The 72,089-nt window shown below is 44.3% G+C and overlaps 1 protein-coding gene across 1 annotated transcript; it reads right to left on the bottom strand.

Annotated features, from left to right (window-relative positions):
* Nucleotides 1-30,792: 30,792 nt before the first annotated feature.
* On the bottom strand, nucleotides 30,793-62,992 carry LOC311504726 (heparan sulfate glucosamine 3-O-sulfotransferase 3A1-like). Its single transcript, XM_084567978.1, has 2 exons — nucleotides 62,224-62,992; nucleotides 30,793-32,106 (listed from the first exon to the last, which is right to left on the bottom strand). The coding sequence occupies exons 1-2, from the start codon at nucleotides 62,772-62,774 to the stop codon at nucleotides 31,485-31,487; spliced, it is 1,173 nt and encodes a 390-aa protein (XP_084424104.1). The 5' UTR covers nucleotides 62,775-62,992; the 3' UTR covers nucleotides 30,793-31,484.
* Between the last annotated feature and the right edge of the window lie 9,097 nt (nucleotides 62,993-72,089).

The following is a 72,089-nucleotide window of genomic DNA, read 5'->3' as shown; positions in this document are numbered from 1 at the left end:
TTCCCCTCGTTTTATTGCTGCTTAGTCAGACCAGCGTCTCCCTCTTAATTCAGCGCCATCCCCAGGACCAATCCGTTTGCCTTCCGCATCGAGACAGAAATAGCTCTTAATAATGAAAGATTGATGCGAAGTAAGCTTGTCATTACATGCTGCAGTAGACAATTAGGTGCCTCCCAACATGCAGCCCTCTCTGATTTCCTCCTCCACTCTCCTACTCTCTCCTGCTCCTGGTGCTAACCCCTGACAAAGTCGCTGAAGTCATTTGCTTAAATTGGAGAATCTAAAGAGACAGTGCAACAAGCCAGGGATTCATTCAGTGTGCGGATAGTCAAATACTTGATATCTCTCTGCAGGTGGTTTCAAACTATTTTTTTCCCCCACTGTGACCAAAGCTCATCATTTTTGTTCGGTTTTGTTGTGATGCACAAGAAGGAGGACTATCTTAAAGTTTAAAAAACACCTAAGTCAAGTATTTTGACATGTGTGGCAATATCAGAATTAGGTTTTTGCAGAAAAATAGATGAGAAAATCTATTTCTGTCTGTTAAATTAAAGCGTCTATAGGTGGAAGTAGTAGCAAACTGCAAGCTTCTGGTGCGTTCTTAGAGATTCAGCTTTGGTAGTCTTGCATGCTTGCCCACAGGTCCGAACGTGCTAACTTGCATGGGTTAAATCCAGAGAACAAATTCTCATGCAACTAAATCTGTAACAATAAATGTCAAAAAACTCAACTGAGCTGCAGACTTCCCTTAATATCAGAGTATTTCTTTAAATTGAGGACATAAAAAAAGCACGTCAAACTAAAATACACACCTCAAATTCTCTCAGTGAGCATCCGACAAACACGTTTCCCAACAGATACCAGGTGTGGCACTGTCCAACGCATTCTCTCGCGCACTGACAAACCTTCCACTGTTTAACCCCGCTCCACTTCTCCAGGTGCTCCTGTTAAAATCACAGCTACCTCCCCTTGCTCCGTCGGCTCACATGCTGTCGGGGCTGCACCCGTGACAGAGCCTGAATGCATTCATAAACACTGGGAGGACTGACATCTCAATAGGCTCCCTATCCCCCCCCCCCCCAACTATCAGCTTACAGCCTGTAATTACGGCCAATCATCTTGGATCAAGCACGTCTGCGTGAACAGGCCAACGTAACATCTGCTGCCTCGGCGGCGAGCGGGCCAAGGAGGACTCTTATACTGAAAGGTGAGCTAATTGTGGCCGGGGACGGGAGGAGGGAGCGAACAGGTACGAGAGGCTTTTCAGAAACCTGCACACAGGAGAGTTTTATTTCCCCGAGAGCAGGTGCCCCGAGGTATTTCTTATCTCCCTTGTGCCAGTGAAGAATTCTTATCTGCGCTAGGAAAAGCTCAAGGGCATTGCGATAAATCTCCAAGGAGTTATATTTGAGCGCAATAAAGGGAATACAGGAACTCAGCTGTTTTAAAACCTCGTCGAGATGCAATGACGTCATAAAGGTCGCTATAAATAGACGAATGTTGCAACCGGGCTGTTTGGAAGTTGTTAAAAAAAAAAGAACAGAAAAAAGAAGTAAAAAGGATGCGCTAACGTCACGGCGGCGTGCTATAACATTGAGGGATCTAGTCATACAAAAGACTTCTGTAACGGGTTGCCGCGTTCCCATCAGTGTTGCATTTATCGTAAGAGAAATGGCTCCCGCCGTTCGCCGCTGCTCCCATTTTAATAAGTTTAATTTGGTTTGCAAATCGTCTGGAAAATGAGAGAAGAAGAAGACGATGTGCATGACGCTGATGAAAAAAATGTGATTGGTAGCTCTGAAGGCTGCTCTGCGGGCTGTGTCGGAGGCTTTGGTACGGTATATCTCATGTGCAAACCCCAAACCACAAGACAATGCTTTGTATAGAGATGGTATACAAAATAGCCAGCAACAAAAGCTAAATGCCACCATTAGGGCTTGATGTTTTCCACACAGTTGACCACATCACGTATAACTGTCCTATTTATTGCTCACCTCATATTGCAGACATGTCATGGGGCAGATAAATGCTTCTTTTGGTAATCAAAACACTGCCAAACTTAAATTTCCTGCTCTTACTTTCCAAACATGTTCCATGCGACTGGACACTTTCTGTCCATCTTTTCCTCCTTCCAAACTCCATGTCTCTCCACCCGCCTACTCCCATTCCCGTTACGTCTGCGTAAACAAGTTAATCAGGCTCAGAAGCCTGTGGGCTGCTAAACAAGCCGCGGCCCTGCACTGGGCCTTCGCAGCCATTAATCATTTCATTTGGACTTTGGTGGAAAACCAAGCAAACACATACAAAAATCACACCCAGCTCTGGGCTCGGCTAGCTCTTCTCTCACTCTCTGCTGAACTCAGCACCACAGAGCTGGCAGCGGCACAGCCGGCAGTCACACAGACCAGACTCAAGGAATAAACTGACACTACTGAAGACTGATTTAGACAGCGGCAACCAAATTCCTCCGCGCCGCAGGCAATAAGACAGCAGGAGCAACATGAGCGTTCATGTCTATGGTTTTCATGGATAATTATCGAGCTCCTGTGGGAAGTCTGATCCGGGGTAAATTATCCTGTCCATACTATTTATTATGATCGAAAAGGCAACAAACATTTCGGGTTCAGTTGTCCAAACAATCACAGATTCTTAGTAGAAGCTGAAGCCTCTGTGTTTCCCCTCTTAGGATTCATCTGCGTGGCTTTCACCCTGAATTCAAATAGTCGTCCTGACACTAAGTACTAACAGCCAACGCTCACAATAGCTGAGAAACATTTTTTATTTTTTTTTCCCTGCAGCACATATTTGTCATCCATTGCAGATTTCTATGGTAAAATAATCCAAACACAGGACTTCTTTTACGCCCCAGATGCAACAAAATCATATCAAAGAACGAACGCTGACCGAGGCTGATGTGACGCTGTCTGGACCTAAAAGTTCCACTTGGAAGTACAACACAAAGACTCGGAGCTTACAGCCAGCTGGAACATACGCTCAGCGCCCTCAGGAAAGGAAATAACTCTCCATACCAGCAGGTGGCAGTAGTCTTTATTCACCATTCAAAAGTAGAAACCAGAAGGGCGAAGAGGCTAGATAGCTAGAAAGAGCATGTTTTACCGCGCCGACTGAAAATGCTGGATTGGCCTCAGAGATCATTCTGGTGGCAACTGAGCAGAAAATTTAGGAAAAAGAAACAATGTTAGAGACAGTTATCGACTGCCCGACACCAGCAAATGGTGCACCATAACCCTTACAGGCCAAATCTCAAAAACAGCCTTTACAGATATGTGGACAACTAAAAAGTTAAACAACAATGGCTACACTATGGGCCGACTTTTGTGTGTTTTTGATAAGTTTGATTTCTTAGCGGGCAGTTTCTGCAGCTAATCTACTGGCTGTCCAGACGTAAGCCGAACAGCCACAACATTAAAACCACTGACAGAGGAAGTAAATACTATTAATCATCGTGTGACAATTGCATTCATGGACCTGGCATTCGAGTGGATGTTACTTAGACATGTAGCATCCACCTAGACCAGACCAGGCACCCCCCACCCCATTGGAATGACACTCCTTGATGGCAGCAGCCATCCCCAGCAGGATGCAGCCTGACAGACACAAAACGGTTTAACTCAAAAAAACATGAAAAACAGCACAAGGTGTTGACCTGGACCTGATCATGCATCTGTGAAATGACCCACAGAAGCCCCTCCCCTCAACCCATAGGACCCAAAGGCCCCCACTAACAACATTTTGTTGCCAGACACCACAGGGCACCCTCAGAAGACCCATGTCCATTCTCTGATGAGTCTGCCTGATTGGTATGTCTTGTGTCAAGATCCTTCAATAAATCAGTAAATAAAATCTGGCACATCCTGGGCAGACAAATATGCACAGAAAGCCTGCACTATTTTCTACTTATTGCGCAGGGTGTGCTTTTATTTTGGAGGGTCATTTTTCTCAGGTCCAGCAGCGGTTACCTGTTTGATTGAACTGTACCCGGATCTTCTCTAGGAGTCGTTATGATAAATGTGGACTTTTACTCCCTTGGTGCTGATTTTAATCATTATTTTAAGCCTTGAATATTGTAAGTATTCTTTTGCTTAGAATTTACAGACACCTTACGTTAAATACACTTCATATAGTATTTCCTCTGTGTCTTGGAAATTCAATATCAAGACAATTTTGTTAACAGCGTAGCGCTTTTAAAGAGGCACATCCCCTGTCGCCTCTCCTGCTCTTTGTCCGGGCAACACCCTGTTTGACCTCGTGTTTAGTCTTGGAAGGGGGTCATTAAGGGCTTAAGCTGCAATGTAATGAAAATGTTGTGACAACAGCAAAGGGGTGAAGTAAAAACAGGCTTCGGGAGACAGCTGAGCCTCCACTCGGGGGACCAACAGGAGGGTTTAGAGGGAGGAAAATGATGGTTATCTGCACGCCCCTGAGACGCTGATATTAGCCTTGAGACTGCTGGATGGACTTGATGATAACCCTGAGCGCCGCTTAAAGCCTGTCATAGTCCAGGGTGTCGGCCCCTGCGCCGCAGGGAGGGGGGTCAAGTCGGGGGGAGGCAGGCGTCAGCGTTGGCTCGTATTAGAATAAAATGTAAAATCCGATTCTGCAGGGAAATCGGAGGAAATTGGATTAATCTGGCGACAGCAGTAATTTAATCTCATACTGAATGCTCTCTTGAATAAAACTAAATTTAAGGATTGTACGAGCGCGCTTTGTTTCGCGAGTTATCGTCCGCTTCCCCTCTTTTGACTGCATTCATCATAATTCCGGGGCTTGTTGTTTTTCCGCCGTATGGCTGCTGGCAAGTTGGATGTGACAAAAATGAAGAGTAATGTGCTTTGTCCCGGCTCCTTTATTCCGCGCGCAGAGGCTGCTTTTGCCGCTCCTCGCTTTTTTATTTAGTTATTTATTTCTTCTTCTTTTCTGTTTCTTTGTAACAGCTAGATCTCTTCCAAGCCAAAAGCACTTCCACATGCTGTACTAGAAATCCAGAGCTCGGCGCCGGGGGGGGGGGGGGGGGGGGCGGGCTAGCCTCGGTGTTGGACTCCGGCCCGCTCCAGACCTCTCTTGTTTCTTAGCAGCTGCGCCACCCTGTACTTTTCAGCGAGAAGAAACACCACAGGTATGCTGTACTCTGGCCACTCTGCAGCGCTACACACACCCAGAGCGAAACTTGCGTCAGCGCTGAAGGGTTGGGATACGACCGGAACGCGCACAAACTCACATAAGTCACCCTGGATAAGCAATAGCCGTGCTTTAATGACGAATTGATTGCGTGCTATTAAATTACGACGCAGAGATGATGCATGGGGATGGCCGTGATGAGCTTGTGTCAGTTTTCTTTGTGACGAATAGCGAATCAGACGTCGATCCCCGGCCATTTCCGTCTTCATCAAACATCTGCCAATCTGCCGTTCCAGCAGCAGGTCATGTTGGTGCACTTTTCCCCACGCTAAATCACATTAAGTCAATTTCTCCCGGCCGTATTTATCATTTTTACGACCGCAACGACCGGAGGCCGACGGGGGCCGAGAGGTGAGCCGCGATGAAGCGGACATGTTGGTTTGTAATTGGCCCGACCGAGAGCGCTGCAACCGCACACACGTGATCAACACACCACAGGTCGACACACCACTTCGACTACCTCGGCCACAAAACAAGGCATGAAATACCGCCTCCCAACTGCCAGCACATGAATCAAAGCGGTGTGACATTGTTCAGTGCCCAAGGCCAGAATCTCAGCAGCACCCCTTTCCAATCTTTTCATCCACCCCTCCGCCGAATCAGCCCTCTCCTCTCCCCACCCCTCCCCACTCCTGTCTCATAAATGGGCCAGTCTGCTTTACCAGAAGCGCGCAGGAAGCCTGGAGGAGGGACAAAACTATTATCTCTCTCGCAGCAGCAGCTCATGCAGGAGCTCTGGCAGCAGATAGGGATTCTCAAACAAGCTGCTGTCCTCTCTCAGATTGTCACCCGGCCTGTCCCCGGTCTGCCGCTGTCAAACACGTCCCTCCATTGTGGCTGTCGGAGGTTTTCCTACCGGGCACGGACAAACTGATTTTCCAGGCTACTGCATCAGCATGCCTGACAAACTTAGCCGAACAGAAAAGGAATTAAGAAACGAGGCGTCACGCAGATATTTTTTGGTAATTTCCAACTGATCTGCTGATGTGTTTCAGCACGATGACTTCCTCAGAGAATATCAGGTCTCTTTCTTGAATGACAAGAGCAAACAGTCGTCATTCACACAGGTTGCAGACGACAAACAGAGTGTGCAGAAGATCATCAAAAAGGTTCAATATAATTACAAAGAGGGGAAAAAAATTAAAGAAATAAAAAGAAATGTTCCTGAACATTTTGTAATTAATATCAAAGCGGAAGGGTTTGGACATGTACCATCATCATAATATTTCTCAGATGACTAATGCGTCACGCACATGAAAATACAACTCCCGTCTACTTTATTAAGCCCTCTTATGTCTTACATTTGTACAGACAGACAAACACTTTTATAGGTTTGTTGACAGATCCGATCCTGGCTGAGCCAAAAACGAAAACCGAGCGTATGGTGTCCTCCTCCCGTTCAAGGAGAATTTCCTGAGTCCTGAGTTCAACTTGCCGAGTTTAAACTTGCACCCTAGGGAGTCGGTTTACCCTGCAGAGAGACGCACCGCGTGAACTCACCAAGGTGCGGGCAAGTTCATTTAATTTCACGCACGTGACCTCCTCAGTCAGAACAGATCGGCCCGATCAGAAGGGTTTTCAGTCTAATTGATAGGGCTGGTGTAAACCTTCAAAAGAACCACGTAAACGCTTGATCAGATCATTTTTCTCCGATTGGAATAAAGCCCTTCTTTCAGCACGTTTGCCCCACGTGGGAAGAACATCACGTGACGTGCCGATGTTTCCAGGAAAGCTAGGAACATGGAGTGTATGAAAAGATGAACAAAGCTGAAATAAACGTTCATGCCACAGCAGGTGAAACCACTCGTCATAAAAGTTCTATTCTGATTCATGTTTCGGGGAATTTAAACGCATATATTTCATCAGATCATTTTATTTAGTGTCCAGGCAGACCGTTTAGTTGGAATCTCTTATCTGAATTATAGAAAGTAAGAGTAACAGCAGATGTCTAGGTTGTGGACGAGTCTAAATCTTGTGATAAAACATTTCAACCATCCACAGTTCATAAAGTTGGCTCAGAGCAGGATGCATTCAAGGATTGAAGTTGTTTACAGCGTGCCCCTGCCATCGGCAAACTGCAGCACAAACCTACCGCAGGAAAAACCCAAATCTTTCCCTTCTCTCCAGTCGTCCAGTTCTGGTTCCGCAGCCTCATCCTCTTATTGTCAGCCGACAGATGGCACGGGTTCCCTCTGCAGCCGCTGGTCTGCCTCAAGGTTCGATGAGTTGTGTGCACGGAGAGACGCACACACACACCTGCAAATCACTTTCGAACTGAGCTGTCATTTGCATATATTTGCGCCGGCCTTCGTGTTGGAATAAAAATTGCTGCTTTAATCGCGTGTCACTCATCAACAAGGCTGTTTGACGCGGAGGGTCGCCGCTCACCAGATGTTATTCTGATGCACTGCAACGCAATTTGTTTTTTTCAGCCAATTCTAGGAACTGTGTATTTGTGTATCATCGAACCACATTTGGTGACTGAAATCTAACTCACTGCATGGATGTTCCATCATGAAACTCCATCAACATCAGAGTGTTTTGGAACATCATCATACCTCATCTGAAATCTCACCTTTCTGGATATTTACCAAGCAGAGCAGCACCACAGAAATGAGATGTTGTGACGCAGCTGTTTTTATTTGTGCATTAGTCTTCATTTCAGCTCTGTCAAAACCTTTGACATTCACCTAATTGTCCCATTAATAAAGAGTGTGACAGCTCAGAGGCTTGTGTCTCTGAGCCCCGGTACTGCTGCTGTGTGTAGTCATCCCTGAGCACAGTGGCTCTGACTTTATATTAAGTTATTATGACTTAAATTCGGGAGCAAGACTACGCCTCACGTCATTTCATTTTACAAACCCTGTCTTTTCTTTACTTCCTCTTCCCTCTTTCATCGCTGGACCCCCATACTCCACGCCATATTTGCTCTCCACGTTCTCATCCCATTCCTGCGATCCTTCTCACCCCTCCATCTGTTTCCCTGAGGTCGTGTCAACCAGTAAACATCCTTGCATCGGTTAAGGCCTGGTCTTTGTCGGCGAAATTATACTTTGTGTTCCCAGGGCATTCTAGCTAGGCGTGGCCGGACTAAATTTTTGTCAGAGTATGAGTCTGGTGTCGGTCGATACGGAGAAAAAAAGACCTCTAACGTTCCTTCAGCCAATCAGAGCTGTGTTGTTGTGAACAAATTTAACTCCATGGCGCTCACGTGAAATGTAGGACTAAGTCTAACTTACAACAACTTTTTTATAGCAAATTCAACCCTTTACCTCTTCTGTTAATGTCATCCACAATACAGTCTTACAGTTTCAGCATAATCGACTCCTACGGCCAGTAGACGTGGTGGATTCAAGGCTTGAGGTTGCCTCCTGGCATCCTCTAAAGCGATTGGATCAACAAAAGCAGAACAACCTGCAGAAAATGTCCCAGAATGTCACTGCGCGTGTGTTTTAACGGATGGACTTTTAATCTGAAACAGATAAACACCGTCTTGCTTGTGGAAGCACAGGTGGTGAATGTGCAACGCATCCATCATGATTCCGCTCTCACGCGACACACAGTATTACAAATGAGTAAAAGTTCTCGGCGACAGCGCTATCACACAAACAGGGCGTCTTTTCCGGCGAGCTCCGAAGAATTGGAAACTAGATGTCTGGATTGTAATTTTCTTTTCACTGGAGAATCAATAGATTCTGCAGCGTTCTTGACTGAACCTGCTGAAGCGTGCTCCTCAGCCTAATGGACCCACAAGTTCCCATCTGTTAGTGAAAGAGATCTCAGCGGGTCTCCTCCTTTTCTGTCCAAACACAGGATACTGAGCGCAGACGAGAAGAAAAAAAAAAAAAAAAATGTGATGACTTTTATTGGAATTCCAAGAGTCGCCTGGAAAACAACTGCAGGACGAGCATGCGGCCGTTAACCTTCGACTACAGGGAGCAGAAACGCAGTTTTACAAGCAGAATGTTGCAAGACGTTGTGTCGCTGGGTAGCCTGGTTTTCTCTCCAATGACCTCGTGTCTCTTCCAGATATCTCATCTGATATCACAGCTTCACAGAGTCATACCTGTTGTCTGTGACTTTTTCCTCTTTTGCATCACAAATTAAAAGTAGCGGGCCGTCTCCAGGCACCCCCACCCAATAGCAATGAATTGATGGCAGCAGCCATTCCCAGTAGGATGCAACCTGACAAAGGCACACACACAAAAAACGGTTTAGGAACAACTAAAAAAAACAAAAAAAACAGCAGAAAGTGTTGACCTGGCCTCCAAATTCACTAGATCCCAAACTGATCAAGTAGATGTGGGATACCATAGTCCTCAAACGCCCCCACTAACAACATTCTGCTGCCAGACACCACAGGACACCCTCAGAAGGCCCATGTCCATTCCCTGATGAGTCACAACTATTTCGGAGGCACGAGGGAGATGGTTTTAATGTTGTGGCTGATCGATGTACACATGGACAGGGCTTTATATGCCACGAGTGGTGCTTGAATGTTGTCAGTGCTTGGATATTTTGAACAACAAGCGCAAAACTTGAAAGTGTCCATTTCCTGCTTTTTTTCAGGTGAGTTCCCATCATGCAACATGAATCCATCCCATTAAAATGATCGTTCTAAAGAGGCTGTGTTGTAACTCTGAGCTTTCTCAGAAAGTCTGCCACGTTCATTTCCCTTACACCTTCTCCTTCCTGCAATGCACGTACGATTCCTGGTGCATTTTCCTCTGAGCTGCATTAAAACATCCCACCGTGGCGCATTATGAAACACTGCTTCTCAACAAGATGGAATATCCCTCTGCGATCGGACTAATGTGCTGTTGTCTGCCGCTCCCTCTCTCCTCTCCTCTCCTCTCGGCCTCCTCCCGAGCCCCTTCCCCGCGTAAATAATAAATGCCGTCTCCCTGAGAGCGAGCGCCGTAACCAGGAGTGCGAGTATTTAACTGAACATTTAAAACATTAGCCAGACACTCGGGGCTTTATTCCCGCCAGCCACGGAGGAGGTTAGCCTGGGAGTAGGGAAACAGGAAAGAGGAGGACGGGAGGAGTGACAGGGAGAGGGATTGGACATGGGAAATGCGCTGCGGTCGCTCATAAAACGGCGAAAGCAGGAAAGAAAACATGTTCCCTCTGACCGCACAGGGCTTTGATGGGACTCGGTGAACTTGGGTGTGTGGGCGTGGGACGGAGACAGAGAGGTGGGCACCGCAATGACTTTGGCCAAACTCATCACCCACATGGATTAATCCAGTGTGTTGCTTGGCGGCGGCTTTCGCCCTTCACTCAGCTCTGAGCCGTGCTGACAAAAACACGGCTTCAGCGGCCGCAGCCAGCAAAGAGACACTGATTGCATTTTCTTTCCACTCTTTGCAGATTCCTGATGGCTTTCAGCCACTGTCAGAGCTCTCTTAGATTCTTAGCCTTACACCGTTAGCCTCTATATGATTATACATGTCTGACCGGGCAAATTTTAACTGATCAAACATTATATCTGAGCATGCGAGAACGTTTCTGCAGGACGACAGTGATGTAGAGTTTCACAGGGCCTCGAAGAGACATCCACATCTTACTCCCATCATCTTAAATATGTATTTATAGAGGGGATTCCTTATATTTATAGCTTCAGATTTACATACAGTAATTTGAGTGCAGCTTTAAGACATTTAAAGAGAGCCAATGAGGGCCCAAACTCCTCCACTAGCCCGAGGCACGACTCACCTCTGCTCCGTAACGTAACTGGACACAAAGCACGGTTTATTTGAGCGCAGCTCTGCAAACAGGAAGATCCTATGAATCAGCAAATAAGATAACTTGTCACAGATGTGCCGGTGGGCAGGTTTGATGGTCAATTAATTAGAGGCCATAAAAAGCCAGTTCCTGTCGGCCTTACGGAGGAGGAGGGGGGGGGGTCACCGTTGTAATGGGATCAGCCTCTCCACGGACTTTGTCAAATTACTTAAATTTGGCTTGTTAATCCGATTTGGGTGTGCCTGACCTCAGCGTGAGTCGCCCCAAACAACTGCTGCACTTATAACCGCCATAAAGAGCCTGCATAACTTTTCATTTCGTCTGAATTTCCAGTATCTACACTAGGTAACCGATATTCCATTATTCCCCCTTGACCTTTAAATTTGGGACTACTCCTCGAGTAAACACGGTAATCAGGTTTCCCGGCCTTCTGCTGAGCCTAATTGAAGATACTCAACTGAGAACTCAATTGTGTAAGTGTGATTTAGTTAGTGCCTGGCCTAATTAAAGTCCTGGAAATGACCTCCAAAGTTCTGTGTGGCATTAATCAGCTAAGACACCTCATCAGCCACCAGAGGAAAGTCGGTAGGAGCCCGCACTCACGCAGCATTAAGTCGGGTATGTGTGTGCGCTGTGAGAGTGATTTCCTGGTCTTTAACCTCAGCCACAGCTCTGACAGGATCAGCCACACTGTGGTCTATTGACAGCCCTAATCCTGCCTCCGTGTTCAAACCTCCATCGCCTGCTACCATTCTGATACTGCACGCGTTCCTCATTTCCCCCCACCGGCATGTGGGCCAAGCACAGGGACCCCGAGTTGTTTTTAGAGTTCCACCCCATCATCCTCGAGCCGGCGGGACCTAACTGGCATTAGCTCACCTCCTGCCCCTGTGCAAACGTTTGCAGAGATCTGCGGAAGGTAATGCATGCAAGTTTTGATTAAAGCGCTCCCTTATGTTTTTTGGCTCGGAGCTGCTCAACCATCAACGCCTGTGCCATGAACAAATGGATTGTGCGCCCGTGCCAGGGCCCTGCCTCTCAGCCCGCTCCGACTCTCCATCTTCCAGCCACACATTCAGAATTGCGCCTTTTAATGCCTCTTAATGTTCGTCTTGCCTTCCCCTGACCTCTGCGCCCATATGTTCACTTTGACAACTTTTGAGCAGTTCAGCTGTTCTTTGGATATTATACTTAGTGTCTTGTTCCTGTCTTCCGCTTGAAGAGCACAAATGTATTCAGTTATTTTATTAAAGAAAGTGCGTGGTTGACATTAAAACACAACTTTAATCGGAAACTACAGTATAGCAGCAATAAGAGCAGCGGCATCAACTATTACATCAAATACCGCAACATAGCAGACCTGTATGTTTACAAATTCAGCCATAGTCCATTTGATTCAGTTGCATTTGTTATAAAGAGACCACGCACAGGGAGGAGGGGTGTATGAATGGGTCAACAAAACATTTGCGGTTGTATGGGCTAGTTGACTAGTTGTTTTGTCGACTTCACCGCTAGGCCATGACGCTTTAAAGGGAAACGTCACGGGTGCGCACGTCGCTCAGAGATGACATCATCCAGGACAGAAGACATCATCTGTAGATTGACCTACAGACCTGATGATAACAGGTAACTCCGAACTCAACAGGGAATAGCACTAGCGTATCATAACAAAATATTGGTGAAATGAACGAGTTTCGAGGCAGATAATGTGTTATTTAGAGGCTGCGTTTCGGTGCCCCATTCACTCCCACTATACTGTATGGATATGCGCTGATCTTATTATCTCCTGAACGAGTGCAAATGACACCAAAGTTATATGGGTGCGTAAACGATCGTAGTTTACGCTAGAAATAAGGTCCAGGTTGTAAAAAACAGTAGTTCTCCCTTTAAGCATCATGTCGACCAGTCGGCGATCACGTCCAGCATCTGCTAATGCTAAAGCTAGCAGAGGAACGGTTCAAATCCTCTCAACAATGGTCAATTGACTTCACCAAATGCCCTGCGATAACAGAGAGAAAGAGGCTTTAGCTGGTATACATGGAGAAGGCTTCAGAGAAATACTGCTTTTTTTATTTTTTAACCTGGCTACGCTATCCTATCTATCCATCCTATCTGTTGATGGTGCTGAGTGGAGGCCTGTTTTTATACAGGCTATACATATCTCTAATATGAGCTGTCTGTTCTCAGCTTATGTATTCAGGTCAAGGATATAGATTTCATTGTTGCAAAGCATTACGTTCTACTGTGTTTATATTAGCGACATCACCATCGACTGGTCTGTGTCGACTTGACTTTCATCACGTAACAGTCAAGTTAGAAAAATCTGAACTTGTGCAACTCCTAATGTCTATACAACGCTGATAAAACAAAAGTCCTTTTGCAGTTATTCCTCGTGGTATATCAGAGTTTGCTGTTTCCTGTAATTAAAAAATATTGGACTCAGTAGATGACTCACAATGCACACAATACTACTTTCGCATCCAGTGAAACGCCCTGCATCTCTCCTTCACCAGATGCGCCGCTGGTTTGGACACTTGGCTCGTACATCTGTGGGCGGAGCGATCAGACGGCGCTCCGTTCGCCATTTTATGGGAAAACACGCATGCTTAACTTTGTAACCCTGATTATAAAGGTCCCTGAATGTCCCTGAATCATGTGTTTTAACCGTATCTTAACCAGAACGTTGCCACATCATAAGGCAAATTTATTCTCACAAGCGGTTGTCAGGGATTTTGCAAGGCACTGAGAAACTATTTTACCCCCTGACACGATTAACACAGAATAGATGCATCGAAATAGTCACGTAGTAATGCCTTCAGGAAAGTATCAGATAGAGTTGTTCCTTTATCTAAAGTGCTAACAGCACAACATCTGGGTGAAGCTGATGCAAGAGACCACTGATTTAACAAAGGTTCAAACATCTCTCCATACCTGTACGCTTTTCCTGCATCAACTAAACTTAATACCATGTTTTGCTCTGTATGTTTGTCCATTTCAGTGCCTGATGTCCCCTCACAAACACAGTCTGTGAAGAGTCAAACACGGGGAGGTCTGTCTCTCTACCTTCCAGAATCTCCTTTGTGCCCTGGTGCTTAGTGCGGTGGTTTTGTCTTATCACATTTTCACACAGTCCCCCTCTGCAGCTTTGACAATTTTGAAACGCTGCTTTTATTCATAGTGCTTGAAATGAGAGAACGGGTGGAACGAGCCCTCGGAGAATCGCAGTACCATCAGCGTTAATGCAGGCGCTCTCCATCTGTCGTTGAACGCATGTGACGCATGCCAAGGAGGCACCGGGCATCGCGCAGGCACACTGAAAGTTACGTACGTCTGTGTGTATGTGTGTCTGCATGGAGGCGTGCGCTTGATAAGGGCTAACACCACTGTGCTGCTTTGTCCCGTCGTGTCCAACTTGACCAGGAAGTCATCAGCTGAAACCACGAGTGAGCCGACACTTCTGCATGGGCTGCATTTGACTACACGTGACGTACACTTTCCTGCAGGTCCTGTTCTCAACACCTGTCATTGAATTTTCCACCCACAAATGATGCCCCGCTTAACCCCCGTGGTGTTTGAGATCAGAGAATTGTGATTGGAGCTAGATCAACTCGTACTATTTGTGATTTTATTAGCAACGTCCTGGTAGCAAGGGGCTGGAGAGAGCAAAAAGGAAAGTGGGAAATGGAAAGATAAACAGTTTAGGAACAGAAATGATGAAGAGAGGGTGAGAAAAAGGAACATATAATCATCAATCTCCACGCACAACTTCTTAGATTTCTTTTTCTTGCTTTCATGCATGACACAGATTCATAGAGAGGGTGCCGCTAATGTGTCATGTCATAGGAGCCACGGAAAAACTGTGGGGCAGAGTGTTTCCACAGCCGGCCTCATGCTGGGGCCAGATAAGGTGGATTGTGGCTACACCGCGGGATCCACGGTCAGCCATTAGCTACACACGTCAATCATGCATTCAGTTCCCTCCTCAGCGCCAAACACAAATTGGATCTCTTACCCACATTCCTGTCTGTTTCGAAATAAAACTGCAATATGTTGCACGTGTCGAACTTTATTGCAGTTTATTACGTGTTAGATCTTTGTTTGGAATTTATTTTCACTATCAAAAGACACATTGCCATCCTTATGTCCCATATACTGAGAGTCTTGTGGTCTTCATCAGACCTGGTGGTAAAGGAAAAGGCATACAGTAATTTTATACCAGTTTTAAATTCTCAGTTGCAGTTACTTTGCAGCAATACAATACACAAACTCCACACTATGTTAGTCTTGCATGGTGAATTGGAAGCAAAGAACTTTATCGTCATCACACATGTGCAAGAAGAAGGCAACGAAATGCAGTTGGCGCCCAACCAGAAGTGCAGAAGAACTCTTCCGGTGGCTGCTGGTTTTGGACTTGCAGACACCTGTAGCGCCTACCTGAGGGTGGAAGGGCAAACAGTTTTTGCCTTTTCCTGGTACAATAGGTCTAGAGCGTGGTGGACCTGGGGCCTGATATGAAGGAGCAGCAGCTGCTCCATGGTCTTCATGATGCTGGCTGTTCGGGCGACCAGTCTGTAGTAGTTCATCTCCCTCGGGTGTAGCTTCTTAGGGACAGGGATGATGCAGGATGTCTTCCACTGCAGGGGGACCCTCCTAAGGTGTAGGCTAGGGTTAAATACATGCTGAAGGGGCTCCCCCAGCTCAGAAACACAGGCACTGAGTAATCGCTGGGACACTGTCTGGGCCGGATGCTTTTCTGGGACGGAGCTTCCTCAGCTGTCCGCTCACCTGAGGCGAACTGAGGCTACAAGAGTGGCTACAAGCCACTTGTCTGCAGCCGTGACTGTGGAAGGTGATAGTGAGGGTGTTTTCCTTCTCGGATATGGACTCTGTATACTGCAAAACATCTTCCACCACTATAGTTTGAGCCCAAAATCCCAGGATACCAGGACACATTATCCTCCCTATTATCATTTTAATGAAAAACAATATGTGGTGTTGCAGAAAGTGTTTCTAATAAAACACACAGTACACCAGTCAATGCCTACAGCGTGGTGCAAAGCTAGTGTGCCGCTGGAAGTGCTGAGGGCAGCACAAGCTTAATGTTAAACACCACATTAGCTTTCGGGACCAAAGCCCGTATAAAACAAAAGCGGCATTAATATTTATGGCTCCTCTTTTTCTCTCTCATTTGCTAAGTTCCGTTTTGCGAGGAGGTGCACTCCTCTGCTGAGGCCGGAGCAGAGCAAGCCAGAGCGAGCTGTTCAGGCCCGAAAGGTCAGAGCTGACAAATTGGTTTGTTGACGGGTCAGCGAGAGGGGTCGCGAGCCTGCAGGAAGAGGCCAAAGGTCAAGTTTGCGCAAACACAAACTTCAGCGAGGTGCAGCTTCCGTCGTGGAGCGGCGCAGCGTTACCAGCCTCGTTTCTGTTCGACATCATCTACCTCTGCTCTCCTGCTCCTGCAGAAAAAAAAAAAAAAAGATTTCGTCCGCTCTTCTCGCCTTGTTTCGTGTAATTGACGTACAGTGTGTAAAACTGCGCCAAAGCTGCTTTAAATGTGTCGTGCAGGGAGGGAGGCGGTGTGCAGATATTTTTCTATCGCTCCATTACCTCTGTATTGATTGAAGGGGCTGGATTTGATGTGTTAATCCGCTCTCCCCGGTGAAAGATTCCTGTCTTTAGAGACGCTAAACACACACACACCCACGCACACACACACACCCACAAGCCTCTTGTGCTGAAAAAAAAAAAGTAATCAAGTGCGAATTCTACAAGGCTCCTCATTCACCTCGCAGTCTTCTGAAAGCCTTTGATCAAGAAGTGCTTAGGTTTCACATAAACGGCTGGATACCTTTCAGAGACCATGCTAAGCACGCAGCTACTCGGGGGATTTAGGCTACTTTAATGCCTGTTTTCAGAGCTTCTCTCTGGTATTTGAACCAACACGTTGGCTGAGGTGCACCGAGAGTTATGAACTGCCACACAAGCAGATAATACGGCAGGGGCCAGCGAATGTGTGACCGTCGAGAAATGCCAGCTAAAACTGGACGTTTTTCTTCGTTGGTGGGCAACAAGGCAGGGCACCATTGGATTTCTTTAATTTTCTCCTGCTCCTGGTATTAAATCATATTGAATGTTGCTTTGTGGATCTAACTGAGGTAAATAAATCTCATAAAGAAGACGCGCTCTGTTTACTAAACGGTATAATTAAATCTGAAATGAAGAGGCTTGCAGGTACCATACACATACAAAAAAATAAATAAGACTACCTCAATAGATAATCACAGGCTTTCGGTGCCCATATTAAAAGCACCGTATCCTATTAAGCCCCTGCTTTTATTTCCTCGGGATTTGGAGTGTTTTTCGAAAAGCTTTGCAGCTGACACGCTCAAACAAATCCTATGACAAATGCGCCTCATTTCCTGCGACCGTGTCCCCGTCTGCGAGCCAGAGAGAGGGCCCGGCTGACGAGACATCTTTGTTTGGAAACAAACTGGCGCTCTCCGAAGTCCTGAGTGAAATGAACCGTTTAGGAATCTTATCAAATAAACATGTTCTCGACCCAGACGGCGTCTGCACGTACACCTATGTGTGCGCCTCTTCGTTTTACACCGACTCCCGACTCAGACCGAGGCTTGTTTCTGCCATTTACTTGAATAATATGCACCTATCAGCCATAACATTATGACCACCGACAGGAGAAGTAAATAACATTGACCATTTTTTGACAATTCAGTGTTCTGCTGGGAAACTTTTGGACCTGGGATTCGTGTGGATGTTACTTAGACATGTAGCACCCACCCAGACCAGACCAGGCACCCCCCACTACATAGCAATGACACTCCTTGATGTCCCCTGACATAGGCACACACAAAAACGGTTTAGGAACAACTCAAAAAATGTGAAAAACAGCACAAGGTGTTGACCTGGCCTCCAAATTCACTAGATCCCAAACTGATCAAGTATCTGTGGGATGCACTGCAACAAGCCTGATCCATAGAGGCCCCTCTTCTCAACCCATAGGACCCAAGACACCACAGGACACCCTTAGTAGGCCAATGTCCATTCTCTCATGATTCACAACTGTTTTGGAGGCACAAGGGAGGCCTACACAATATTAGGAAGGTGGTCATAATGTTATGCCTGATCTGTGTGTGTGGCTTTAGATCGGGTGGATGCTCTCAACGGGTAATTGTGATGAGCAAACATGTTTTTCATCTGCATAAAAAAATATGACTTGGCTCAAATCTTCTGTTTTGTCTTTCTCGCGGGAGCTCCTGATTCACGTTCCTCTCCGTTTCTCCGGACACAGGGAATCCCTCAGACTTACCTCGCAGCCAAAAATCCTCCGTCTCCACATACTCCGGCGGCCAGCGCAACACTGGCAAAACAGCAACGCTCACACGAGAGCACCGCCGCCGCCATGAATCAAAGCGCGGAGCAGCGAAAGGTTAAAAGCTCCTGGGGCCTGCAGACACATTTTTCAGGGGGGCGGGTAATAGGATCAGGGCTTCCATAACTCCCCAGAACAGCCAATCCTCCCTCGTTTCTGCCCGTTTAGCCTTCAAAGAGAAAGTTTGTGTGTCTGTGACGGCTGGTCAGGGGGTTAAGAGGAAAGTGCATTTTTTCGGTCACAAACTCAATTTCCGTGGTGAGCTGAAGAGGCCGTGCTTTAAAACCCGGAGCATAAAGCCCGTTTAATTTGTCCCACATACGGCGTCCTCCTGAACCTCTCACTCCACCAACACAAGTCTCCACTGCATGAGTTGAAGCCCTTTTTTTTTTTTTTTTTTAAAGCCGTGACCTTATGTAACTATAATAATAACATGCTCCGTATTCTTTCATGCTCCAGTGTCGTCCTGTTTTTATGTTGTTATCTTAATGGGAAAAAATTGTCAGCAGAGGAAATGAGGCCAAACGAATTAACCTTGTTTCTCTCAGTATGTTCCAGTGTTATTTTATATCACAGCACTTGCGCCGTTTTAGGGTACGTGCCTTAATTTGTAATATGAGGTTGGAGGAGTCAGCTGACGGGGTTAAAGAAGAAGAAAGACACACAAAGATGCTTAAAATTGACGTAACTGACGCAAAATCAATGGATTCAAATGAATTTTTGGATATTTTTGGACACTTTAATATTTCGTTTGACCTCCTTTAGCTTTGATTACAGCACACATTCACTGTGGCATTGTTTCAATAAGCTTCTGCAATATCACAAGATTTATTTCCATCCAGTGTTGCATTTATTTTTCACCAAAGATCTTGTATTGATGATTGGAGAGTCTGACCTTCTCCAGCACATCCCAAATATTCTCAATGGGGTTAAGGTCTGGACTCTGTGTGGCCAATCCATGTGTGAAAATGATGTCTCATGCTCCCTGAACCACTCTTTCACAGTCTTGGAATATGCCCGTGAACATCAGGGAAGAAAAAAATCCATTGATGTTATAACCTGGTCATTCAGTATATTCAGGTAGTCAGCTGACCTCATTCTTTGGGCACATAATGTTGCTGAACCTAGACCTGACCCACTGCAGCAACCCCAGATCCAGTTAGCCTCACTTATTAGTGGTTTTCTTAAGGCTACACAGCTGTTCAGTCCCAATTCTTTGAGTTCCCTTCACATTGTACGTGTGGAAATGCTCTTACTTTCACTATTAAACATAGCCCTGAATTCTACTGTTGTTTTTCTTCAATTTGATTTCACCAGATGTTTAAGTGATCACTGATCACGATCGATCAGGATTTTTTTCCGACCACATTTCTTCCTGAGAAGACGATGTTTCTCCACTATCCTTCCAGTTTTTAATAATGCATTGGACAGTTCTTAACCCAGTTTTAGTAGTTTCTTCAATCTCCTTAGATGTTTTCTCAGCTTGATGCATGCCAATGATTTGACCCTTCTCAAACAGACTAACATCTTTTCCACGACCACAGGATGTGTCTTTAGACATGGTTGTTTAAGAAATGAGAAGCTACTCATGGCATCCGTTGGGGTTAAATAACTTGTTGCCAGCTGAAAGATAATCACCCATGCAGTAATTATCCAATAGGAGGCTCGTATCTGTTTGCTTAGTAAAATCCAGGTGGGCACTTTTTTTTTTTTTTTTTTTTTTGGCCAGGCAGTGTATAATATACATTAAAAAAATGAAAAATGTAGGAAATTTTAAGGGCTTAGTAAAGTCAGACTGAGGACTAAATTAAAACAAAAGGCAGAAAATGAACAAGGACATCTTTATTGTCCCAAAGTTGTACTCTCGGTGTCTTGCGTTTCTCCCTCAGGTGAAGCTGATCCAGGTTAATCTGGGTGAGCCAATAAATAAGGGGAGGAAGCACAGCTCTCGTTTTCATCTCCTTCTTCCTGCCACCGCAGCCAGAGCTGTGTATTTGTGCTTTAGATTTTCTGCTTTGTTAACCTTGATGGGTCTGAAAGTCTTTCTTCTTTCATGATTTACAGGGTTAGAGGGGAGACACCAGGTCCCCCTTCCTTCCACTTGTGGGCTCGCTCCTTTTCTTTAAATTAAAAGTTAAGACAACTTCTGTTTGCGTCAGACCTCTTTGTTGAGATCCAGTTAAAGGAGGTTGTAATAGAGCAAAGAAAACATTTCAAATTCACGAATGTTACGTCACTTGCGCATGGAAACAATTTGCATTCGCCATCGAGGATGCGCTCAATAGTCATGATGGCCAAGATGGCTAGCTGTCGCTTCATGAAAGAGCAAAAATGCACGATTTAAGCAGATGAAAACCTAGACAGTAAAAAACACAGGACACTGCCAGCCCATTTACTTTATAATTAATTAGCTCTGTTAACAGCAGTTGGAAATTAAGAGATGTGGTTTTTAACCAGATATGAGAAAGGAACTGAGGGTACAAATACATCTCTTGAATACACCGAAGTAGATCCTTGCAGGTTTCGAGTAGGCCTAGCACGTTGGATATGTTATCACCTCATGTGCAAGAATTTGTTGCATGAAGTTAGCGGTGCTGCTAACTGTGATTACTATCAAGAGTCAACAGTAAAATAAATTGAGCGGGGGAAACTGGGAAAAGGAAGCAGGACCTGTTCTGGTTGTCTCAGCAGTAAAATGATTAGCAGTAGAGAGCCAAGCTAACACATTGCTGTATGTCCTTCTGTTAAAGAAAATGATTGATTTCAGTCACTTGTCTGTATGTCCTTAACTGATTAAGGGAGAAAACAATACTTTCCACTTTTCCGTTATTGGATTGTGGATGTATTTTGTCTGCAGTTACTTAGAAATAATTCCAACTACAGGAGGCTCTGACAGCGCGCTAATCTTGGCTAAAAGTAACGCTGTGCACCTATGGTCATTGTTATGCCTTCACAGTTCTACAATATGATCAATTACCACCATGCCTCTGAAGCTACATGCCTGAATGCCTGAGCTGCTCGTCTCATGACCGGGGCCAATACATTTTAGCTGTCATCACTTGAGCGAGGACACTGTCCCCGATAATTAAAAGAGCCCCATTGTCATGCGGCGGAGCTGCCGTTCCCATGCGCGCAGAGATGAGATCGGGTGACGATGACAGGGAGCGGAGTGCGGAGCCGAGCTCGGGGAGGGGTAGGTGACGAGGGGGCCGGGTCCCTGAGGGTGACCTCGGCCGGGCTTCGCTCACCAGCTGCTGCCTGAAACTCTACACCCGAGCCCCTCCGCTGCCATGCACCTGGATCGCTTACCTGACACAGTCTATGCTGCATATGTACGCAGGTATGCAAATGCCAGCAGTATCCCTTTCCGTCGTGCACACACTGTTCTTTTGGAGAACGTGAAGTGCAGTGGAAACAGTGTTATAGAGTTTTAGATGACACCGTGTTCGAGGTGGTTTTTACGTTTGAGCAACCTTTTGTTTGTGTGCTTCTGCTGCTGGCCTCGGGCTGGTTACATGTGCCATCAAGCTGGCAGCTGCTTCCTTTCACCTGCAAGCCACAACCCTCACCAGAAGTCATTCGGGCACGGAAAGTCCACGTTACCCAGCTACTGGGCAATGTTAATGTTCTATATTTTCAATGAGCTGCCAACCAGGCATCATGCTGGTACCGCTTGATTGTACCGGCTACCCCAAAACGATTAGAAGCTGCCATTATTTATCTTCTCTAATTTTGTTTTGTGGTCAAAAGTTCACACTACGATTGACAGAAGTTACAAAAATGTCCAGCTACACTGAAGGGAGGTCACAGTTATGTCATCGCGAGGCGAAACGAACGCACGCGACTGGCTGACGGGTCACTGCTTCACTGGAGCGTTGACGAAAGTTGAAGCCAGATCAGCTGATGGGTAGTTCGTCACTCCTGTCACGTGGCGTCGAGTGTTGGGTTGGGGGTCAGTTTGCCCGCTTCATGTTGCAGGCTTCCATCGAAAATGAACTGCAGCAGCCTTAAAACTCTTTCCGGGGTGGGAGGTGGCTCATAGACTGGCTAAGGACGGAGCGCAACATGACAGATGTTGTAGCTGGAGTGAATGGTAAATGACTGTCACACACAGCCAATGCCGCTACAAAGCTGCTTCTCTTACATGGCCACGTTTCCTCGCTGGTGAATTATAGGTGTATAATTCAAGGGTGATGGTTATTTAATCCACAAACTGCTTCAGTGTGGTTTCTTGTTTTTCACAGTTGCAAAAAGTTGAGGCGTCATGAACTGTGCCAGCAATTGGCTCCATTTCCGCAGGAAACGATGCTCCTCAACGTCTAAAAATAAGACTCTGTATCAGCGTTCTCAGCGTTGAAGTCGACAGCCCTCACTGGATTCCCACCAGCAACCAGTTGTTCACTATAAAACTCAGCCAAACCCGCGCTACCACGACTAGGCCCGAATCCCAGGTCTACAGATTGTGCATGCAAGGTGAATTTTACAAGGCGTTAATTCTAGTCTTGCGTGCTTGGCGCTTGTCAGAAACTCAGCGTTGTGTCCGGGACAGGCTTTAAATAAAGATGTTTTTCATCTCCTTGAGGTTTTCCTTGTTGCATAAAGGTTAAATACCGTGCACCAGCGCGACCGCGAAGCCTGCTGAGAAAAGAGCGCCGCGTTTTAGAAATGTCCACAAGGTTTATGACTGTTTTTTAAAGGCCAGGCGGCGTTATGTGCGGCGATACATCACGCTCAAGCGTACCTCGCAGCAGTCGGTGTGTGGCGAAATACTTGACAGCGTGTGTAAATGATCCTCCATGCAACCTCGCTGATTACCGAGGCATCCCAGAAACAGATCCATCACCCGAACCTTGCGCGGCACGGAGTAACAAACCGCCGTACCTGTCATATCCGTGAGCTCATGCATACTTTCCACAATGAACCTCGCTGCGCTCTCATTTGTCACAGCTAGGCGAACCTTAAATGAAAGGCTAAACGAGGGAGTGGAGAAACCCTCCAAGTTGAGTGTCAGAATGGGGAGGGACGCTAAATAAACACGCGCAGTGTTATATGCCACGGGGCGCTCGGCGTTAACTCCCAAACGGCGACTGACTGAACCTAATTCAGTTCACCAAAGAGACAAATTCGCCTCATTCGCGGCAGTTCAGACCAGCGGCTCGCATTTCCCCGTCGCCGGCTCTCTATCTTTGCATCAACCCCAATGACCCGCTCCGACGAAATGTACACTCTGAAAGGTAATATTGAATCAGTCCGTAACACCTCATGAGGGTCTCCTCCAGGCTATTTCATCATGTTGGCTCCCTCCAGTAACACATTGTCTCCGCAGCTATGGCCTCGGGTGATAAATAATTACTCAGTGGAACCCTGACTTTTTCTTCTGTGGTGTTTGCATGCTGTCCCTTCACTCAGCACTGTGGCACTCTGACAGCTTCAATTATTAACAAGCCCCCTTTTGCCTCGGCGTGTGCTCTCTGCGTGCGTTGGATCTTTTTTTTTTTTTTTCTTTTGTATTTTGCTGGAATAATACCAAAAGAAAAAAAGAAAAACTTAAGATGCGTTAATAAGACAGAGTCGGACGACAGTGGAGAGTTTTTACATCTTCTTAGTTTCTTGAAGGATAAAAAAAGGGCTGGGGGGGGGTCGGCATGGAAGGTGTAAGGGGATGTGTGATGTTCAGCAGTAATGCAGCAACGTGTGCGTTTGTGTGCGAGGACCTCCGAGTGTGACGGGCCAGTGTCTGTAATGAGTGGGAGTAAACAGGAGCGGGTCCTCATTTATTCATAAGGCAAACAGAGGCTGTGCACTGAATGGGAATAAGTGAGGGATGATTTATTTAGAGCTATTTGTTTCAGGCCACATAGGCTAATTCCCCTCTAAAACAACTCCAGCTCTGTGTCCAACTTTGCCCCCTCCCCCCTCTGTCTCCAACTATGTTCTTGTTGTTGCTATGTCTAAATGACAAACAGAGCAAGAAGAAAACACAAGAGCCCATGAAGCCAATTGATGTGATAAGAATTAAGAAAGGAAGTAGGAAAGTATTAAAGGGGAACTACTGTTTTTTACAACCTGGACCTTATTTCTGGCATAAAATACGATCGTTTACTCACCCATCTAACTTTGGTGTCATTTGGAGTCGTTTGGACAATATTTAGATCTGCGTATATCCATATAGTGGGAGTGAATGGGGCACCGAAACACAGCCTCTAAATAACGCATTATCTGCCGCGAAACTCATTCATTTCACCAATATTTTGTTATGATGTGCTAGTACTATTCCCCGTTGAGTCCGGAGTTACCGGTTGTCATCATCTGGGGTCTGTAGATTGACCTACTAACCTCTGATCTGGATGAAGTCATCTCTAAGTGCCGCGCGCACCCGCAACGATCATCTTGTTTACCTGTAATTTGCTACTGCTAGTTTTTTGCGACATGGCTGAATATTTTTCCGATTCTGAGGTTGTGGACGACGACTTTGTTTGTGATGGACGTCCTTACCGCTTTGAGCCAGAGTATACGGACGAGGAGCTCGTTGAAAGGAGGATGCGGAGGCAGAGAGAGGAACAGCTGGCCAAAGAACAACAAGCCGCTGCCCGTCTGCGAATAGATAACAGGTCGCCGGTCGCCGTAGCTTAACTGTCAAATTGACAAAGTCTAAACCGCCTAAAACTCTCCATATGGTAGGTGGCTGTAAACTGTATTCGCCATTCAAATGGGAAAACCAGAGGAGCTAAGAAGCTACATAACCCGGTTTAGAGCATACCGCGGGTGCCCTCTCAACTTCATTCACTTACTTACGTCACATCCGTGTCTCTTCTTGTGGACTGGTTTCTTTATTGAACCTCCAGTCGAAGTGATCTCTTTGGGATCTGATTCAGAATAGCCAACGTCAGTGACCTGACTGGTGCCGGCAACAGGTCACAGTGTGCACATTTAGCTTACCTAACATTATTGGACGCTAGCAAGCTAGAATAGAGGCTTTAATCTGCAAAAAACAAAAACAAAACAGGATTATATTCGAAACCTTAAAAAACAGATACAGCACTGTAACAACCATGCAGATCTATTCTGCTATTGTGTTACTAAAAGGTTCCAGCACTCAGTGCCATGGCCCACTGAGCCCTCTGCTTGAAGAGGGCGAACTTCTCCTCCCTTGAAGACATTAGGGCTCTGCCCTTCAGACAATCTGGCCGTCTTGTTTAGAGTCCTGTCACCCTGCTTTTCTTCCAAAAGTACGGAAAATCTGAGCTGCCCATGAAAACATCTTTAATCATGTGTCAGGATCAATTATCACCCTTTGAAACGCTGCAGCTCTTTTGAAGAATGTTCTCTTAAGGAGGGGATGCGTGAAAAGTCAAAACACACATGTCTGGAAAGAGTCTCGCTCCCAGACAATCTAAATTGCTAATTTCGTGTGTCGTCCACTGTACCCTGGGTATGGGGAAGTGACAGTTCAAAGAGCAGCGCCTCGCTTTATTACTAGCGTGCAAACCGTGGGTGCAGTGCCCTTTCATCGCGAGCAAACAATCGGTCACTTTCACGAGGGCGTCTTTTAAACTGAAAACCAACAATTTTCGCTGCAGCACGGCATTTGTTTCTTTTGCAGGCCGCGGTGTCTCTCTCCTGTCACAACGAGGACGATGTGCAATCTGGTCTCGGAATGAGTGTCTTTAAACACTTTCCATCTCCAGAGATTTTATTTTATTTTTTTTGTCGTTACGCAGGACATGATTGCCTTCCTGGAGAATATAACGCGGCTATCTCGGCTTCATCTGAGCGTGGTGCGTCAGAAAAGACTCAAAATTCGGTTCTGGAGTTCGAAGATCCCTCTTTAAGATACAGATACCACGGCGGATAGAGCAAACTTGAAACTGAATGAGATGACTCAGTCGCTCCATCGGCTGTTTTGATCAAGGCTGTGTGTGTGGAGCGTGCCTGGTGGGGATATTTGCTCAGACTAGGCCGGGGATTAAGGGCTTCTCTTCTGGGAACCAGAGAAAACAGAGGTCTGATCCCCTCCGTGTCCCTCTGCAGGGCAGAAGTGGGTGGCGACTTTGCTGGAAATCAGAGGGTCAGCATGTGTGTGAGTTATTTTGTACACGCAGTGTGAAGCAACGTCTGTGTATTTAAGCGTGCGTGATTGGGTGCACTTAGGGGGAAGATGCACAAACGATTCCTCGCATGAGCCCTCGCTACTGCCTTCCTCTTCAAAGCCATCTCTCTGATCCCTTCGCTTCATCATTTTACATGGACTATATGGCGCTCGGGGCGCTTCACGTGCACGCAGACGTGTTTGGATCTTGTTTTTCCAACGCGCAGGCTTTTGTTATCAGTTTAGCTTCACTCCTATGTGCAAAATGGGCTTGGGTGTTGCGTGCATGGAGAGAGGGATCTGGATGAGTGGAGGTTTTTGCGGCTTAGAGTTGAAGTGGGCTTGGTGCGAGCTAATTGTGCGCAGGTGACTCCACACAGGTGCTCCTGCGTGTCTCCGTGAGGAGGAATGATGCCGTAACGACGGAATGAGCAAAAGCAACACAAGGGGGAAGCTACGAGAAGAAAGAAAAAGCAGATCAAAGACATTTGCAAGGCTACCAGAAATGCCTGTCTTTCTGCAGCGGCTCGCCCCACCCTAACAAAAACCCCACCACATGCGGTCAGCTGTTTTCCAACAGACAGACTCCCGAGTTCTCCCCAGGATCGTGCCATTGATATTGAGCTGAATCCACTCTGACAGGGGTGGTCTGTACGCCGTGCCGCCCGCAGATGTTGCCGCTCCGTTCTCTCTTTCATAGCGAGCTGCCCTTCAGAGACTCGAGATGAAACCTGTCTCCGTTTATTACCGCGAGGAACTGTCACCGAAGAGGCCCCCGCTGACCCACTCAGGAAGGAATAACAAGCAAATTGAACAAGTCAACAAATGGACACCGGCCCCCCGGCTCCCACGACTCCGCGCGGGCCTTCAAAGTCACAACAATCGTTTCAGCGTGCTGACATTCCTCATGAGTACGCTGCAGACATTTGTAGACTTTCAACGGGTTTTCCTCCTCTCATCACGGTTCATCTACTAAGTGCCTGTCAGGGCAAATTTTTCAAATCAATCAGCGGGACTGCAGGAGGAAGAGGCCGAGAGCAAAGACAAACAAGCAGGTGTAGTGGAAGAGGTTGAGAAAAGGCAGCGATGGAAAGGAAAAGAGACACAGTCCAATCAGGAACAAGATATATACTGTGATTGATGCAGTGTTTATACATTATTACATTAAGTCCACAGTTACTCTGCAGTAGAGCGACAGGCGCATGTTTCTAGCTTTCAGTTTTGCTGTAAAGCCATCGTCAGGAAGCAGCGGAGATAATACAGACGAGGAGCGCCAGGTGATCGCTCAGCGGCGTCGGTTAGGATGATTTCGCGGGCCAAGCTGGTCATTTGTCAGGCTGATCGCTCTACTTAGCACTTCAACGGCTTCAATTCTTTAGAGACCCTTCAAGCAAACAAGGGTTCACCTTATATCTATTTATGAATCTTAAAAGAGCGCCGACAACGTGCAGTACTAAATAGGAGATGGCCAGCCCTGGTTGGAGATTCGTCTCTGTTGTATCAAATGGTTGACATTTGGCTTTTTTTTTTTCTATAAACATTTGTGAGATGGTTGAAAAGATACTGAACTACATGTTGAGTCTGACTTCGACCGCACTTTGACATAACTGAAATGGACGTTTCCTGCGCTAAAGACAGGCCGCGGTGCTGCATCAGCTGTCTGGAGGTATTCTTTTCCGTCTTGCATCTTGTTGGAAGTAAAATAGCTTTTGTTTTCTCGCCAGCCCTCCATATTGTTTGAATAAAACTTAAATGGACAACTGTCTGGACCATACTGTCCTACATTCTGGCCATGGATATGACCACCAGTCTCTAGTTTGAAGTGGCAAGAGAGTTTTTCACTGATATTTCAGTGCTGGTGTACCAGAAGTTTTACATCAACTGGTAAAACTGTAGAACATATGAGAGAGCTACAGCATCGAAGAATATGCCAAAGTTATGGATGTAACTACAGTTCTCTGAATTCTGGATGAAATTGTCTCTGGCAGTCAGGGAGAGTGAAATACAGCCTAAGTGCCAGTTTAGTTTTCTCGTCAGCCCTCCATATTGTTTGAATAAAACAACAGTATGGCCTGGACAACTGACCAGACCACCAATCAGTCTCTAGTTTGAATTGGCAAGAGCGTTTCAAAACTGCAGCGTCTGCATTGTGACATTTCAGGGCGGGCGTACCAGAAGTTTTACATCACCTGGCAAAGTTGTAGAAATTATTAGAGAGCTACGGCATCGAAGAATATGGCAAAGTTACAGATGTAACTACGGTTCTCTGAATTCTGGATGAAATTGTCTCTGGCATTCAGGGAGAGTGAAACACAGCCAAAGCGCCAGTTTTGTTTTCTCGTCGGCCCTCCATATTGTTTGAATAAAACTTAAATGAACAACAGATCAGACCATTCAGTCCTACATCCTGGCCATGCACAGATTGGTATATTGTATGGCCACTGTAAATAAAGATGGACGAACCCTCTTTCCATCGCCTTCTTGAAGATTTTGAAGCTCAATGTGGTGACTTCGGGCCTTCACCTACTTGGCAGTGAATGATTCTGAACTACCTGACAGCTGGTTCCATCTTTCAGCCCTCACTTTGCCACTTGGAGTAGAATGAACAAAGTCTATAGCAAAATATCAATATCGTAACAATATACAAATGTGTTTTCTTATATGGACGCTAATTGACCCTTGGAAATGTCCACAAAACCGGTAGTATCCGAGTCCTCAAGATGCTAAGGAGCTGCCAGCACACCCAAAACAAGGCTTTGAGACTGCGAGCAACTTGTAATATCCTCAATGCCCCCTTTGAGAGAGAGCAACCGAGGACTGTTATGAGTCCTGAGTTTTTAGAAATGCGTGAGCAGCACTGTAATGACTTCAGTGTTTTGTCCTTTATGTTGTGGAAATGGTATCCTATTACGTGGTTGAATGACTGCCATGCAAAGTAGAATGAAATATATACAGGTCGACGTTAATAAAACATGTGTGTGTGTATATATATATATATATAACGTCTTTTATTCAAAGAGAGCCTTAAAAACCCAACAACTTTAAGAAAGCAACAGTCAGACAGTTAGATTGGTTACATAACTCACAAAAAATCTATATTAAGTTCTTTCCTGATGCCCCCACAAAATAAATCTCTGCTGATTGTGTATCTTTTGAGGCACATCTGCTTTCAGAAAGTGGCTCACAATACGGTTAGACAGAAATCAGGAGCACAAACTCGGCCATTGTTCTCCTGCTCCCTGGGTTTAAAACAGGCCTCCGCGCACACACCGCCTCCAGGCGAGGAAGGCCCAGTGACATCAAGTGGATTCAGTTCACGAGGAGGCATGTCGAGGAAATTCGAGTCACAGTTTGGGGAAGGTCCTTCTGGAGAGGTCTTTTCCCTCGGCCGGAGTCAATGTTGCTTAAATAACAGCGAGTGCTATCTTTGCCTGTAGCTTCATTAACTGAAGGTGGGGAAACGACCCTTGAAATAACAAACGCACAGCTCTGGAACTGAAAGCTAAGTGGAGGCAAGTGCTCCCACAACAACACACGCACTCATCAGTGTATACGTAGTGAAATGGCCTGAAATTAAAATGAGGACGACGTGGTTTTAAGAGCAAATAGTCGCTGAGGAGTTTTTCAAAATACATACTGCTTGTGTACTTCTTGAATAAATACATTTAAAAAATACATACATTTTATCTTTTCAAATTATTATATTTGCTAGAGAAAAAAAAGTTAAATTTTAAATGAAGCAATGTATGTTTTAGAATATGGCATTAAATCCCCAGGACGCCGTGATTTCAGCCGTCCTCTTAAAGAAGCACTGCATACGATAATTTCTGTTTCACAGGCAAGGACTTTCCAACTGGAAAAAAAAAAAGGTTCTTTAGATAGTGCAGGGAGACAACGACACAAATCCTTCAACAACTCAATAATTTTTTTTTTTTTGAAGAAGAAGAACATCTCTATGAGCGTGGCTTAGAGGCATCGCTGATAAAGTAAAAAGTAAGAAATATTGCATATCTGGAGCGCCACAGAGGAAAGATTGGGTCTTTTTTCCTCTCCTGTAACGGCTGCATATTGCTTAGGGTTAGTGCTGAGGACGAGGCGGTAGGAACTGTAAAATATGACATGGGAGCACAAAGTGAGAAATTTATATGAATACTGTTTGAGGAAAAAAGTCACAACATTACACAAATAAAGCACTGGCTTTTGTGAGAATACGGAGATTTAAATAATTTCTTTATAAGGAAAAAGTCAGATATTTTGGCAAAAAAAAAAATAAAAAATCTTAAAGTTTTCACAAAAACACTTAAATTAATTAAATTCTGATATGTATATATAATGATATATCATGTATATTTACATAAAACCTCACTACCATAGAATATATTTGCAGTAATTTAAGAAAAAAAGGTTTAAATTTAAACAAAACCTATATTTCACAATAAATAATAATTAAGTTTTAATTGTATATGATGTTTTTAAATATATTTCGAGAGCACAACAACCAAAATATTAAATTGGGTGGATTAAATTAGATTGATTAAAGCTATAGTGCGGGTCTTTCTAGTACAAATTAGTGCCTGTAACGTTTAAACTTTACCTAATTAGTTTAACGAATGCTAATCAAGCTAATAAGCCGCAAGCAAATCAGTCCCCAGTTTGACTTGGTAATATTTCAGGGCTGGCGTACCAGCAGGACTGTTTTACTTCAGCTGGTAATAATGTAGAAATTGATTAGAGACAGTAGCTACAGTATTTAAGAATATGGCTGGTTATGGATGTAACCACAGTTCTCTGAATTCAGATGATATTGTCAGGCAGGAAGAGTTAAATTGAGCTAAAGTCCCGGTCCTGCACTGTAGATTTTAAACTATGATTTATGAAACATTTAAACTTTTTTGCCAAAATATCTTTTCTTTTTTTCCCATAATGCAAAGGTTCTTTTTTTCTAATGAATTAGAACTTTATTCCCAAAATGTCAGATATTCTTTCGATTAATTGCGGACCTTAGACTCAGTATTGCAGTTTTTCTCACAGTGCTCACTATCAAAGAGAAAGACACAATCAATCATCCCAGCCAAAAAATCTTCCCGTCATCTGGTAGAACTTCATGTTGAAGGGCCTGTAGAAGTCCCGTAGCCTCTGCACCACCTCGGGATCAATGTTCGGGTGGGTTCGTCCTTTGGTTTTTCCCAGGCAGTGGGGCTTGCTGCTGCCTTCCGCTTTCTTGAGGCAAGGGAATCCCTTGGTCTGGTTGAAGTAAAAGTGTTTGTCCGTGATGATCCTCTTGAGCCCCAAGAAGTCCTGCACGCGGCCCAGCTCTCCAGCCGGGTCGCTGATCAAGCGCTCGCCGCTCACGAACAGGATCTGGTCCATGGGGAAGTACTGCAGCCAGTTGTCCAGGTGCTTGGCGTAGATGCCGATCTGGATGGCGCTCCACGACGTGTCGATGAGCCCCGTAGTCCTGTTTTTGAACGTGAGGCTCTCAAAAGAGGGAATGTCTGGCTTCTTCGACAGCGTCTGGGTGTAGTCCGAGATAGCTCTAGTGACGGGGTCCCTCACCACGACGATTAACTTGGTGTCCCGGGACATGGCGGAGATTCGCGCCGGAGCTTCTCTGGTCACAAAGTAGCTGGGGGTTTTCTCCATGGTGATCTGGCCCTCCAGGGTCTTAGGCATCAGCTCCCTGAGAACAGGAAAAACAGCAAGCGGAGGGGGAAAAAAAAAAAAAAGGAAGTGAGATATTTATTTGACCTGCACTCTTGACTGTAACACACCGAGCAACTGTCACAGTTATATAACCGCTCTTACTATAATAAACATTAGGGCTGGACAAACTCTGGCAATGTCATCAAAAATGTTGAATCCAATCAATCAAGAATAACACTGGAAACAGCTTTTGTTTGCAGCAGTTTATTTATTTGATTTCTAGCATGTGTGCCCAAATTGTTGATTGGCAGTTTTGGCACAGCGGCGCATTCAGGCACGCCTTCGGGATGTAAAGAGACACGGTGTGGTTATGGAATCAAGAGGGGCTCTCCCCCGGGCGCATTTGAAAGGGGGATATTTGTCACTCGCACGGTGTAAATCAAGAATGTCAATCTTTATACCTATACTGTGGTAGTACCAGTTATAAAATATTGATACCCGAGGTTCTCTCGGCATGATTGCCTCTCTTGTGTTCTCCTGTTTGCATGGCATGACTTAAGAACACCAGAAAAAAGATATTATGTTCTTCCAGTCGATGGAGTGAAAGTTTTCCCTCGCAAATGGCACTTGTTCAACATTTACTTGAAACATGATTTGAATTACGCTGTAGGTGTTCCACTTGAGTAGTCTGAACACATGGTGCAGCTCCAGTTATGGACTAATACCCTAAATGTGCTCAACTCTATGAAATACAATCCCTGTGAAGAAAGTGTTATCATATTTACAGTAATGACAACTTCAACAAGAGTAATCCCTGAGATTATAATATCTGGTTGTAATTTTCTCAGTCCGTTTTTTTTTTCTTCTTCTTTTTCTCTTCCATGCCACCACTCTTCTCTCCGCTTTCCTTCTGCCCAAGTGCATCCAGGACAGTGACCTTAAGCAAAAGCGGGTAAAAGCAGCCCATGAATTATTAACGCGCCCTCCCTCTACCATTTAGAGTCTCTGCAGAATATGGCTTTAAAATTCACCAAAGTACAGAATGCAAGCGTCAATTATTCATCCGCCTGGCTGCTGCTGCTGCTGCTGCTGCTGCTGCTGCTGCTGCCGCTTGAAGCGAGGGCTGGCACCGGCTAAGTGGCCCGGGCTGCTCCCGGGTGTAGACGAAGTTTGCCACCTGTGACAAAACAACTGAGACCCTAAAGGAGGGATGTCCTCTGAAATTTCTGAAGACCGCTAAACGCTTGCATCTGTTGACGGACGATGCAGGGGCAAGCGCTAGCATATATGCACAAAGTGCAGCATCTTCCCGCCAGTAAGTGTCGTCTTCTTCTGCCGGGATGGGCCCTGTTTTTCTTGCTTGCTAAGAGGCTGGTGTACAGTCATGCTCCGTTTAACATACAAAGCGTGGAATGAGACGGAGGACACTGAGATGTTTGTCGAAACTGAACTTTACACAAACACAATGCATTTCTTAAAGATTTTGATGGCTGACTTCACTTCGGGCTTTCCACCAACAATGTTCCTGTCTCAAATCGTATTCTATTACATAATTTGACTTGCGGTGTTTAACTGCGCTGGCGTGTATACAGACATGTAGAGACATGCGTTACCCCTTGAGTGCTGGCATGGTGTGCTCATAACACCCAAAAAAAGTCAGAGTGAAAGATTGGACACTAGTCTACTTCGGTGGTTTGCATCGTGGCTACGCAGCGGAGACCAACAAACAACAAATTGATGACAAAGCAAGCAGAAGCCGTTGAAGTTTCAACAGCTTTTAGTTATACCAAAATAATGTTGCTGGATAGAAGCCATCAGTATGTTTGCTGTGTTGATTTAGCAATCTGTAATTATACCGCAAATGTAGCTGCTAGCAATAGCTCAGTAGATCATCAGGTCAAATGTCGTCATTGTCATTTCTGACAATGTTTGGCTTCAAACAACACTACTCTGTTGAAATCCAAGGTCTACACAGTGTACACATTACACTACGTGGAAGTGCACTAATGGAAGTGATCATTTTCAGACACTGTGAATGTTTGTAATTACCCCCAGAATGGTTTTTGGATCAGACGCCTTTATTGGCAGAACCACATTGCACAAATCACTGCCTCAAAATTTAATGTTTTTTTAAACTGACACGCCAAAAAACGATTATATAGTTTAGGAATATACTGTATTATGGTTTAATGATGAAACCGTGATACAAACAGTAATTTCCTGTGTCAAAGACCCATCCAACTACCGCAAATTTACTTTACATAACTCTCATTGTTTGCTTCTGATAGACATAATTCCTACAGAAATCGGTCGCGTGTATGCAAATGTTTGCACAAGCACGTCTGCGTCCATTTCCCCTATGTTTGTTTTTCCGCCCTACTTGCTGAGCTCACTGTACGAAGTGAAACGGATCTCGTCAATACCTTCAGGCCAATGTCAAAACACATCCAGCGTACGTGGCAGAGTATCCTGAGTGCATCTTCTCCCGAACGGTTCACCAGGTCAGCACAGGAGGGAACGGGCGGGAAGCGGTCGATGAGAGCAAAAGCGTTAACACAGGTGCACCGATGTCTCGGCATTCGCTCGCAACGCTGACCGTCACCTGACCTCCGGAGTCCTCTCAGTATCTGCGACCTCTCCTACATCCGTGTAAAGGCGAACGCGGACAAGGCTCCTTTCCTCTCACATTAGCTCTGCCCCATCGCACCGAGAGTCCAGAGTGAGGCGGTATCTCGGTGCTTTGAAACAAAATCAATGTCATCTGGGGTTGCAGTGGCTACTGAGCTGAAAAGTCGATGATAACGAACACGGAGACTAATTATTGATAATCAGGGAATCCCAGACGCGGGCGCGCAGGTAGTCTGGCTGAGCGTCTTCCTGTCTGCACTGGAATCAAGCTTATTTGGGATCAACCAGACTTCTGAAACAACGCTTGCAGCGCCACAACTTCACGATGCAAAAGAGAACATTATTGTGTTATGAAAAAGAAATGAGCCTGCGCTAAAGGAAGCATCCATATTTGATGGCGTGCGTCGAGTTTGTTCCGCGGCCGATGCACTCACAGCAGTGGTGGTGTGGTGGTGCGAGAGGGCACTCGGAGGGGGGGATTATTTTTCAGGGTCAGCGAAGTATGTGGCATGGTGGGATGAAGACAACATGAAAGACAACAGCCATGTTTGGAAGTATGGAAGACATAGCGCACTCACGTATTCAGGTTGATGTAAATTTTATAGTTATTGGAAGAATGGTTTCAGGTGCAGCTGTAGAGTGCAGTCATATGAAACGGATAGTCCACTGATTGAGCATTGCTCTACAGTTTGGTTATAGATCCGGGTGTTATTTGCTGGAAGTGTACATCCCGGTTTGGGATCTTAGATTGGTGTCCCAACATTTGCGAACCGAGTATGACCCGAGCAAATCTAAAAATTTCGAAAGAGTTCAACTTTTAGGTCTTACTTGGGGAAAGGAGCAAGGAAAGAAAACTTGGCTTCACAGCAGGCGAACTACACTTGGGTATTTCTTTCCATTGTATATTAGAAAGCATGCGGCGCTTTCTAATGAAACTTTACTGGCGGTGGTAGGTGATGTAACAGATGACAAAACGTCCAAGTGCTCGAGATTTACTGCAGTTCCAGATTCCGCTTTGATGTCTTCATCGCGCCGCTAAAATACGACTCCCCGAGCACGCCGCTGATGCATGAAACACAGGCAACGTGAGCCGCTCGTGAAACGGGACGCGGGCCCGAAACGAAATGAGAAACGAGCCGCGCGGACCCCGGCTTCCCTTTAAATCAAATCCGCTGCTTTGGCACGCGTTTGGGCGCTGAAGAGAAACCAGAAACAAATATTAAAGATGACTCAGAAGCACATGACAAACAGTTTGTGTACATGACAGGGCCGACACATGTTGCAATTGCACGTCACTCCTCTCATATGGAACTAACTAGCTGGAAGGGGATGCCAAAACTCTTTGGGGCTGCTCGATTCCCCGTTAAAAAACCAAATCCAATGTACACAGTAACAGGCAGTACATCACTCAATGCGTCCTTTGTGAGCTTGTCTATAAAGTAACCACTCCGGAATAAAGGGCCTGATGCATCACTGCATTCGTTTCCCTACTGAACAAATTTCACTTGCAAACCAGCTCAACTATGCCCTCATATACAGCCTCTGACTCATGTCTGATTGTTATATTAAAAAAAGTCTGAACGCACCATAAAGTCTTATTTACTGCAAATCAGGTGTATGCACGGTGTGACAGCGTGGCATATGAATCAGCTAAGAGCAAAAAAAGCTAACAAATGATCGGCTCCAAATGGGCTGTTTCCTGGTGTTATCCTCGACCTTTTTAGAAAGGGGCTTGGGTCGGAGCCAAAGTCTGTCAATTGACGGGAGTTGTAAAGACATAGAGGCAAGTGGGCATGAGTGCGGCCCCTCCTCCCCACCCCGCGCAAGCCTTTGATTCATTTTTCCTCTTCCAGCAGCGAGCCCTGGCAGGCATAAATACACTCCCACAGTGTTCCCCTGCCACTACCACCAGATAATAATCTTGTAATTGGCTCAATATTTCTGCTGTTTGCAGGCGAGGCGAGGCGAGGGCCAGCGCCGCTCTTGGTGGCTTGGACTCACCAGATATTTTCCAGGTCAGTGGATGCTAGCGGAGGTCAGGGAGAAAGGCGGAGGAGGAGGGGGTGATTTAGAGTAATGGCTGTTGTGCGGTGAGGGGAAAGCCGGGCTCCTCTGAGCTCGGAGCTTTACTGCTCTGTCAACCTTGTGCAACAACACGGGCCTTTACCTGCCTGGCCTGCTGTAATCGCTGGCTGTGCCGCCACATATAAAGGAATCCAGGAGGAAACGTATGAGGTGGGATGCTGGTGTGTTAACAGCTACTGTGTTTCTCAGAGAAGGGTTAGGGTTTTTCTTAACTCTCACTCACCTTTCTTAGCTTTACATTTTTAGTCCTATACTTCTAAGTCCCAATCAGACTTCTGTTTTATGACCCTGACAGCCTCGATCTCAATGGTACGGAAACCATCGTTAAAGATCTACCTCCAATGAAGGCCAAATATCTGGAAGAAAAAAACGTGCACCTGAACACATCGCAAAGATTGCAGCTGACAGCCAGGTGGCCCACACGTTCTGTGCCTGTGTGAAAAGTAATAACTCTTCATAGTGGCAGGTAGCAGAAGTCTGTATTCGTTATTCAAAAGGGGAAACCAGAAGAGGAACTATTAGCTTGATGGCTTGGAAGCTAGAAACAGCTAGAAACTGTCTTACAGAGCTGGCCTCTCTCGAATCATGCAAATCGGTTGGTCTGCAATTCATTCATCGTATTTGAATGTTCAGACGAGATGAAAAACGAGAAATACCAAACGTGATTTTGCCGCCCGCTTACTTTCGTCACTTCTCTTGGCATGCACTAGTCGGCTTAACCGATCAGCCAGTCTCCCTCACCGACATTCTCCGTCACCCGATTCAACACGAACCGAACTGGATGAAAAGCGGCTGACGGGGGTCGAAGGGTTGCGACAGTTCCCGACACACCTCGAAAGCTACGGTCACGGATGCTCAACGACGGGCCGACATTTGCGAACGTCCGTCGGCTTGGTGCGTCATGGCCCTAAATGATCGACCCAGATTACATTTTTTCCCCCCTATGTGAAATAATATGCACGCTTTGCAGTTTAAAATCCTCCTCCCTCCTGAAGTTCTACTCCAACGTCGCTACACAGAATTACTGCAGACAGTTTCTTGTTACAGCTGCGTTTTGTGTTTGTGTCAAACTGTGCAGGTCTTCATTCCCATCGAAGGGTTTCTCTTGTAAAAGTTTGCATGCCCTTAGGTCTCATTGGTGCATGAGTAGTGGTTCCTGTTTCAACTAGAAACTTCAAACTGCACCATTTTCTAACTATTTTCTGACTTCACCTTACACGTTAATGTCCCAAGAAGAAAATGAGTCAAAGCATCTCATAATTAATGCTTTTTTTGTTGAGACCTAATATCTGCAAATCATCTTGGGTTCGATGAAAACCCGGCCTTTGTTCTGTGTATTCTTTCTTTTTTGCTCTTGATCAAAATCCTTTCATATTCTGTTACTTTGGATCCAGGTGAAAGTGTAACTGGACTCATGCTTTGTTAATAACACACAACCTTGTTCTTTTGTTACTGAAGAAAAAGCAAGCCTGCACAAATGTACACCTTGAATAAAAGAGCTTTTATTCATGGGGGGGCTCTCTTGGAAATAAAGAGTGAAACCGAAGCAGTGCATGGGAACGGTCGCCGCTAGGAAGCAATTCTGAGAGACAATTTCAAGATAAGGGAGACGTCTATTCTCGGAAAAACAAAATGGGAGGACACGGTCAACTGTTTTCCTCAGGGAAATGAGAAGAGTTTGATAAAGAGAAAGGAGGGAAGGAAAGAAACTCCGCATGACACAGGGGACCCAGAAGATAACAGATGTCACCGTGGATGAGAAACTTTGTAAATGGCAGCTTTAAATAACAGGAAATTCGCTGCCAAATTGATGATTAGTCATGTTTGAGATAAGACGAAAAGGATAAGCGCGGGGTTCGTGTTTGGGAGAAGAGCAGGAAATGAGTCTGAAAATGGAAGGATTGTTTAAAATAAAAATCTGTGGGTCACATTTAAAATAACCCTTGACCATTAATAACTTCTAAGCGTTGTTAAAAGACAAATACGGGCGAGAGACTGTGGAGAGTAAGACTTTCTGTCCTCCCTCAGGGCAAGATGGAGGGAAAAACAATAAAAGAAACATGTGCCTTTATCTGAAGGATCACTCACATTGACTGGTAGCCGGTGAGACTATCTGAACACACTTCTTTATTCCAAGGTTTGAAAAATAGCGCTGACCTGTTCCCAGTTTAATTCGTCTCAATTATAATGTCTGGCTATAATATAAAATATCTGCATTTTTTATACATACTTGAATATTGCACAGCTCATAAATAATGTCTGGAAAGAGAAAAAGTCTTACTCTGTGAACTTCTTGATTATAAATAGACTTTATAGGAGTAATATTGTATCTTGTGCTGCAGTTAAAACTTGTATTTTTTTAAATAAATCTCCCTGCTGGACATTTGCCTCACCGCTGGCCTTTGAGGTTTTCCCCCTTATGTTTTTTTTTCTTTCCATACAACAACTGCTATGCGATTTCGTAAAACATTTATAGAGTTAGCTTTTGCAGTATGTTCTTATAAATTTGTCAGCAGTATTTTTAACAGAATCCTTCTTTTTTTTTTTTTTTCCTTGGCGCAGAGTGTCCGACGGTTGATTGCGTAAGGGGGGGAAAAGGGAAAAAGAAAAGCTTTATCTTTATGGCAACTTCCTTGTGAATTATTCACCCTCTCTAACTGGGTTGGAGGAGCGACTGAGGGAGGCAAGGAGGTTGCAGGGTGCTATCAGAAGGCTGTCGGAGATCAGCCAGCAGGGACTGCTCGCTTCCAGGTCCAGACTACGTGTAAACACGGAGAGGAGAGGAGGGTGAGGCGAGGGTGAAGAGGGGCTATCTCATTTATAAATGTCATTTTGAATGAAGAGATGAGCTCATGTTTTGCTTTAAAGTACCTTCACACAAAACGGTTTAAATAAGGCTTGAGGGTGACATTTCATATTTCTTTGCCCGTGTGAGGTTCCAGCTTGATTCCAAAATGATCTGAGAAGACACGAGTTGCCTCAAAACATCAAGTTTTTTCATCAAGTGGTTCTTCCTCATATGGAGCATTGAATCTACTGGAAATATAGCAGACAAAGCAGTTTTATAAGCTTTGACAACACTAAAAATGATTCAACAGAAAGAGATGACGAGGATGGTGCCACGTTTTCAGCGTTGCTTCCCAGATCAATTCAGCTTTGTTCATCCTGTCAAGCAAATGTTTGAGCAATGGGTTATTTTGCTCCCTCCGTTGTTCTGCCACTCATGGAAACTCGTTCTAACACACCGTGTGGTGCATATATACCCTTTGCATGGCAAACGTGTGAAAATAATGTATTTATTTAGGTGTTTACATGCTTTATACTGCCCCCTAAGCCTTATCTGATTGGCTAATACTAGATCCTTGTCAACTAACCTACTGCTTTTTGGTTTTTATGGTGTTTCTCCTATTGCCTGTTTCTTTATCTCAGTTCTGCTCATATCAACACAAAACTGGGCAATGACTATCTATTATCCATTCTTGAGGAGCCAGTATTTTGGGTTAAGTATAGGTGGCCCCAGACCTCAGGATCGTTTAAATTCCTACATCTGTGCGTCTGCGCTTCAAGAACTGACAATGATTGAATTTTGCGTTTTCAGGTTCTTGTTTAGCTCCCTCTTCAGTCTAGATCACAGGTGTCAAACATGCGGTCCGCGGGCCAAAAGTAGCCCCCCGGAGGATCAAATCTGGCCTGCGGGATAAATTTGCAAAGTGCAAAAATTACATTTAAGACATTAACTGCAGTTTTTCCAAGGGTTCACACAGATTTAGTAGGAGTTGTGGACATGACACAACACACAAGACCTGGAACTATACAGATGTTGCACTTCTTTTTCTTAAGAAATGTCCGGTTGTTCGTTACGTTTTGTAATAGTGCAGCTGATTAAATGTAAACGCTTTCATAATGTACTACTTAGCAAAGGGAAACATTTGGAGTGGTCGCTATTTATAGGTTAATACGCTATAGTGTTACTGGTCCGGCCCCCTTGAGATCAAATTGGGCTGTATGTGGCCTATGAACTAAAATGAGTTTGACACCCCTGGTCTAGATTCTTTCCCAACACACATACAGCAAGTGCGCGTTGACTGCTCAAACGCATGAATGCAGCCGTGAAGACAAGAGCTCTTAGCTTTAGAAATAAAAACAACACACAGAAAAATAAACTGACGGTAAAGTCCAGGATTTATTGTGCCTGCAACTAGTGATGTGTGCAGAACTAAGTGAAGTTGCAACACCAACTGGCAGCTCGCTAGTGCAAGCGTTAGTCATATTGGTCTGGAAAATGCAAACCAAAATAAAAGCGCTTGAAGATATAAAGTTCTCGGGGGAAGCTTGCAGGACCGGTTCCAAAAGGCCTTCTAAGTACAGTGTGCAGCCTAGAGACACCGTTACATTTTACACCTCCCTGTGTGGTTTGAGCTGGTGTATTCTAATCCATCCATAATACCCCTATGGCGCATTTACACCATTTTTTTTTTTTCTTTTTTTTTATGTGAATAGGTGGAGTTACATTGACATGTGATCGCTTGAGAAGCGTTTCATAGGCAAGCGTAAAACGAGGCATGGGGTAAGCCGAGTAAAAGCCTATGTCCGAATTAGCCGAGATGCGGAACCAATTCTGATTATTACCCGGCGAGGGTAAAAAAAAAAAAAAGCCCTACGCAAAGTGAGAACAGCCAGCGGAGATGAGGCTTAATTTTGCTTTTAGTGATTCATGTTCCATTAAATCAAATCACTGTAAGACCCAGCCACTAAATATCTCTCTATCACTCTGTATTGTTCCTAATAGAAGAGTCATTGCCAGCAATACTTTTTCATATTTCTCTGACCCACATGTTTGGAGATGCATGGAGCTTGGGACAGAGCATGTGGAGATGACGCTTTAGCGGGATCGGCTTTTTTTTCCTGCAATTTTTTATTCTGCTTAGTCAGTTTATGTGGACTCAGCGGCTTATTTGAGATAAGACACCGAAACCTGGGTCTAATACCAAAGCTCATTTTCAAGGTATTGTGTGTACGTTCACTTATATGCACTGAAGGTGGCTTCGTTTGGAAATTTCAAGTGGTCTTTCTATAGCCCCCCTTATCCATCCTCTATGGTTTCAAGTACTGGAATAATCTGGGAGAAAAATTACAGAGAGCTACTTGCATTAAATGGAACCCATTTCAGTGGGTATTTAAATTCAACATTTAAGCCTGATTTGAATACAAAAAAAAAAAAAAAAAAAACCCTGTGTCAAATGCATGAGAGCAAAATTAAATGTGAATTTGTTCGGAGCCAAATGGAAGGCTTTGAGGGGCCTACTCTGTGATAATTACCCATGACAAAAGACGAGGGCTTTTGTCTTTGGGACCATTGCCATGGTGATTTTCAAGCTGCTGAAACGTTCAATATAAACATTTCAGGCTGCTGAATATGCCACGTTGACTGTCACTAAAAAGATATCCGTTATGGGCCACATTTCTGCAGGCACAGAAAATCGCCCGTGAGTCTAAACTGCTGCTACTGAAATATTAAGACGCTAAAAAATAAAGCCATAAAAGCTTGTGATTCCCACATACAAAGGCTAAACACTGATAACCAAGACCAGTTGCGGAGCTTCTACATCCGCAAATATGTTGGGCTTGCAAAAAAACCCCACAATCCCTCCGTCTTTCTCTATTTGTAGGCTTGGCTACTCTGGGGCTAGCATCCCTGAACGTGGCTCCGTGCTGCAATATTGATTTCAGTGATAAACCATTTTCTTTTTTTACCGTGGTCCCAAAATACAAGATTGTTTCGGCTCTTCCAAACCAGAAAAAAGTACTCCAAAATGGAGCTTATGAAACGCAACCTTGTAAAATCACAGACGGCACGGAAGCAGACTCAAGACATCTCCCAAACGTCATCTTGGTCGTCAAATTCTTACGAGCGTGCTTAAATGTTATCGTGAGCTCACTGAGAATCTGTGAGCTGCACAGATACAAAAATACCATGCGGCGATATCGACGTCTGCTATCATATTAATTAAAACCAGTATCGGCCTCTTTGTCAGTGCACAGTACATCCTTATCAAGGTCCGCTCTGTTAACCTATCCTAAAGTAAACATCTCGAGACAGTTGGGGCACTGAGGAATTGCTGCTTATTTCTAACTCTGGCAAATGAACAATCAAGTTACTTTTTATTGGTTTCTGTCTGCATCTGTTTCCCATTAAACTAGAGACATAGCATCTTGCTTTGGCCTGTGTTTCACCAGAACGATCGACTAACATCTAGCACATAAAAAGGAGGATATAAGGTGCTTTCAGACCGCAGGGACTTTTTCATAGCTCGTTTTTCTTTACTTTACTGGAAGAAGTAACGCTATTTTTGTGGGAGACCGAGAACAATTGTAGTTCTAAGAACTCCGTGTGTAGCTCCTTCTTCAGCGTAGGACAATAAGTACTATGACTGATGTAAGTGTAGTTAGATTGGTTGAACACATGAACAAACAATGGAAAATTCTCTTTAAAAAAACAAAACACAAATACTGGAAAAACCAAAGTAATGCTAACAAGAGTTTTTAAAGCTAGCCTTAAAAATGGCATGGAACACAAAAGGACCAGCGACATGCAGGATTTATTGAGACTATATACTTTATGTTGTACAGAGCAGAAGTGTTATGTCAACCACCAGCCGGCTCGTACGTATCTTCAGTGTCCCTGCTGGCGATGAAAACGCAAACAGAAAAAGGTGCTTGAAGGTACTGTTAGTACTTCTTCAACCCAGTGGGTAGTTATTCTTTAAGAGTCCCTAAAGCTGTTTGGTTTGAAAATGCCTACAGTTGCATATGACGAAAAAGAAGGTTTTGATTCCTTACACACAAAAATCTAATATATTATAGATAATATTCAAAAACAACAATTGCATCTTCTGTGAAGAACTTTAATTAATCTGAGCAAAAATGCTCTCATCTGGGGCCTTTCTGTGTGGAGTTTGCATGTTCTCCCTGTGTCTGCGTAAGTTCTCTCCGGGTACTCCGGCTTCCTCCCACCGTCCAAAGACATGCTGGTTAGGTTAACTGGTGATTCTAAATTGGCCGTAGGTGTGCATGTGAGTGTGAATGGTTGTCTGTCTCTCTGTGTTAGCCCTGTGATAGACTGGCGACCTGTCCAGGGTGTACCCCGCATCTCGCCCGATGACAGCTGGGACAGGCTCCAGACCCCCGGCAACAAAAAAAAAAAAATAGAAGCAAAAAGACAGATTTAACTTTGGGGTGGGAGCAAAGGAAAGAATGAAGAAGATCTGGGTGTGGCGGCGAGGAGTGCACTTTGTGAGTATGTGTGTGTAGCTGCTGCAGCATGACACTGTCAATCCCCTCTCGTTAACCACGCGGTGCATACTTCTACAAGATAAAGGGTTTGTGGGGAGAGATGTCATGTGCATCCTCAAAACCCGCATCTCCAGAATGTCTGCTTTCTTCTAGTGTTTCAATCTCATAGCCCACGGCACAGGTAAGCATATCAATTCACTGGTGATAATACAGTGGCGAAACTGCACTACTATACTGTACCACACACGCAATTTAAGTAAGAACTTGACAGGTTGAAAGCCAGTAGTGTCTGTCTTGTTGGCGTACTTCTGAGAGCTTTGACTGCGAGCCGCCTGGGATTTTTTAAAATAGAACAACTTCTGAAAAGGAGTCATTGTTCTCTTCGAATATATGCACACGCTATAGAGCCAAAATTAGTCAGGTAGCGTCTCAGCCAGCAGAGCCGCAGCTAGACTGCTGGCAGATTGTTTCAGAACATCACTGTGTTTTCCCTCTCAGACACCGTGGACTACCTCATAGCAGAGAGGTTTCCCCTTTCCTACAGTACTTTGTCTCAGGACCTGCAGGCAGAAGAGGGCAACAGGCAGTAAAACACTGTTTCCATATGAAATTTGATAGCTTTAACATAATGAAATCCAAATATTTGACAGTTACGTTGAAGCACACTGAGTCAAAGCTGAGCAAAAAGTTAACGAGATAGAAAAACAGCCCCGCACACAGGCAATACAGCTAAAAACATGCGGGCTCAAGTTTCTGTTTAGACTGAGAACCAGGGAGAAAAAAGGGGGAACGGGAGAAAGACAGTGTGAGATATTAGAGAGAGGGGAGTGCAGAGAAAGCTCAGGATAAGAGTCAAGTGTCAGGCGGACGGCAGTATCAGGGAGCGTAAAAGTGATTACACTGTCTCCGAGCTCTGTTTCTCCTTTTCCTATTTCATTTTCTCCCTCCTCCCTCCTTCTCCCCTGCCTCCATCCTTCCACTCCCAGGCTCAGAATACAAAGCGCCTGGCACATCACGTCGCTTTTCCTCATCCGCGTGCCAAGCCACAGCGACAGCACACCAGTGAAGCCTGCACCCTCTGCGCCGTCCTGCCACCACAGAAGAAGCAGAGAGGGGCAGAGATTAGCATGTATGAATGCTCCCCCTTATCGCTCCTTTTGACGTAAACTCATTACAAATATGCCCGCACAATCTCTGCCGGGTTTTTTTCCTAGAATGTAGAGTCAGAAAGACACGGACGGAGGCAGATGGAGATTATGTTCCAGAGGAGCTTTAAATATTGCATATGTATATATATATTTTTGCTTCTCCTTAAACATCCTGGAGAATAAATAATGAGTTTGGTAATAACAAGTTACCAAAATGATTTATGGTCACCGTGGGTGAGAATGAATGCAGTTTGGGAGGAGCCAGGGTTAAAGACATGGTCGAATGCGTGATTTCCATTTTGCGTCCCTTGCATTATCCATTAAATAAATAGCCTAAGGGAAATGGAACTTCACACAGCTTTCTGTCGAGGCAGCAGTGCCATGCATAAAGAGCAGGTGATGCTGAGGTGTGTGGGGGCGCCGGGCTATCAGCAACAGTTGCACAAGCTCATGGTGATTGGGAGCGGTGCCAGTGCGGTGGGGCAGGATGGAGAACAGGTTGTCGCTGGAAGAAAAGGTGAAAAATTACCCACCGTGGAATGCCACAGGAGCTAAAACGACACAGAATGGCTAAAGCGGAGCCAGCGGTTGCCTGGGGCTGGGCTGTGACCCAGAATTCAAAAGACCCCCAGTGAGAAACCAGGAGGCCCCACCATGGCAGAGCTGAACTGGCTGCGCGACGGGAAAACACCTCCTTCCTCTCGACAGACTGCACAGAGGTAACCCCATCTGGGAAGCCGGGGTTGAGGGTGTGAGATAATATGGAGTGTAACGGAGAACCGCTGCGTCTGAGGAGCCGCTGACAACGTGCTAATGTTTTAGCCTGTCAGCTCTCTGGGAGCAAAGACGGATGGTTTTAGAAATAGAATGTAATTACAGGGCAGAACCTCATTGTCGGGGGTTAGGACAATGCATTTAGTGTAGTGGAGATTTCTTCTTTCTCCCTGCTAAAATGAGGGCACTGCTGAAAATGGAAAGGGATTTTGAGAACGCGGACAAAAGTGACACAAAAGCACAGACGCAAACTAGGGGCCTTTTTGAGTACGAGTAACGTTGGGTTTTGTTTAAAAGATCCAAGTCTCTAGTTTCTCGTATTTGTCTATAATCAGTGCTACAAAGGGAAATAGAAGTAAAGACATCACACTGCCAGGTATGCTTAAAAATGTCTACCACAGCTTCCGGCTTCATGGGATATGTCTTCAAATTCTTTATAAGACTGCTGGTGTTGTAATTGGCAACAATGGCGCCACACCTAGTAACTACAGCTTTGCATACTGTACACATTGCAGTTTCATTGGTGGGAATTTACAGTGTACAATATTGCCCAACCGTAAATTTTGATGGCTCTGACCACTAATACTGAGCGGCAAAGAGGATTTGATTTCTGGCAGAGTACCGTTAACTTAACCAGAGCTAGCAAATGTCAGCAATTTGGCTTTTTTTACACTGGTCGGTAGAGCAAAAATTTGTTCGCTGCAGACGTCCTGGACATGTTTGACCAATCGTTGACCGAGAAGGAGCTGGTGTCTCAGTCCAAGGCACTGTGCAGAGACTACATCCTCTCCAGACTCAACCAGAACGGGCTCAGATGGTCCAAAACTGAACTCATTTTTCTATTAGCTGTCGCCAGTCCAACATTTTAGGCACTATGAGAGGCCTTTCTGATAGTGGAAATGGATCAAACCGGGCATTTTCAAACTAGATGTATTTAGTCTCGAAGCACTCAATAAAACCCCACGTATAGTTTTTGATTCATGCTAATACTCCACGAAGGATTTCAACCACATTGCTCAACGATAATCATGAATGATGGCGAAGAAGAGAGAAAACTCAGAATATGTATAAATTGGTTATTTTTGAAAACTTACACATCATTTTTACACTTTATCTCGAGCGCCGAAATGGTTAAGCCTCGGCGCAGAGCTACAAGACTGAGTGAGAGGCTCTCACACTTGAACAGCTATAGATTAACAGTTATCTCCGTGAGAGATGTTGCACTTCGTTCCTTTACGAGCCGGTTTGCGGTGTATTTATGTATGGCATCACAGAGGCACGGCCCGCGCAGCTGTTTTCCTGTATCGGCCCAATAACGAATGTTCCTGTTTTCTGTCCGGGGCCCACCTGATTACAAAAGCCAGCACCATAACTCCACCTCATGTGAGCAGGTGATTGCTTGTAGGCAGTTCCCCGGCTGGGTTTCCATGGAGATGGTAAATGAGGTGTTCAAGGGGGAGGGGACACGGGCTTGATGATTCATGCTATCAATCAGAGGGTTATTTTTCAATATTTCACACTGATGTAATCGTCCTAAAAACGCATTAACATTGAGGGAGTACTCCGCGGAGAGATAATGGCTGGATATTTGCGCCGTTATTGAGTCAAACTCTGCCAGCCTTGAATGACGGATGTGCCTTACATGCAGATAGAGGCTGCGGCATGAGTAAATGCGGTCTGTCCAAATCGCAATTAGGAAATAAATAAACAGAGTGTAAAGACAATAACGAGGAGGGGCTGGGTGTGCACAATCATTCAAGACAACACGTTCGCGTAGAAAAGAAGCAAACCAAAACGAAATGCATATTAATGCCATTCATATTCATGACAGCTGAACGGAGGTTATTATGAGCCGCTTTCAATCACATTTGCATTTACATTACAGGCTTATAATGCAGTTGTAAATCTAAATAGAATAAATGGCGGCATGAGCGAAATTTGTTCCAAGTTGCTTTGAGGGTTGACTGTACTTTATGAGCGCTCCAAATATCCTCAAATATGTGCACGTAAAGAGTGTGAATTTACGGCGTATTTGTCTGGAAATATATGTTGAATGCTAACATATGCTTGCCACACCGTCTAGGGTCGTGTTCACGTTTATACTTTCACCCAGAGACTCAAAAGATTCCTCCTAAAGATCCTTTTTTTTTGTTTTTTTTGCTCTAGTGTGCACACAAGTGTTCATCTGGGAGAGCTAGGATCGCAGTCTGGCACTCGGCTGCCAGAAGTAAAAGCTCGCCGGGCGAGGGGGAAATCCCTCCTGCTGGATTTACGCCTTGCGAGAGCCGACCCTGTTTTTAAGCCAGTTGGAAACAAGAAAAAGAAGAAGAAAAAGAAAAAACCATAGAAGCAAAAACAGGAAAAAGAGTATTCACTGCTGCTGGGCTGGGTGGAAAATAATGTGATGTAATAAATGGTACGTCAGGAAGGGACCTGCCCACGATGGTCTGTGCATGCATGCGTGTGTGTGTGTGCGTGTGTGTGTGCGTACATATGAGCATTCCAGTGCACATGAGTGTATGTTAGGCCTCTCCATTAGTCCTCGCATAGCATTTGGTGGGACAAACAAAGGACGAAATCATCAATGAGGACCAGTGCAGCTGAGGCGATGGTGGGGTGAACCCCTCACACTATGTGCCTAATTACGCCGTTTGTCTCGGAAGGGCCATAAATCAATGCTTGCAGAGAATCCCAAACAACAAAATCAATACGGTTGCGTCTCAATGGCCATAATGAGAGTCTTGTTGAAGATTTTAAGCGAGCCACACATGAGCTCATGCGGGCGAACTAAAGCTCAGCGAGGTGCGAAACATATGTCAAATTACAGTATGATGACTAAATTGATTTTTTTTTCTGTGTAAATGTAACATCATTTTATTGTGATTAATAGATTAATAATCGAAATCGATTTGGCTACTGTTTATTGTGATAAGGCGAGGTTATTAATGACTTCGGTGCAGGCTGTGTGGAGGGGGAAAAAAAAAAGCGTGACTCCAAATGTGCAGAGCGCAACATGTGAACCGGTGGGTCCCCTGAACTCTCATTTGTGTTAATCAAACTTCTCTAAATTGTTTGTATAATGAAATTACGGCCGTCGGGGAGGAAACGGGGACACCAATTAGGCAGATAAGCAAATGAAAATAAATCACTTTTCATCAAATGTGCGGCCGCCTGCTTGTGCGTCCGGTAAACATAGGAAAAAAACAGGAAGTGATTTTGTTTGGCGATTTGAGGGTCCATAAATCCCAGTGACAAGCAATCAGTGCTGCCGCTCTGTTCACAGAGCTCTAGGAAAGTGTGGATGGACGGCGAAAATATTACTTCCTCTTCAGACCTAGATACAGAGACAGTAATATTTTTTATCTCCATTTGTACATAATCATTATGACAATGAGTATTAATATGCATCCATCTGGTTTTGTTTTAATTCCATAGTTATTGCTCATAGTCTTTTGATGTAGGTAATGTGAAATCTTTCACTCTGAGGCTCCATCTTTAAAGTTTGCATGGTTACAAGTGTCGTTCCTGACAACCACAAGTTTAGCATAAAAAGGCTTATTTGTATCAGAACTAATAGTTTCTACAAAAACGTAATTACACTTCCGGCATTAATCTTCATAAATAAGCCATTCACCAAACACACCATTCAGAAGCTCATTCACTTTTTTTAAAATTCAAATTCATCTTGTGGGTTTAGTGTATAGTAACACAAAATCCAGACAAGGCTACATAAAAACTTTCTCCATCCCAACTAAAAACCCCATAAACCTGATAGATACTTAACTTTTTATACATGTAAGCACGCCAGCCCACTTGGGTTTTCTTGCTGTTTCTTGTTTAATTTACTGTTAAAGGGGAGCTACTGTTTTTTATAACCTGGACCTTATTTCTAGCATAAAATACCATAGTGTATATCCATATAATGGGAGTGACTGGGGCACCGAGACGCAGCCTCTAAATAACGCATTATCTGCCGCGAAACTCGTTCATTTCGCCAATATTTTGTTATGATACGCTAGTGCTATTCCCTGTTGAGTCCGGAGTTACCTGTTATCATCATCCAGGGTCTGTAGATTGACCCCACTTGTTTACTTCTAATTTGCTACTGCTATGGTTCGTCCACAGCCTCAGAATCGGAAAAATATTCAGCCATGTTGCAAAAAACTAGCAGCAGCAAACAACAGGTAAACAAGCTGACCGTAGCAAGTACGCGCCCCGCTCAGAGACTACATCATCCAGGTCAGAAGACATCATCTGGGGTCAATCTACAGACCCCGGATCATAATAACAGGTAACTCCGGGCTCGACGGGGAATAGCACTAGCGTATCATAACAAAATATTGGCGAAATGAACGGCAGATAATGCGTTATTTAGAGGCTGCGTTTCGGTGCCCTGAGCACTCCCGCTACATGGATGTACGCTGATCTAATTATCTCCTGAACAAGTGCAAATGAAACAAAAGTGATATTGGTGAGTAAACGATGGTATTTTATGCTAGAAATAAAGTCCAGGTTGTAAAAAGCAGTAGTTCCCCTTTAAATGCAATGAATCCATATATCCGCTAAAAAGAATGATACCGCTGACTAGCGCGACAAGGGAATCGGCTGCACCGGTTTTATTTTTCATTAAAGTCCAGCAGCTGGCGATGCTGTTTTATTAATTTGGAGGACACGCTGCGTTACTGTTCAATAAGAGTGCATTAAAATGGTCATCGATTCACATGTCCGTTCCTCCATTTTCCTCAATTATTTGTAGATTAAGTTCGCTAAAGTGTAATATTGCTTTTTGTGTTCCATATCCTTTTATCAGCAAAATTTAATCTGTAATAATGTGACAAATAGTCACATTAAAGTGGCGTTTCTTTATCTGAATGGACCTACATGATTAAAGTTTTAGTTTGTGATTGAAAAAAGTAAACGGTCATGATGCTCTACACAACAATACGCAATATGATAATGGGAGGGATTGTGGGTTGTGTCATGTGGGACGGCCACAAAGAGGAAAGGCAGAGCTGTAAATGGATGTGATCACAGCTTCCTGGTGAATAATGCAGCCCTGCTAATTGGCCGGATTAATAATTGATGGGAGCCCGTGTGAGGAGACGGCGGTGGGAGCAGCAGTGGATACAGAACAACTACAGCGTCTTATTGGAGAGGACTTTGAATGCCTTATCTTGTAGATCTGTCTATGCCGGTGGCTGGCTCTAAATAACCGGCTTCCTCCTCCTATTGACGCTGCGGCTGCATGGGAGGATGTGTCTATGTGAGACGAAGATGTCAGAATAAACAATCGCCCTGACAGCATAATGATATAATGAGCCCCTGCCCCGCCACATGTTTGACGGTTAAAATGACTTGGGCTCATGTCAAGTCCCACAGGCTCCAAAATGTTGTTACACCCTTAGTCCAAATTGACCGTAACTGACCCAGAACTAGCCAGCTGCGTAAATAACAATGACGGCAATAATGCAGAAATGAAACGTGAGCTTACGATATAGTTTTTTACGAATGCTTGGTATTGGAGCTGGTGGCAGGTTAATGTTGTGCAGAGAAGACACAAGCTCATGAGAAGAAATATATGTTGCAAAATAACAGGATATTGGAGGGTAAGAAAAATAGATTTTACTGTAAACTTGATTTATCTGCAGTTCTCAAGGTGTCCAGTTTCCAGAGGACGCATAAAAACCAGCCCATAAAGAAGTCTTGTCTTCCTCTCTCTGTGCGGTTCAACACCTTCACACCACTGTTGTGCTCTTACGGGGGAACAATGGGATCAATATGTCAGGGCACGTTCAAAAGATTTCTGACAATCCAAAGGCATTTGTTATCGGGTTCAATAGGGGCTAGACACAAAAGAAAATAAAAACAATGAGCTGGTCTGATCACTAAAGCCAATAAAAGACTACACCTATGTTTGTGTGATGAAAAGCAGAGCACAGCGGCGCGACGGGAAGCTGAGATTGTGGAAGCTTTTACCTCACAAGATTCACCTTAACAGTTCAATATTTTGGGAGATAATCATTTCTGTAATAGGGATTTGTCTTCAAGTTAGTTGAGACAATTCACACCACTATTACGCTTCCCTGGTAAAAACCCAGATTAGGCATAACATTATGACCACCTTCCTAATATTGCGTAGGTCTCCCTTGTGCCTCTAAAACAGTTGTGACTCATCAGAGAATGGACATGGGCCTTCTGAGGGTGTCCTGTGGTGTCTGGCAACAGAATGTTGTTAGTGGGGGGCTTTGGATCCTATGAATTGAGGGGAGGGACCTCTGTGGATCATCCTACAGATACTTGATCAGTTTGGGATCTAGTGAATTTGGAGGCCAGGTCAACACCTTGTGCTGTTCTTCATGTTTTTTTTTTTTTGAGTTGTTCCTAAGCTGTTTTTGTGTCTGTGCCTGTGTCAGGCTGCATCCTGCTGCTGCTGCCATCAAGGAGAGTCATTCATATGAGGTGGTATGGGTGATACATGTCTAAGTAACATCCACACGAATCCCAGCAGAACATTGTATTGTCACAAGATGGCCAATGCTATTTACTTCACCTGTCAGTGGTTTTAATGTTGTGGCCGCTCTGTGTATGTACCTACATCCAGCGGCCAGTTAGCCTAGCTTAGCAATAAGACTGGAAACTAGAGGATGACGACGAGCTCTGCCTAAAAGTTTAAGAAAGGCTTGTCTAAAGCTTACTAATTAACTCGTTTTTACAAATTTTCTCGTTTTTATCTGAACCAAAAAAATTGTATGGGCTCAAAAAAGACCTTAAATAATCCCTTTTAATATAGTTCTATATTATTAAATTTATATTTAAGACTGTATGACTTGAGCAATATATCACTTATATACACCAGTATCTGGCCCAACGATGACCAGAAAAGTTGTTGTAGGTATTCTTAATGGTATTTTCAGTTATTCCCTAGTTAATAATTCAAAAATGCTGATGACTCAGTGAAACAGATTTCCAAATGTGTATCTCACTCCCTCTCTTCATTTTTCTTGAACATGTAAGGCCTCACACGCTCGTCTTCTCCTACAAATTCAACTTTGTCTGATTTGTCTGTAAAATCTTCAGGCGATGTTGGTGGTGAGAAAAATTCAATAATCCACCGGCAGAGCTAATGTGAACCAGCGGGCGAGACGCTGCTCGGGCCTGTAAGAAGGATCAGCGTTTTTCACGAGGGGTCGGCTTCCCCATCTCTGTTTTTACAACAAAACATTAAAATGCGGATGCAAGCAGCTGTTTGTTTGGTCGGAACCTGATCCAGGCTAGCACTTTCATCCTCCTCTTAGCATTATGTGCTAAGCTAAGATGCGGTGGTTTTAGCGTCCACTTAAAGATATGAGAAACTTAATTATGTTCCCATCTAACTCTCAGCAGGGAAGCAAATAAGCGGAGTGAACAGCGTCTCCTTCATCTACATTTTCATCCACTTCTGGTCCATAACTGATGACATCTGGTTCTTGCTCTTCTCATTAACATGCAAACCTTCAGGAGAAAGGATGGCAATGGAAAGAAAAAGCTCTTTTGTGGAACTCCAGAGCTTCAATTCAGGATGTTGCTTCCCACTCCTATTAGCTGGACATGTTCCTTTGACAGCAATCTCCCTCCTGTCTAATGTACAGTCAGGCCCAGTTACAGTAGCAATTACCAGTGTTCAGGTTAAGATTAATTGAATTGTGTGTGGCTCCTCTGCACTCCTCTGTGGGCACATCAATCACAGGCTCTACAGTACACAGGCCCTTTATCACCCTCTTCCATCTTTATGTAAAAAGACGCAGGTTGTGCTGTTGCACTCCATCTATCAATAGACCGGTCTAGGGTGGCAAACTCATTTTCCAACACATTCCTCTCCTTAATAAAGCTGCCAGATATTTGGGGGCGGTTGGTAAAAGATGTGTGCCACCTTTCCCCCCAAATGAATAACATGTTACAGACAATTAAAAATAGCTCGGCTGGGATTATTAAGAACTCTTGTTTGATGAATCCAAGAGAAATAGATGGCAAACCAGCCCTGGGTATGAGTTCATTTTTGCGAATATTTTATTTGATGATTTGTAAAGAGAAATCCTGCTGCATAACACAATGAATGGACCTTTTGTGCCATGCAACCTTTCACAAGCGAAACACAATGGACTTCAAGTAAAGCGTTTGTTTGAACAGCTGGATTTCTACTTGAGGAACCAGGTAGCTTTTCGAAACCGCATATGCAGTGGATCTGCGGCGCTTCTGTTTGAATAAAATAGCTCTCAAAGCAGATTAAATGCCACTCTGTCATTCTCTCTCCATTCACCACCTCCATTATTAGCTATTTTAAAAAATCGTGCAGGATTTCTGGTCAGGGTCTGTACTACTGCCAAACCCTAATCTTCAGCATGTTTTATTTCACTCATCGCCGCCATGCAACTCTTTGTTCGCCCATCTAGCTGGAATACACAGAATGCACTGGATGCAGAAGTGTTGAAAGCTCGAAAATAACTTTTGAACAAAATTATGTGTTGGTCTCTGCAGCCAAAAAAATGCCAATCCCTTATTTCAGATGGACCCCGAGAACCACACATACACATGTGCCCCAAGCTCAGCTACGTTTTTTTTTTTTTTTCTCAGAGTTTTTTGCACGGAGACAGAGGCTGGGCAGTCAAACTGAGGTTGTGCCTGCCTGAGGTGCCGTCTGGCATAGACTCTGTCCGTGTCTGCAGAGTGGACCCTGCCAAGGCGACTGGCACCGGCCGTGCCCCCGATGGAGAAAGAGGAAAAGGTTGTTTGGTGCCATCCTATCGCCACACAGGCAGCTGCAGATAGCACACATGGCAAGTGCGACAAAGTCCATGCCTTTAAGCACAGAGGCAGAAAGGGAAACGATTCCACATAAGCCGGCAAGCTTTAAAATAAAAAAAAACACCCTTGAACAGACATAAAAGTCCAAAAAGATGAACACACAACTTCCTTGATCAAGATACAATTCATTATTTTCTAATTTTACATGGACTTCTTATACCAAACTGAGATGTGTGCCAGAATAAAATAATATGCAGCGAAAGTATTTTAAAGAAAACACTACTGTTGGAATGGAAAATGGTGGACCCAAGAGTAAAGGGGTTCCTTCTTTTTATTGGTTCCCAGGCTTTCCACGGGAATGGCTCTCCCTCTCTTTCTGTCTTTTTCTCTCTTGTGGAAAAAAAAAAAAAGGAAGGCTCCCTGTCCTGTGATAAAGCTGTAGCTTGCAAGATGGGAAAGAGAGATCCATCACACTGAGGCGTTGGGTTTACCTTGCCAATCCGCACCACTGAGGGCTGTTACATATACGCGCTCCATCCATGCATCATTTACCAAGCCCTTCTGTGCCCAAATAACATGGGCTTGGCTGCACGTTTCTCAAACCTGAAAGCGCTCTGGCAAATCCTCCGAAAGTCTTAATATGCATGAATTCTGGAGGTTGTTTTGTGGTTGGTTCGCCTCTATGACGGACCAGTCCAGTCTAGCGCCCCTTGACTCGCCAGTGCCAAAACGATAGGGTTACACTCGTTCTTTGTTTGAGCAAGGATAACACTTAACTTCCATCAACCTTGAACCGCCGAGAAGAAAAAACAGAAATATCGTACAGGAAGAAAATTGCAAACATGATTTTTTTTTCTTTTGTCATCTCACTCATACAGCTCATGAAGCGCCTAGAGGCACAGCTGCTGCGATGTTGGGAAACATTAACTGGCAGGTTTCCAGGGAGTTCAAGGAAAATAGACATCACTGACATTCATGGGCGATGCTTGAAAAGCAGTAAACTAGTAAAGGGCTATAGGTGTATTGGTTGAGAAAAAAACACTGAGCCTGAGACGTAAAACAAATTGTTTTAAAAGGTCAAACATCTCAACTTCGGCAACAATGCGATAGAAGCAGTTACAGGGCATCACTTTCCTTTTTTTACGGTAAAGTACATTGAAGAAAGGTGACCTCAAGAGGCCCTATTGAATTCTGAATCCTAGAATAAATGTCTCATAATATACGGTCTAATACCTCATAAAAAAGGCCAACAGCTGCTGAGCTGAATGGGTCTCGGAAAGAACAGGGTCAAACAGGTTGCTGGCTAGTGTACACATAAACCCAAAAGTGAACAAACAACAGAATCCTTGAAACAATGTCACTCGATCCCAATGTTACAGTACCATCTGTTGGCGTTGTGAACTCCGAGGGTGGCACATTGTATGGCGGCACCGTAGGACGACCCTCCTGACCGTGATCAATCACGCTCCCTTTCCGCACGTGCTCATCAAAGCTCCAGGAGGCAGTGATCCCTGACACCTAAAATATTTGCACCAAAGTAACCACCGAGCTTTCCTCATCTTGCTAGGATTCAGGCGCACAACAAACAGTTCTTATTTTAGGCGTGTCAGGTGAATACATCAGGTGTGAGCGCCTGGTGGAGATCCAGGTGGTGTCTGCGCTGCACCCTGCACCTGCTGCCTGTCCTCACCCACCCATCCGAGGGCAGATTCCCTGGATGCCACAGGGCAGCTGCTGACAGGCAGTACTTTGGATATTTCCCTTGCTTCTATCTACCTCCCCTGCATGGGGCCTCCTAGGGTCAGCTGCTAAGGGCACGCAAAGATGTTGGCGGGGGTGGCGGAGGTCAAGGAGTTGGCAAGAGGGGGGGGCGACTGTCGTTGTGAGTTGCATGCCTCCAGCAGGAGGTGAGTGTCCCGGTTTTACAATTATACCCCACGATAATCACTTTCACAATCCAAAGGCAGCTCAGAGCTCATGCTCAGGAGGTCTCTGGTGATCACGTTACAGCCACGGTGTGTGTGCCCTACACGACCAAGACCGTGACCCCCTGCACCTCCGCCCGTCCACTGCGCTCCACCTGCCTTTCAAAAACCTGCCCCTGCGTTAGCAGATGTAGCTGTGCTCATGCAAAACTGAGCCAATTTAAAACGAGATGTTATTCTATACGGTCAATATACATTTCAGCCAACTTTCATGCTGAAATTGCAGCCTTCTCTTGGCTTTGGTGCACATTAAATGAGTAGTTTGATTTTGGAGTTACGCCGCCAAGGGTAGATTATTTTGGAAGGGAATCAACTTTAAACTTGAATGTAAACCTGTAAGTTTTATATACTAGGGACCTCTGTATATAAAACCACACCCCTACCAAAATTAGTGTCAATTCTACATCCAGTTTCACAACAAAACATGTCAAACTAAATTAGAAAATTATCATCCAAAGCCATTTCTGGGAACCTTTGAGAATATTTCATTACTGCTTAGTATTTTACAATGCACTGTCAAAACAGGATAAATCATACGAGGGATCAATTATGGGAAAATCTGTTTTTAAAATCTTGACTGTGCCTCGGAGGAATTATACACCAAATTGCCCCTCAAAGCCTCTATAAAGAGACCATGGAGGTACATTTGTAAAGGTTGTTCAAAGACACTAATAACACCGATATGTTCCTTGTGTTTTTGGCCAATAGGGCTATATGCAGTAAATCTACATAGGCAAGTACGGTATTTTAGCGTGGTGTAAAGGGAGCGGAGTGGCGTGGACCAAAACTATTTTCAACTCAATCGCTCTATTTAAAACTCTTTCCTGTATCTAGGCCGGGTTACGTGCAAGGGCAGGAAGCAAGTGCTAAAAGAACGCGGGAGGTACTTATGAGTTGCACGTTCACATAAATACGGTCACAAAGTGTAAAAAGGCACACACACACACTCGAGCCTTTGTTAGATCTGGCATCTCGTCGCAGTCGGTGTGTGATTTTTGTCATAATTACCTGAAGCAGCCACACAGTTAACAATGTAGATGTGCATGTTAGAACTTGTATGCCGTGCAGTTTTTGTGCGCTTTCCAATGTGCTAAATTACAGGAACTTGCGGTTTAGAGGTATATAATCTCTTCGTACCTCACTCTTCTCTTCAACTCAAGAGGTCTTCACTCCTAACATAAAGACCTCACCCATTTTGGAGCTGTGTGTCACTCTTTCCACTGGTCCTCCAGATCTCTCCGCACTCAGGATGACGAGGGAAATATCGGGCAGACGCAAACAAGACCAGAGTTTAAACCCTGCCACCCAATTAACTGACAGCCACTGCAAACACAGCCAGCGTATGAGAAACTTGGACGGCGGCTTCGTTTCAAAAAAAAAAAAACACTTGGAATTCGCCAGCTTTTCATCATCGGCACTTGACAAACGCGACTTTATTTACTTTTTGTTTTTAATGGCGCCGTGTCAAGAAGCCAAACTGAGCAGCCTAATGTAGGAAGAAAAAAAAAAAACTGGCATTCATGGAATTTAAACACAGACAGGGCACGTATTATTATTATTATTACCACTCACATTTACATCTGGGTCTTAAACTGTATTTAGCTAAAATCTTAAATTTGCTCTGACCACCGTACGGCACAGAAGTACAGATCACGCTGCATAAGAGGGTCGGGTTCTAATACAAGTCCCCACTGGGTCACTGCTTTTATTATTAAAACCTCTTTTTTTATTACCATGACAGAATTTTCTTTCAAATGAGGCCAATTTTTATGAACAGGGAAACCCCTAATTTAATGCGATATTACAGTTTTTCTAGCTTACTGTTTCATTTGCTTTCTCGTGATTTTAAGTGGAGTATTATATGATTATATGAGGAAAAATATTAAAAGAAAACTCCACATAAGGTGCCAAGTACCTGTTTCTTGTTTTGGGCCTGGGTGGGAATGTATTTTTGCATAGAAGAAAGATTATGTGCATTACCAAATACCATTTTATTTCTTTTGTATTATAAATATGTGTGCGGTGGAGCCGACGGCGCGTTGCACTTGCGTTTAACGTGACGCACATGTTTCCGTGAAGGGTAATTAACCCATTAAGGGATCTGGTGAAGCTTAATCCAACCGGTCCGCGGACATCAAACAGGAACGGCATCAAACAGCGAGGTCTAGACAGGTGAAAGCTTGGGTGTTCAGTAACCCAAGTCGGCCAAAAACATAATAGTGACTACTCTGTAGCGCAACCTCTGCCTTACTTCACAGTGCTCGTGCTTGACCTCCTTGTTCACTCCGAGTGTCCATTTCCACAACAAAAGCCTAACAGGTTGTGTGTGGTTATACAAAGTAATGTGTAGTGAAATGTAACACTGACTGACTGCGCAAATGGGCCCGGTGTTGGTTTCCTGTGTGACAAAAGGCCTCAAATTTACCACCGGCACAAAAGTGAGACGTCGGACGTATAACTTTGGACACAATGTAGTTGAAAAGCGAGAAATTACATTATCCAAAAGTATATTTCTTTGTTAAAATATTTCAGCAAAAACTATTTTATTTCACTTTTGCTAAGGTAAAGCCAACTTTTAAGTGCAGATGGTGAATTTTGCAGAGCTATTTAGGGAGTTCTTAGAAACGAAAAATTTAAAAAAAAAGTTCACATAAACAAGCTAGACAAGTATAACTCTGGGAAAGCTGGAAAAGGTGGCTGGAGATGTTTCCCTGTCCCATTAGACGTGGTAAAAGTATGTTCCGCAGATTCCAACAGGGACAAAGACGAGTGTTTCGCGTTGAAAACACACAACGTCCTTGACAATAAACAAAAAGTCTCCCGAAACGGAAGCCTCAGCGTTTTAAGTGTCGCTAATGAAAGGAATCACATAATTTAAATTGGACACAGCTGTTAGTCACAGAAAATCGGGTGTTTTTTTTGTTTGTTTTTTGTAAACACCAACACATTTTTTTTTATTTTAAAGTTTGTTGAAGAGGCACCGTGTGCAGAGCTGCTTCTTCGCATTTATAAAGTTTGTTCCTACGCCTTGACATACCGGCTTTCAAAGTGCAAAACAAGTTTTAAGAAATCCACAGCGTTGAAACGTTTTAGCACAGCGGCTGTACCTCGAAGGGGCACAGACCGCGGCAACTTTTCCCAAGCGCGATGAGGTTGATTTCCTGGTTTTGACAAGCGCTTCTGAAGTGCGCAAAAAACACCCCTGTCCGCGCACCGTCACGCCAACAACCTCAAATGAACGCAACTCAATCAAACGCTTCCCGAAAAACACAAACAACAGGAAGACTCTCAGACGTGGCGGAGTGGGCGCTGACAAGATGAACTCCTGCACAGTGGGCCGTAACAGTTATTTATTCCTCTTTTCAATTCAAGGGCCCTTCTGTTTTAAATGGACAGCTTTAAGGCGAAACCGGCACTAAGGTCTGTCCTTGGAGGCACGGTCCAAATTCCAGAGAATCTTGGCAACTCCTCGGGATAGATGGGACCCTCATGGATATAAAACCCCACAATGGATGAATAGGTAAACAGAAGGGTGTGAAAGAGTGATGGCAAAAAGAGAATGTTCACTCTCAGAGAGGCACAAAGAGGGAGGTGTGTGAGTGGGAGATGGGAGAAAGCCAGAGTGTTTGGGGGGAGGAAGGGGGTGAGTGTGGAAGGAGTCTGGAGGGAGCTGTTGGTGAGCGAGAGTAAAAGTTTTGTCTCCAGGCTTTTAGAGGGGGGTGCTGCGTGTAGCGTTAACTCAATCAAAAGGTGAATTATACCTCCTGAGACACTCAGGTAACCTTTCATTATGGCCCTAATCCTTCTTAATAACAGAGCTGCAATGTTGGCAATGCCCCATTAGACAGAGAACCACTGAGAGGAAGAGCCATTATTCCCCACGGGCCTGCGCAAATGTGAACACCCAACACACACTCGCCGTGACAGATGAAATCAATCACAAATCCGACTTGAGCGAGAAAAACACAGCATACTCCCGCAGTAAGAAATGGAGACACCGAAGGAGAGTATACGTAAGTGTGTGTGTGTTCATGTGGGATCAGTGTCTGTTCAATGTTTAACTTTTCTCAGGCAAGACTGAAATGGATTCTGTAAAAGCAAACAACTCGGAGTGAAAATTAAATTGCGAGTAAAGAACGGCGGGGACGTGTATTTTTGTGTTTTTTTTTACTTCTAAAGTTGAAAAAGACTGCACACTTAATCTCAGTTAAGTCGACAAAAATCTACACTGAAGCAATTTATCTTCAGAAAACTCTTTAATGACATGTTTTGTGCTTTATGAATACTCATACACATTTAAAGCTTTTAATAAAGAAAACCTTTTACTGTTAAATTAGAAACTTTCTGCAAGTGCGCATAAAATACAGTCACTTCATTAATTCGGTGCACTAGTGAAAACGAATGCATTCTAATACGGTCCTGCAATAAATTTTTAGCTTTATGATGATTATGGTGTTTAGCATTTGTTTAGAATAACTGCTGACTTAAATGTGTTTGCACCGACACACGTTTTTTTTATAATGACAACTTCATTTTGGTCAGTGGGCTAGGCTTAATAACAGAAACACCTTTGTGTTCAATCCAATACAGTTTAACCGCACCACAAACTACATCCTATAAAATGGTCACACAGTGAAATCACCAACTTTCCGACACATAAACTTAACATTAAAACGGTCGTGACGGGGCATTTAATGCAGGACTGTTATATTAGAATACATCTGCATAATAACATAATTAAATTTGTAACTGTGTATGTGTGAGTGAGGTCTTAATTTGACCGAGCAAATGGGTTAAAACATGTGCAATTCAAGTTTTTTAAAAAGCTAAACAAGGACTTCCAACAAGACGCTGCAAAGTTAACGTACTAAATTGTAAAATAATCAAGGTGGATTTTAAGAAAATTGTGTACAAACTCCACTTCAGCAATTTTTAAAAAAAAATATTTTTTTAAACCCTTAGATTTATCTTTGTCTCATTTCCCAGCCCAATCAAGCTGATTCCACTCCGGCCCTGATCAGAGCAACTTAAAGGCAGTCAACCCCAAAATGTGCAACAAAATGAGCAGCCTGATAGCATCTAATGAAAGCAGGCCTAATGTTGTAGCTTTAATAAATCAACAGGCTGTCCACAGCACTTACCCCGGCAGCAGTTAGGCTACCTCTATAAAAGCTGAGATGTTAAATAAAGATTTCTGGGTTATGCAGACAAAGCTTTATCAGTGATGTAGCTGTTGGAAACGGGATAAAAAAGTTGGAAAAACACAATCTATCACGGTGACAATTTAATGACTAAAAACACAGGAGGTTTTAAAGGGGGACATTAATTCTTGCTTTTTTAATATCCTGCCTTTTACAGTAACTTACATCAGTTTGATATGATCTATGTGAAACGTTTACATTGGTTTAGAAAGTGTTTATTCTATTTTTTTTTCTCTTTATTATGTAATGAATTGATTACCTGTACCACTCCAGGCCGTTGTCATAGTTGCGGTCGAAGAAGTGCGGCTCCGCTCCCACGGCTCTGATGTCCGGATGAACCCGGAGGAACTCCAGCAGAGCCCGGGTCCCTCCTTTCTTCACCCCGATGATGAGAGCCTGAGGCAGCTTCTTGCTCCCCTCCCCGAGCGGGCTGAGTTTACCTGCGAACCTGGGCGACGCTCTCCTGGAGACGACCAGACCCGGAGGCGGCAACATGAGAGACTCCTCGGGCTGCTCCAAAGCCTCCCTCGCGCGCTCATCCGCGAGCACCCGTGAGGCGCGCCTGGCGGCACCGTAGCCCGTCAGCTCCGAGCCCGCGGTCCATTCGTACACCAGTCGCTTGGTCCTCAGCGAGCTCAGGTCCTGGAGAAGCCGACCGGAGGAGGATTTTACCGGGGAGGTGGAGGTGCAGCGGTCGGTGAGGAGGTGCAGGAGGAAGAGGGAGGCGAGGAGGCAGCACAGCATGACCACCGCTCTCCTGAAGATGCCTCGGGACGGGGGGTCCAGTTTACTGAGGCGGCTAAAAGCCATACCGGACCCTGGGTGGTCGGTCCAGGAGCCACAGCCATGCTAGGCGCACATCACTGAGTCTTCTTTCCATTAATAAACTGTCTCCATCCACAGGGCTCTGTGGATAACACCCTTACCTCCTCCTAAAATGCCAAATGACAGAGTACCTGCAGCTGACAGGTGAGCAGGAACCCGAAATAAACCGGAAACAACCATTCACAGGTGTTTGTGGGCAGTGGACAGGCGGTTCGTGCACTCAGGTGATGAAGTCTCTGCTCTTCTCCCTGCTCTGATGCCTCCACCACGAGCCCTGCTGTACCAGCCGCACGTGTATGGAGTTGTAAACTTGTCTCGCACGTCAAGTTTCTCGACAGGCACCTCTAATGGCCAATGAGGTGAAGCGAAAAGCAGGCAGGAACCAATGATATTCCTGGTGGGCGGGGACAGTGGCACGTCTCAGCCAAATTAGGGGGCAGCTTCATCAGAATAAAGTTGAAAGAATCTGCGGAAGAGGAGCACCAAACACCACAAAGTAATGTAGAAAGAGACATGGCAGGACACATCTCGAAATATATGAAACACATGCATTTTGAACAAATTTTTTTATTTTATTTATTTATTTATCTTATTTATTTATTTATTTAATCCCTGCCAGTCAAGACTTTTGCCCCAAAATGAACATGTGCGGTACAGTCAGGAACAAATAGTAACACACAAACTACATTAACTATTACATAATTTATCATTTATAACATAATCTGAATGTTTAATCCACACAAGAAACCAAACTCACACTAACGCTGCTGTCATTCCCACACAAATAATGTTTGTTTAGTGCATAATCTCCAAAATGTACTGTAGGAGCATCATTTGAGGTGACAAAATTATTCCTCGCTCGCTCACTTTTTCTGCCGCTGAGTGGGCTACAACATGCGGCTCAAATGAGGCCACCAAAGAAGATGGCCTCCGCCATGAACTCCTTTTTTTTTATGACACATAGAGGAACAAAAAAAAGTGAAATAATGATAACGGGCCACATTATGTCTTTACAAGTGAACAAGAACAGAACCAAATGTTTCACATCTGCTCCTGCCTTTTAGGGCGATTAGCATGAGAATGTGCAGCCAGTGCTTCAATGCTGCACAGCTCACTGCCCGAGAAAGAGGATGGAGACCTCGACACTGGGCTGTATTGCCGGCGCCAGATGTCCCCCCGTGTTGTCGAAACAATACACGGGGGTGTCCCGCATTTAACAAATCACACCCCGTGTCTTTTCTCTGCCTCCGTGACACTGGTGAGATGTTCATCCCCCTCAAACCAACCGTGATGACACCCAGCATTCCCTCACAGAGGTCAGATGGCGTCACATCCCTGCCTATCTGGTAAAACATTAAAGAACTATTCTCTGTGAGTTTTAATTTCATGCACTTTTTGCTCTCAGTTCACTATTTATTTTATACATTTACGCTATTATTAAAGGGCCATTCTGACCATACAGCTCGTCTCTAAACCTCCGGTCGAGACCCGGAGGTCACGAGATAAACCTCGGGGGTCAGACATGATTAATGGGAAAGACGAGAATGCAAAACGTGTCTCCACACAAAGTAGTGATTTATTTTTCTTTCTGACGTCTGTAGACTTACTTTTTTCTTCTTCTTTTCTTTTTTTAACAAAATCACAGATCTTTTTTTTAACACAGTTACAGCCAAAAATCCTACATTCAACGCAGTATATCAGTAAAACTTTAAATACTTCAATATAAAAGTACTCCTGTAAGTTGAAGTCATGTATTAATTAACAAAATTAACATAAAACTGCAGCAAAATACTTGTTATTAGTTAATTTCTGTTCATTTCTGATGCTGAAGTTGGTTTGAGTTGATATTAAGAAATATATATTTAATTTTATAAAATGAAAATACCCTTAAATTGTGCTTAAACATGGTACAGTGGAAACTTGGTGACTTTATTTGTTTTTAAATGAGACAGCTTGGGACGGAAAAATCACAAAGACATTAAATCTGTGGCGGGGGGAGTGGAGGTCAAACATTGTGTCATTAAACCAAAAACCCCCTGATAAACGCCATTGATTAGCCTAACACTAATGACCCGCTGTCGTCAGTGGCGTCTGAGTAGGGACTCTAAATGCGGGCCGCTCCTTGCGCAGTGTGCCCATTTTGAGTCAAGTTTAATGTTTGTGCAGCGACACATACTTCCTTTAAAAAAAAAAAAAAAGCATTTAGTGTGTAATTACACACCCAGACATTGGTGCCTTTAGAAAAATGTGCAAGCAGTCTAGAAGGCATGTAAAAACGTAATTCGGCTTTCATCTTCGCCGTTTATCCAAATTGCAGCACTATGGTTACACTGACGCAGCCGTTTTGGAATCTTGGATGCGGAGTTGGGGTTTTAGGTTTTGAAGGGAGTACAAACACAAACACTTTATTGCCCTTTTCAATATATTCTTGCATTTTACGTTTGCATATTGGATAAATTCTCGAGGAATGTCATGGGAAAGCAAGCGTGGGCCCAAGCGAAGCCAAACGGGGAACGGCTGAATTGTCTGCTCCTGATTGTTGCTGCACAGAAATGTATAAACCATACCTTGACTTGTGCATTAGCTCTCTCTCAAATGCACCATCAACAGTGAGAATATAGTTATGCAGAAACAGTTTCCACTGCTGAGCCGGCCAAGTAGTTAGACTGCGCGTCTCAGCCATGCACATAATCTCTAGACAGGTTTATGAACTGAGGTTTGGGAGCTGTCAGTTTAGAGGAGACATCTTTACTGCCAATATTATGGCTTTGCGTTTCTCGACCTGAAATCCATGGTGATAAAATTCTGCACTCTCTTTTTATTTTTTTTCTAGATTTCGAGTCTGTTTTAATGGCAAATAAATTGGATAAGTTGCTAAAATTCTTTACACTGGCTATTGAAATATTGTCAAAAGGAGAATAATGCTCCGTGGGGCAAACATGGTTAGAAACAGATGCGGTGAGTAAAAATGTTTTACGCTTGGAAATTGTATGGATGTAATTTATGGCATGTTCCATGTCTGAGCTGCGATCGGCGTCCCAGATTTCCACACGAGCAGAGCGCCTTGGCTCCGAAACGTTTGTCTCCTAAAGCTGTCTCATTTTGAGTCAAATTGAAGTGGCATTACCCACTTAATAGCTCAATTAGCTACATTAGTAGGAACTTAAAACGCCTGAAGATATACAGTAGAATACCTCCCTCCCAGATTTTCATATAATAACATCCTGGAGATTTTCACTGCAACTTTTACATAGAAAAGCCTCTTATTGGAACACAAATTTCATATACTTTACTTGCACTAATGTATATAGTGCATGAGCAGTGACTCAGTGTTTAACTGGGCCGTTTTTTGTTTTTTCCTCTGTGTGAAAAGAAATGTACTCGTTCTATATACACAGCTGTCGGCCATTCGTCGAGGTTCTTCTGCTCCATTGGCAGGCCGTGCGCTGAACAGGAAAGGGTTTCTATTGAGCACGGGAAACCCAAATAAATTTCCCACTTAATCAGATTAATGCTCATCTGAAGTGGGCTCAGTTTCTCCCGAATGGTCTCAAAATGTCAACATGCATCCAACGTAATGAGGTGTTTTTTGTCTTGCTTTAAACGGGGGAGGGCATGGTGATGATTAATACATGTTTCCTGGTTTTCAAGGGAATTATACTGCCTTAAAACCCAATTTTAAATTTATGATACCAGCGGTTACTCTTCAAAACAAAAGCATTTTTAATTTATGGCTACATGGAGGTGATGCATTCCAGACTAAACAACCTCTCTGCGCTGTTTGTTTGGTGCCAAGGCTGTCGGATCTAAAATGTGCCACAGAGCGCTTTGTGTATGGTGAGTTGCATTCCTTCCTCAGTGAGGCAGCAGGATGCTGCGAGAGAGGCCGGCAGCGTGGGGAGGGAGGTCCTGTTGGTGTTAGTGGGAGGTTGCGCGGCTCTGTTCATCTCTGTAGACCAGTAATCAGGTTTAAAGGCAAGCTGGTGTGGGTACAGAAAGGTTAATTGCACATATGGCGGGCTACGTTGCGCTACAACTGGGAGAACACTTCTCCAAATTAATGTGCGAGTGCACTTGTCGACGGTAAAATAATAAAGCCGTGACTTTGAGCTTGGTGTCAAGGCAGTAAGTTTGAAATGCAACCTTTAAATGCTCCACATGGGATTAAAATCTGGATTTTTAAAAAATTAGCTCAATACTGTACTCAGCGCCACACCTGTATTTACTGCAGGGAACAGCAAATGAGGTTTAATTCTACAGATCTATCAGGTTCTATCATTTTAATAAAGAAGTCATGGGCTAATATGACGTTGTCCATCAATCTATGAGTAACTGTAATCTGATTCAGTGAAAGGAGTACGTTACCTCAGAAATTGGAGGTGTGCCGTCTGTCGCCTGCAGCTCTTCATCTAACAGCTCACTGTGGCTGCCCCTTCTTGTCCCATTACTCCCTGCAGTTTTCTTCTTTTGTAGATATATACTAAACACCTTATGGACAAAACACCTCATCCTTGACTATTTCATAATAATAGTCAACTTGTGTTTTGCCAGTTACATGATTTTATTGCAAAGCAGAAGCGATGGAATCTGAAGCAATGTTCAGCTTTCCTTGGCAGCAATCTCTAAACCTGTCTGCTATGGTATGTTGATGTTTCAGTATGTTGCATTCATATTCAGATATCCAATAAGAGAGATTACATTAGCAGTAACCTAATATACAATTTTATTCCTGAAACAGACACCCAGTTTATAATAATGCAATTGTATGAACACTGCATTACTTTCATTAGTGGGCCACTGGATTATTTGCCATTGTGTTACCTAATATGCTGATAAATGGAAACTTAACAGACATGAATTTGAAAGAAAATCACTAAGATTGCCACTTTAAATATTTATCTATAGGAACAAATTAGAGACATTTAGAGACAACAAAGGGGACTTACTGTTTTTTACAACCTGGACCTTATTTCTGACATGAAATACGATCGTTTACTCACCCATATAACTTTCGCGTCATTTGGAGTCGTTCAGAGGATATTTATATCCGCGTATATCCATATAGTGGGAGTGACTGGGGCACCGAAACGCAGCCTCTAAATAACGCATTATCTGCCGCGAAACTCGTTCATTTCACCAATATTTTGTTATGATATGCTAGTGCTATTCCCTGTTGAGTCCGGAGTTAGCTGTTATCTATTCGTGGACGTGCAGCGGTTTGTTGTTCTTTGGCCAGCTGTTCCTCTCTCTGCCTCTGCATCTTCCTTTCAGCGAGCTCCTCTTTCGTATACTCTGGCTCAAAACAGTAATTACGTCCATCATAAACAAAGTCGTCGTCCACAACCTCGGAATCGGAAAAATTTTCAGCCATGTTGCAAAAAACTAGCAGTAGCAAATTACAGGTAAACAAGCAACGCAGGGTGCACACGGCATCATCCAGGTCAGTGGTTAGTAGGTCAATCTACAGACCCCGAATGATGATAACAGATCTCCAGACTCGACTGGGAATAGCACTAACGTATAATAGCAAAATATTGGTGAAATGAACGAGTTTCGTGGCAGATAATGCGTTATTTAGAGGCTGCATTTCGGTGCCCCAGTCACTCCCACTATATGGATATATGCTGATCTAAATATCGCCCGAATGACTCCAAATGACACCAAAGTTATATGGGTGAGTAAACAATCGCATTTTATGCCAGAAATAAGGTCCAGGTTGTAAAAAACGGTAATTCCCCTTTAATGTTCAGAGGAAAAGACACATCAAGACTATTTGGCTGTGGCAGAAGCTTCACAACTAAGCATACAAGACCAACCAGAGTGATCAGATTGTACTCACTGAACCCTGTCCACTTAAATGTAGTGAAAAGACCAAGAACACCAGCACAAATACAGGAATCTCTGATGTAAAAATGACTAAAACGTTTCTAGTGCTGGCAGAAAAATGTGTTCATGATGGACCACGTTGCTCAGAGAAAAGAGCTAATTAAGAAATGCCTTTTTTAGACTCATCCCTCATGTGTCCCTCCATAACCAGGCTGCAGGAAGCGCTGATAGCATCATCACACGAAGTCCAGAAACAAACACGCACCGCGGTGACCTTTTGACCCAGCTTTGTTCCAGGGACGAGGCCAAAACGCGGTAATGTTGCTGGGTGATACGGGTCTGGCTGATGCTGGCGTCCAAACGGCCAGATGATGCGTCACATGCGAGGCAATTAGAGCACCGCTGGACAGCCCCTGCGCTGTGTTCATTAAAAAGCAATATGTGGAGGGCTGATCTGCCATTTCCTGCAGATAACTATCTGCTCATAAGTCTAAAGAAGACAGCTGGTCCGTGGGGGTGTTTGAGCCACCGCAGGGCAGGGTAATCACAAACGCTGATCCACCGACTGGGAGTGCGAATTAGCCATGTTGCTAACTGAGCTTGACATTGTGTGAGTGTTGGGGCATGCAAATCTGGCCAGAATATCTTCATGCTGTTTGCTGCCGTAATGCCGCAATGGAGCTCAGGCAGAATCGATTAAAGGCATCATTTGGTGAATCAGGTGTTTTTCTGGCCCGCTGCAACAACGGTATGAGTTCTTTCTTTCTTGTGTTCCCCTGACTATCCTTGACCAGTTGCATTACAGTATATGCAGAGCAGCTTTGTTTTGGCAAATGACTGTGTTTCACGTCAAATAACTGACAACACACAGTATCAAAGAGCATGTGGAAATTATATTAGCTTGCACGCAGTGTGTGGTTTCAGGGCACGTTGCGCAACCACAACTGGGACTTAATTCGCAACTTTGATGATATCACGGCAATCAGACTCACTTAAAGCAGCTTCTCGGAGGGTGACATTGTGCACATCGCGCACCAGCAGTATGTCTGTTCTTGCTCCCTTTCACGTGTTTTCTTTGAAAGCGATATAAATCCCAGTCTTGACACCTCAAACCTCAAATGAGTCCGGCTCTGTGTGGTCCTCGCCAAAGTGCGAGTCCACGCTGCCTTCGCACTGATGGATGTGTGAGGGCCGGAGCGACGTCCAAGACAAACAAGACCGTCGGTTTTACGCGATTGTTGTGCATAGCTGGAATAATTCTTTGTGAAACCAAAGCAGGGGGTGACGGGCTGCCGTCGGAGTCAAGAAACCCCCAAGGTGTACGGCGTGGTGTATGGAAGGAGACTGTTCTTGGACATCCTAGCCCACCCCCCTCTTCCCACTAATTCTCTAAAGGCTATATGAGCAGAGATGCAGCCTCAGACAAGACTGGGTATGGCGGATATTGTCTTACCTCTGGAGAGCGCTCCGTTGCTAATGACAAATGGATGGTCAAAGTGAGCTGAAAGAGATTGATCTCTGTAAATTTTACCACGCAGACATTCCACCCTTTCCTGGACCATCCATGAGGTGTGCTGTGATACTAACTCGAACCTGTCTGTCTGGCTGTCACATTGAGGACATTTTTTTAGTCCAAGGCTGGAAACCACACACTCTGAAAACACCTGAGTTTGGACCTCCTTGTCCAAAAAAGGTCATGAGAACTGGGATGACTGGTAGCGAGAGCGTGCCTGTGTGTGTTTGGGGTGACGTCCAAAGGGCTCGGCTTACTTCTGATGTCACCGCCAGATGTCCTGAGGGGCATGAGGGAAACTTATAAGCAATTTGTTAGCAATGCACATGACTACAGGCAGCAGAAAGCAAAGCAACGTCCTCCGTTTAAAAGCTAACGAAAAACTCCCAGTTTTTGAGACGATTTGAGATCATATTAGATGAAATTAAAGAAGCTATCCCCTTATATAGGTCTAAAAATCTCATATCTATCTCAAACCTCAGGGAACGTAGCGGCAAAGCTGCTTTTTTATTGAGGAGGAGCTAACCTCTCACCTCTAACTGGCAATATTTACATCAGAGTAGATCCAGCTTGGTGAGGTGAAAAATTTGTAATGAATGCAATTTGTTAATGTCAGCGACTTACCCGGACCTTGTTGTGCCTCTTGAGATGAACTGAGCTCCAGTCAACCTCTTCTTTCTTTTTCCTTTTTTCTTTAAAGATCCCTCTGAAGTCTAATTAACATTTATGACTTGTTAATAAGAGCCAGAATCGTGCAGCATACCTTGTTAGCTGTGGCTGTGACTTTGTTGCTTTGTTGAATGATTGTTTTGGATTGAAAAACTATAGTGATGGTGTCTGTCATAGTAGTTAAAAATAGTTCTATTGCACATGAAAACTCTAGAATTGTTCCCTTTTTAACAGAGGTTAATTCAATATGTATCAGGACCACGGATTCACCGATCGGATATAACATTAAAACCACTGCACTGACAGGTGAAGTGAATAACATTGACCATCTTGTGACAATACGATGTTCTACTGAGGCACTTTTGGACCTGGCATTAGTGTGGATGTTACTTAGACATATACCACCCACCTAGACCAGATGAGGCAATGACACTCCTTGATGACAGCAGCCATCCCCAGCAGGAGGCAGCCTGACACAGGAACACACACAAAAACAGTTTAGGAACAACTCAAAAAAAAAAACATGAAGAACAGCACGAGGTGTTGACTGGCCTCCAAATTCACTAGATCCCAAACTGATCAAGTATCTGTGGGATGATCCACAGAAGACCCTCCCCTTAACCCATAGGACCCAAAGACCTATCTTGTAGTTGGAAAAGAAAAATAATCAGGTCCACCCAATCCTGAGAAGATGTCAAGAGCAAAGACCACCAATATCTGGAGCAGCTGTCTTCATGACCAGGGCAAGAACACACAGTTTATCGGATGACATTTTAAATGCGCGCCGGCCCTAAAAAGCTTCGGACAGATGTGGGGGGGAAAAAAAAAGATGCAGGAAACTGAACGTATTCCCAAATTTACAGTGATGGACCAAGATGCCGGGAAAACACGATTGGCACAACGTTAAGTCGTATCTATTTTTAAATGTGCGGGCGAGGTCCAAGCAACTTGCAAGCTCATTAAGTCTTTTCCATCTGTAACGTCAGTAAAGTTTGTGGCTCTCAACAGAATGATGAACCAAAGAGAGTATGTACCGTATGGATAAGACGACAAAACAACCTTTAAATGGACCACCTCAGATTGGAAGGCTTTTTTATGAGTGCTCTGATTATAATTTTTAATTTTTTTTTTTCAGACTTGAGGTTATGCTGATATTATCAGGGGCTTAGAAACATCCACAAGACTCAAGATGTCAAGATTTGATGTCCTCCATTAAAGCCTGGAACACAGTGGGGAGTTTCTCCATCCAAAGGTTTTCAAGTCCAGCAACAACAAGTTGCATGGTGCAAAGA

This window comes from Chelon labrosus (genome assembly GCF_963514085.1).
Source record: "Chelon labrosus genome assembly, chromosome: 19".
Taxonomy (NCBI): Eukaryota; Metazoa; Chordata; class Actinopteri; order Mugiliformes; family Mugilidae; genus Chelon; species Chelon labrosus.
This window is presented reverse-complemented; position numbering and strand designations above follow the sequence as displayed.

What these genes read in the sequence shown, in the direction of transcription:
- LOC311504726 (XM_084567978.1), bottom strand. Translation starts at nt 62,774, where the DNA reads ATGGCTTTTAGCCGCCTCAGTAAACTGGACCCCCCGTCCCGAGGCATC. An exon ending in AACGGCCTGGAGTGGTACAG is followed by an intron (nt 32,107 to 62,223) that starts GTAATCAATTCA and finishes TCCTGTTCTCAG; the next exon opens with GGAGCTGATGCCTAAGACCC.